We start from the raw sequence: 72,089 nt of genomic DNA, 5'->3' as shown, positions 1-72,089 counted from the left end.
GTAATAACGGGGGCACTGCTGATGTCATTATGGGGGCGTTGTGGCTGTCATTATAAGGACACTGGCACTGTCATTAGGAGAGCACTGTGGCTGGCATTATGGGGACACAATGACTGTCAGTTGACACTTGTGATGTCATTATGGAGGCAATGTGGCAGTCATTTTACTGACATTGGTAATCTCATTTTAGGGACATTGTCATTATGGGGAAACTGGTGATATCATTATGGGGAAACTGGTGATATCATTATGGGGACACTGTCATTATGAAAAACCCTGGTGATGTCATTATCAGGACACTGGTGATGTCATAATGGGGAAACTGTAGCTGTCATTATAGAAACACCCTTTATGGAGCTTCTGGTAATGTCATTAGGGGAAAGCTTTGGTTGTTACTTTAGGGAGACTAAGGCAGTATCCAATTAATTATTTTAACATCACCTGTCCAAATTCTTAGATTTATCGAATTGATGTGGCCAGGAATCATGGTGGGGGGTCAAATTAGAAGAAAAAAATTGCTCTGACAATCTAGTACATCACATCTACTGTCTATCTGAGTTAATTTCTTACAAGTATGCAGTTATGCCAAGTGGGCACTGTAATTGCTGCCATTAGTAGTTGTCACCCGCATCGGTTACCCAGATATAGAATACTGAGATTTCATATGAGACTTAAATGTCCCAATAACATTATTTTCCTGCATGAATGTTCAATGAGCTGTCAGTGTAGAATAGACTATAAACCAAAGGAGAGGTGTGGAGAAAGGCTCAGGATCTTACACACGTATGAACATATGCACGTGCCAGTCAAAATATAAAAAAAAGCTACTGAGCCAATGTTGTAATTCAGAGGTGTAACTTGAAGCTCCTGGAACCCCACGCAAGACCTGTAACAGGGCTCACCTCCTATCATGTACGATTTCTAGCACTGTGGTCTTATTATGTGGCGGAGGGACATTTGGGCTCCCTTAGGCACCAGGGTCTGGATGTAACTGCTACCTCCGCACCTTCTATAGTATGTCCCTGTTGTAATGACAATGGTCATGGTCTTCTCACTATAGCTTGGGAATGCACAGCCTGGGATTCAGCGGACAGAACAAGGGTGCCTATTGCTGTCAAGTGGAGGGTTAATTGATTTGTAAGTAAAGGTACATATTTGTAGATAATAGACTAAATAACAGCACAATGTCAATCAGCTGCTTCTAAGGCCAACAAGATATTGTCGTGTATTAAAAGAGGCATGGACTCGCGGGACAGGGATATAATATTACCACTTTACCACTTTGCAGTTTCCGTTACGGCTGAAATTACGGTGCTGTTTTCAGGAGAAAACAGCGCCGTAATTTCAGCCGTAATGGCATGTGCAGGCGTCTTTTGCTGCGTCCATTACGGACGTAATTGGAGCTGTTTTTCCATGGTCTCAATGTAAAACAGCTTTCATTTACGTCTGAAGAAGTGACAGGTACTTCTATGACGCGGGCGTCTTTTTTACTCGCCGCCTTTTGATAGCGGCGCGTCAAAAAAATGACCGTCGGAACAGAACATCGTAAGACCCATTCAAATGAATGGGCAGATGTTTGCCGACGCTTTTGAGCCGCATTTTCGGACGTAATTCGGGGCTAAAACACCCGAATTACGTCCGTAAATACGGTGTGTGAACCCAGCCTAAACTAAACCAGTCATCCCTAGATGATGCTGCCACTGATAGCAGCATATTGTAGTGACAGACACATTGAATTCAGTGGTCTGTCACTTATCTGCTAATGTAAACCCTTTTTATGAAAACTTACATGCAGAGCCCGGGCATCACCGCCAGAGATGAGTCTGGCGTATTCAGAGGAGCTTTTGTTAGCTGCCCACTTTCTGTTGATTGACAGATGTCTCCCTATTACTGTGCATAAGGAGACATCTGTCGATCAGCGGCGAGTGAGCAGAGCTAGCGGAAAGTGGGCGGAGCTAGCAGCAGCTCATAAATATGCCGGACTCATCTCTGACGACGCTGCCCGGGGTACTGATTGTGTTCTCAAAAAAGGGTTCACATTAGCAGATAAGTGACAGACTGCTGAAATCGTTTTTCGAAGGCGTACCTAGCCTTTAAAACTGTTCTGTTAAATATGGTGGATATTTGACTTTTTTATACAGCACACTTAATATATATTACTTTTAAATGGCAGCTGTAGTGTTTTGCTCAGGAGATAGATATGAATACCCATGTAGGAGAAGTAGAGCTAAACTTCTAGAAAACCTTGTCTTCAAGTGCCGACAAGTCGCAGTGGGATAAATTAATTCGAAGTGCAAAATAAAAGCCAATATTTTTTACTACCCTCAGCATTACCACAGCGGTATTTGTCACTTAGCACCTTTGGGCAGATGCCTAAGGTGGTAAAATGTAGGGGAGGGGGGGGGTGCTTTACTGATCCTAACTTTCTATAGTAGCTGTGACTGTCCCCAGACAACTGTTTACAATCTGGAGCTGAGGAAAATGCTTGGCAGAGGCAGCTCAAAAACAGCTTTGGACCTTTATACATTTGGTGTTTTTGAAATTTTTGAAACTGATGTTATAGCAATAATACATGACGCTCAATGACTAAACTCGTACATATACACAGGGGTGAACAAACATAAGAAACAAATAATCTCAGATGTCTTTACATTGTGTATATCTATAGTACCAGTAAACCTCCATATACCCAGTATACCTCAATATAAACTCACACAACACTATATAACTTTAGACACCACCATATGCATATGCAGTATACTGCTTAATAATATTATGTACTTTCATATAGACAGTATACCTCTATATACTTGTATACGCTACATATACCACCATACAACCTCACTCAGAGGGATATAGCCAATATCCTCCTACATACAATCCCACACACCACCATATAAACAGTGCACCTCTGTATAGCCAGTATACCGACATATAACCTTATACACCATTTTCTATTAAGTATTCTTCTATATAAGCCTTTACAGCACCATATATCCTGTATACCTCTATATAACCTCCCACACCACCATATATCCTGTATACCTCTATATAACCTCCCACACCACCATATATCCAGTATACATATATATAACCTCCCACACCACTATATATCCTGTATACATCTATATAACCTCACACACCACCATATAGCCTGTATACCTCTATATAACCTCCCACACCACCATATATCCAGTATACATATATATAACCTCACACACCACCATATAGCCTGTATACATCTATATAACCTTACACACCACCATATATCCTGTATATCTCTATATAACCTCCCACACCACCATTATAGCCTGTATACATCTATATAACCTCCCACACCACCATATATACAGTATACATCTATATAACCTCCCACACCACCATATAGCCTGTATATCTCTATATAACCTCCCACACCACCATATATCCAGTATACATCTATATAACCTCCCACACCACCATATATCCTGTATACCTCTATATAACCTCCCACACCACCATATATCCAGTATACATCTATATAACCTCCCACACCACCATATATCCTGTATATCTCTATATAACCTCCCACACTACCATATATCCTGTATACATCTATACAACCTCACACACCACCATATATCCTGTATATCTCTATATAACCTCCCACACCACCATATATCCTGTATATCTCTATATAACCTCCCACACCACCATATATCCTGTATACCTCTATATAACCTCCCACACCACCATATATCCAGTATACATCTATATAACCTCCCACACCACCATATATCCTGTATATCTCTATATAACCTCCCACATCACCATATATCCTGTATACATCTATATAACCTCACACACCACCATATATCCTGTATATCTCTATATAACCTCCCACACCACCATATATCCAGTATACATCTATATAACCTCCCACACCACCATATATCCTGTATATCTCTATATAACCTCCCACATCACCATATATCCTGTATACATCTATATAACCTCACACACCACCATATATCCTGTATACCTCTATATAACCTCCCACACCACCATATATCCTGTATATCTCTATATAACCTCCCACACCACCATATATCCTGTATACCTCTATATAACCTCCCACACCACCATATATCCTGTATACCTCTATATAACCTCCCACACCACCATATATCCTGTATACCTCTATATAACCTCCCACACCATCATATATCCTGTATACCTCTATATAACCTCCCACACTACCATATAGCCTGTATACATCTATATAACCTCACACACCACCATATAGCCTATATAACCTTTGACATCACCATATATCCTGTATACCGCTATATAACCTCCCACATCACCATATATCCTGTATAACTCTATATAACCTTTCACATCACCATATATCCTGTATACCTCTATATAACCTCCCACAACACCATATATCCTGTATACCTCTATATAACCTCCCACACTACCATATAGCCTGCATACCTCTATATAACCTCCCACACCACCATATATCCAGTACACCACTATATAACCTCCCACACCACCATATATCCTGTATACCTCTATATAACCTCCCACACTACCATATATCCTGTATACATCTATATAACCTCCCACACCACCATATAGCCTGTATACCTCTATATAAACTCCCACACCACAATATATCCTGTATACATCTATATAACCTTACACACCACCATATAGCCTGTATAAATCTATATAACCTTACACACCACCATATTGCCTGTATACATCTATATAACCTTACACACCACCATATAGCCTGTATACATCTATATAACCTCCCACACCACCTTATAGCCTGTATACCTCCCACACCACCATATAGCCTGTATACATCTATATAACCTTACACACCACCATATAGCCTGTATACATCTATATAACCTTACACACCCCCATATAGCCTGTATACATCTATATAACCTTACACACCACCATATAGCCTGTATACATCTATATAACCTTACACACCACCATATTGCCTGTATACATCTATATAACCTCCCACACCACCTTATAGCCTGTATACCTCCCACACCACCATATAGCCTGTATACATCTATATAACCTTACACACCACCATATAGCCTGTATACATCTATATAACCTTACACACCCCCATATAGCCTGTATACATCTATATAACCTTACACACCACCATATAGCATGTATACATCTATATAACCTCCCACACCACCTTATAGCCTGTCTATATAACCTCCCACACCACCATATAGCCTGTATACCCAGGCCGGTTTTACACAAAGTGTGGCCCTGGGCAAAGTTAAAAGTGGGGCCCCAAATGCTGAATTACTATATCAATAATACAGTCAATTCAGAAGGCGGTGTGCAGAGAACTGCATCACCGATTTCTAGCGCGTCCAGGAATGTTGCAAGCCCCAAAGCATATGTCCCCCTCTCACACAAAAGATGATATCGATGATATACAGTGACTGAATAATACCCTCACATGTACAAAGACCAATATTACCACCATGTAGTGACCATATAGTGGTAGATGGCAGTTATACACAGGAGCTCTGAGGACCATATAAGTGATTATAGCACATTTATATCCAGTGACTCACAGGTGATCTTTTCTCTGATTAGAGTCGTTCACGTTCCCTTTTTTTCTTCACCCAGCCCAGACCACTGTGATGACTTATTTCAGTCACAACTCGACTCTGCAGAATTTGACACACAGACATGTTGGTTTCTTGCTTTTCCAGCATCCTCCGAGTCCTCACCTATACCCCATCCTCTAAACAAATTTGTAATCCACAGTGCCCCAGATCGTAATATTGATCCCTCAGTGCTCGACACAATAACAGTGTCCCATCAGTAAACGTGACCCCTTTGTGCCCCTACAGTAATAATTTTCCCTTTGTGCCCCGTCTAGATAGCGCCACACAGCCCTCCCTCTTGTATATAGTGCCACACAGTCCCCCCTTGTATATACTGCCAGTCGCCCTTGTATATAGTGCCACACAGCCCTCCCTTGTATGTAGTGCCACATAGCCCCCCTTGTATATAGTGCCACACAGCCCCCTTGTATATAGTGCCACACAGCCCCCCGTTGTATTTAGTGCAACACAGCCCCCCTTGTATATAGTGCCACACAGCCTCCCATCCCTTGTATATAGTGCCACACAGCCCTCTCCCTTGTATATAGTACTATACAGCCCCACTTGTATATAGGGCCACACAGCTCCCCCTTATCTTGTCTATACTGTAGGGCCACACAGCCCCCTTCAGTTGTATATAGTGCCACGCAACACCCCCTCTCTTGTATATAGTGTCACAAAGCTCCCCCTTCCCTTGTATATAGTGCCACACAGCTTCTCCTTCACTTGTCTACAGTGTCACACAGTCCCCCCTTGTATATTGTGCCACACAGGCCCCCCTTGTATATAGTGCCCCACAGCCCCCCTCCCTTGTATATAGTGCCACACAGCTCCCCCTCCCCTTGTGTATAGTGCCACACAGCACCCGTCTCCCCTTGTATATAGTGCCATACAGCTCCCCCTCCCCTTGTCTATACTGTAGGGCCTCACAGCCCCCTTCTGTTGTATATAGTGCCCCACAGCCCCCTCCCTTGTATATAGTGCCACACAGCCCCCCTCCCCTTGTATCTTGTGCCACACAGCCCCCTTCTGTTGTATATAGTGCCACATAGCCCCTCCCTTGTATATAGTGCCACAAAGCTCCCCCTCCCCTTGTATATAGTGCCACACAGCCCCCCCAAAAAATGGTAATTACCTATCCCCGTTCCCGCGACGGACGGAGCGCTTCACAGCCCCTGGGTGGGACCCTTGCGCAGGCCAACATGATGCAGTGATGTTATCATGCCGGCCTGCTCAGGGTTCGCCGGCCTGCTCAGGGATTCTTCCCAGCGCTTTATAGGCTGCAGGCCTAACGTGGCCTGCAGCCTATAGTGTTCAATTGTATCTGTATCCAGAGGACACAATCTGTGTCCGGAGATACAACTGAATGTGGCTGTCGCTAGCATCACTCCCCCCCCCCCCTGTGCTAGTGATGCCACCTGGCATGAGGGGGCCCATGCTGCCCGGCCCATAAATGTTATGTGCCAGGCGGCGTGGGCCCCCTCGGGCCGCTATGGGTGCTATAGTGGGCAGGGGGGCCTAAGAGGATGGGGGCAATGGGTATTTGTTTAGTTTGCCCCACCTCCTACACAACCATATAGTTTGTATACTATATAACATCCCCCACCATCAGAAAATCTATATACCGCTATATAATCTCCTACATCATCATATAGTCTGTTTACTATATAACCTATTATATGTCAGGTATGGTATGTCAGGGGCGGACATACCATTGGTGCAATTTGTGTAGCTGCACAGGGTTTCAGTAGGTAGAGGGCCCTCTGCCACCTTAAGGCTGGGCTCCCACGGGTCGGATACACTGCATAAACTATTGGCAATGGCTCAAAATTTTTGATTAATTATTGTAGAGACATGACGGCGGGGTATTCTTTGGTCAGCTAATGAAGAGCAGGGGGCCCACATACTCTTCATGCATGGGGGCCCTCTGCTGATATATATATATATATATAGTAGAAAAAGAGCAGCACATATAAACGCAAAGTATGCATAGTTGTGTGTGCTTGAGAAAGGCCCAAAAAAATAAAAACTTTATGGCTTTTGGAAGGCGGGGGAAGAAAAAAAACGAAAATTAAAAATCGATGATTGGATTTAATGATTCTTAAAACTTGGAGCTTTGCTTGAGTCTCTTCTATGAACTGCCACTACTAGGGGCATATGCATTTATATTGTTTCGATTGACTGCAATGGAAGCTGTATACATATGTATGCAGCAAGCTCCCCCTAGTGGTGGCTGCAGACAGCCATTATGTTATCATGAAATTTTATAGCTTTATGAAGGGAAATAGGGAATTTGGAGCTATGCAGTAGAAGAGCTGTATGTATATTTACACTATAAAGCTATATTATAATAATTAATAGTATAGTGAATTGAATATATTTATAGTAAATAAAACAGTCCCTGCACTGTGCAATCACAGTTTATGAAGGGGTCATTAGTGTTTAATAGGGGCACTCTTCTGCCACTGGTTATGAGGTCACTCTGATGGCACTGCTAATAGAAGCACTATGACTGTTGGGGTGTGGCGTGTACTTATAGGTGGGGTTTACATAGGTTAAAAAAAATCTGTGACATCTAAGGCACACCACATCTCAAGTGTCGCAAAAAATAATTCTTAAAATAAGCACAATGCTTTTGTGACCTAAACACCTTGGATTCCAGACTGATACATTGTAGCAAACCACCTGAGAGATTTGTGTAGCTGCTGCTGATGTATTTAGCTCACAGAGCATTGCCTATGCCATCGATACAATTGTATCCACTTCTCAGATGAGGGCAGGACTAGATATGTACAGGTTTGCAGCCTCTGAATGTAAAAACATAAAAACAGTCTGTTTTAATTCACCGACAGCAAACAAATATCTGGAACATGGAAAGTATATTAGAAAATTATTATTAACTTTTAATTTATACAGAGATCAGGCTTTATTGAAATAAAACTTAAGCCCTGCATGGCATTCTGTAATGCCTACAAACAACCACTTGATGGCACCCCAGCTCCACATTACAACACTATAAATCGCCAGTTTATATTTATTGAAAAAGATTTCAGTTCTTTGTATATTAATTATTTATTGACAAAACTCTTTACATTAGAACATAAACATTGACCTAGATTTATCAAAGAATAATAAATATTTAAGGCAGGCGATACTAATGTCTCTTGATACCCTCTAAACATGGATTACTATGTCCTTTTATAACATAATTACTACAAATAGCATAGTTTATACTCTGTAATGTTACAGTGTTGCGTGCTTAGATAGGAAGATTATTCTGCATCATTTATATTCATTATATGGCTTTAGTATGTCTTCATAGTAATATAAATACTGCAGTAATATTCAACAGTATAGAGCACTCCACGGTGAAACAGCGGGCTGCGCAACCTCAACAACGCAAATATCTTACTTTACTCTGCTTAACCCCTTAATACCGAAGGTATTTTAAACCTTAGTGACCAAGCTATTTTTTACGTTTTTCCATCGTCGCATTCAAAGAGCTATAACTTTTTTCGTTTTCTGTCGACACAGCAGTATAAGAACTTGTTTTTTGCGGAACAAGTTGTATTTTTTAATAGCACCATTTGGGGATACTTATAATTTATTGACTAACATTTATTAACCTTTTTGGTGGGGTAATAGGAAAAAACCCTGAAATTTCTTAACTTTTTTGTGTCTTAAATTTACGCCATTGACCGTGTGGTATAAATGACATAATAACTTTATTCAGCGGGTCGTTACAATTGCAGCGATACCAAATTTATAGTTTTTTTATTTTTCTGCTGACATAGCTGTATGAGGGCTTTATTTTTTGCGGGACGACTCGTAGGTTTTTACTGGTACCATTTTACTATGCAACTTTTTGATCACTTTTTATCAAATTTTTTTGAAGGCAGGATGAACAGAAAACAGCAATTCTAGCAATGGTTTTTATTTTATGGCTTTCCTCGTGCGGGTTAAATAATGTAATAGCTTTGTAGTTGGGGTCGTTACGGACGCGGCGATACCAAATATGAGTAACTTTTCAATTTTTTTTATAATAAAACATTTTGAAAGTGGAAAAAGTGGGTTTTTAATTTATTTTTTTTACTTGGGTCTTTTATTTATTTATTACATACTTTATTAAACTTTTTTTTACATTTTTTAGTCCCACTTGGGGACTTCACTGTGCGATATTTTGATCGCTTTTATAATACACCGCAATACTTCTGTATTGCAGTGTATTATGCCTGTCACTGTAAAACTGACAGGCATTTACTAAAGGCAGAGCTGGGTGCCTTTGTTAGGCCCCCAGGCTCCCATAGAAACTATCAGCACCCTGCAAATGCATGGCAGGATGTCGGTGGGGTGAGAGAGGGAGACCCCTCCCTCTAAAACCACTCAGATGCGGCGGTCGCTATTGAGCGCCAGATCTGAGGGGTAAACATGATCGGAGACCACTGCTAATGGTCTCTGTTCGATGCCCTGAACAGCCCAGGCTTCAGGAGCACCCCGCCCGATGCGGGAAAACTTCTGAAGAATCGGCGCTTCAGAAGAACTTCCCCTAACAGCCGACGTAATGATGGTGGCTTTACTGGAGGTGGCTGATGGTCATTTTACTGGGGGGGGGACGGAGGCTGATTGTGACTTTAGTGGGGGGGGGCTGGGGCTGATGGTCACTTTACTGGAGGGGGCTTATGGTCTCTTTACTGAGGGGTCATTATACTGTGAGTGGGGGGCTGATGGTAATTTTACTATGAGTGGGGGGCTGATGGTCATTACTGTGAGTGGGCGGCTGATGGTCATTTTACTGTGAGTGGGGGGCTGATGGTTATTTTACTGTGAGTGGGGGGCTGATGGTCATTACTGTGAGTGGGGGTCTGATGGTCATTACTGTGAGTGGGGGGCTGATGGTCATTACTGTGAGTGGGGGGCTGATGGTCATTACTGTGAGTGGGGGGCTGATGGTCTTCGAGTGGTTTCCGCCTCTGACCTCCCATTGAAATTAATAGGAAGCAGAAAAAACCTGCGGCGCTCGTTTGGTGCTTTTTTGTCTGCGGTTTTTGCATTCGCTTCAACGGCTTAAAAAAAATGTGGGCAAAAAACACAGTAAAAAAAAAAAAAAGTCAAACAACGCTGTCAATTCCAAATCTGCCTCAAAATTCCTAAATGATTTTGGAGGCAGATTTTTAGTTTCTGCCTTACAAAAAAAACGTTGCGTGAACATACCCTAAGAGTGTAGTGCTTGTTTTTAGCGATTTTTGTCGTTTTGTAAACAATTTTTGGTAGGGGTGCCCTGAGAATTTTTTTTTTTCCTGGGGTGTCTCGAGCCTGAAAAGGTTGGGAAACTCTGCTCTGGCAGATCGCTATGTGCCTAGGCCGCAATGCTCGAACTGTTCAACGTTGCGTGTCCTGGAGGTTGGAAGAACAAAAACGAGCGGGAATGACAGCAAAAGGTGCGCGGAGGCCAACCTCTGCACGGATGGATCGTCTGATTGGAAGATTGGCACGTAGTGATCCATTCTGTACTGCAAGTGAATTTGGACGTCACATCCCAAGCCAAGGGCGGCAACCAGTGTCAACACAAACCATCAGAAGGCGTTTGCACGACATTGGGCTACGAGCCAGATGTCCAGCTACAGGTGTTTCATTGACCACACGCCACCGCCCTCAAAGGCAATCATGTGCACAGCAAGATGGCAATGGAAGCTGGAATGAGGGTCTATCCTCTTCAGCAATAAGTCCCACTTTTGCCTTGGATGCAATGATAGCCGGAGATTGGTCTGGAGACCAGGTGGGCAATGCCATGAAGAGGCCTTCACAAGGTAACGTCACACCGGTAATACTCCCAGAATTATGGTGCAGGGTGGCATAATTTATGGTAACCGGACCCCTCTAATCTTCATTTCAGGTACACTAACAGCTCGGCATTATATTAATTTGGTCATGGAACCAGTGGTGCGGCCATTTCTCCAAAGTGTCCCAGAAGCCGCTTTTCGACAGAACAACGACAGACCGCATGTTGCTTGTGCTACTGTGAGCAGCCTGCGTGGCCTAAGCGTGCTACCATGGCCTGCAGCGTCTCCGGACTTGTCTCCCATCGAGCACATCTGGGACTTCAATGGTCGGTAATTACAAAGTGAGAGCCAGTAGCCAATCTTGATGATTTGCGTGTCCAAGTGCATTCAGCGCGGTATAGCACTCCTCAGACAATCATTAATAACCTCATTGATAGCATCCCAAGGCGTTAATAAATCAAGTTGTTTGGAATATTTTGTTTCCATTTTTTTATCATTTGAATATCATTAACACGTCTATTGATCCTGTGATTTCCACAATTCCAAAACTTTTCCTTCTTGGTGTTGCAATTTTAATGTTGAGGAGTGTATAATATACCTATATCATGCCTTATGTATAAAGAGATTTGTTTTATATGGTGTGTACTAGATTCACATATTCATTTGTGGTGACCTTAAAAGGTATTTTTATCAGCCTAGTGAACCTCTGTTTAATCAATGTTTTGTGGTGATATATTCATATAATGTATTGTACATATTATGCACTGAACCGTACAGTATATGTCTTATATTGATCAATTTAAGTTTTTCTTCCAGATCAATGCATAACAACTATCCTTATACACAAAAATGACAAGTAGGGAAGAGGGGGGGAGGTAATCCTCCAGCTCACCATATGTTGGGTCCGAGAATAGACAGCGCCCGGATTCCCGCACGGCCAGCGGTCAAACAAGAGGGAAAAAAGTAGAGCCAAAATCCAGCGCTGGGTGTAAGTAAAAAGGAACTCCTGTTCCAATTTTATTGATATAACAAAAATAAAATGAACTATATAGAAATAGTAGTATAGTTGAGCAGAGTACAGAAATGAGAGATGGGTAAAGGATCAGAATGAACCCCGTTAAATGGTGCCTACGCGTTGCATGCATGCCATGAATAAGGACACAAGACGTGTCAGAAACGCGTAGGCACCTTTTAACGGGGTTCATTCTGATCCTTTACCCATCTCTCATTTCTGTACTCTGCTCAACTATACTACTATTTCTATATAGTTCATTTTATTTTTGTTATATCAATAAAATTGGAACAGGAGTTCCTTTTTACTTACACCCAGCGCTGGATTTTGGCTCTACTTTTTTCCCAACTACCCTTATAATTATTTATGGTAGGCTTCTCTCCTTTGCATAGCATGCAAGCGCTGGGTGAGCTACCCTTACATTCTGGTAGCTGTGGTGCGCTGGTGTTTGCTGCTGCGCATGTGCCAGTGCCATTTGCAGGCAACTAACTGCACCTGTATGTTACCACATTAAACCTCTCCCCTCTTTTGGTTGCCTGGGAATCCCGGGGGGTGGGGGGGGGGATTCCGAGATTGGGACTGCCATCTTCAGTATATTCAGTATATTCAGTATATGCAGTAATTTACTGTTTGCCATATTTTGCATTAGACTCTATACAGCATACTACTTAACAGGCACTTTTTCATTTGGACCTTACACCTGCTGAAGCCGGTAACATGGTGGTACACGTGGAGTCCTCTCAACCTCATGGAGTAAGAGTTTTGAACCAACTATCCTGCGTCCGGATAAAAATCTTTTTGGGAGATCACATATATTGTTCTATCCACCTCTGTTTGCTCTCCTGGTATTATAGGATATGTTTATTGTTTTGAGCTTTCGGATTGTTTAAGGGTGTTTGACCCCCGATATATAATTGCTTCAGGATACACGGGCTTACATTTGCTCTTACTGATGGTTCGTTACACATAACCATTGGTATTTTCTTTCTCCATGAGGGATTTGTTCTCGTGCCTTCTCTGGGGCCAGGGTTTGGGTCCAGCACATGGTTGTACATTTGTGTTTATATTTTGTCTGTTTTTGTACTTCGTAATATTGTAATAATTCCATTTATAAATTCCATTTATATTTGAGGTGCAGTCTGATATATACGTGAAATTTCTTGCTTGATCAGTCACCATGTTTTTTAGTCACCATATTTCTAGATAGGTATTTGCGGTGCCCACTGTATATTTCTCTGCCATGAATAAGAACACTGCCGGTGTTCGAAACGCGTAGGCTCGGGCATTTGCCCGTATCATCAACCACCTTGAGACTGCGTCTCCTTCTATTTTAATATTATTTTTCTATCAATAAAAGTGGGAACGGAGTATCCCTTTTATCCTGATACAGCGCTGGATAATTTCTCTCTTTTTTCCTACATTCCCTACCGTGGGCCATCGCGGGGATCCGAGCGAAGTGCTTATTCGAGACGCAGAAACGGTGAGCTGGAGGTTTCCTCCTTCTATTCTCTCTGTATATTTCTCTATCACAATGTTAGGACCAGCTGACAGGTTATGCTGCCCGCATGTCCCACAAAGAATGGAGAAAAGTAAACACTCACTTAGACCTCATGTGCCCTGTGAAGTGGGGAGGGCAGTTGGTGGCATGAACCTGTACTGGAGAGAGGTCTCATTTAAATTTGAGGAAATTTTTGGGGTCATCTATATAAGGTCATAATCAATAAAACATGTCACAAAATAAACAAATGCGTTCTTACATGATCCTGTATAGTAAGCTATTAAGTCTATGGACTCTCTATAGCCGCAGAGCGCTCTTCATACAGTATTAAAGATATACCTATATACAAGTCAAGACTAGGTTAATGCAACCTTGTTGATAAATGTTTTAATCAGGGTCTGAGTTACTAGGACAACAATACTATATCACATCACATAGTGAGCGGCGTCATCCTGATGAATGTAGTTTAATATATACTCACTGCAATGTTAATGAAAGCATTTCTCAATGATACTGGACTGTGCCAATTCTAAAAAGCTTCAATAAAGATATACTGAGAACAGGGTCTGAAGCGCGTGGGTGTTCTAAGAATATAGATAAGTCACTTTGGTATGCATGTGTTATATATGACTTTTCATGTTTTTTATATCTTTACATCTGCTTATTGAACTTGACCAAAGTTATATTCTACGGTTTTTGTATTTTTTTAAAAAAAGATCTTTCTTAAACCCTAGTGCGTGTTTTTTCCATCCCAGTGCTACAAAAAGATGCACAAAGATGCGGTCTTTCGCAAGCCCTAACCAAAAGGAAAAGGGCCCTCTCATAAGCCTTTCCCCAACCCTCTAAGCTAGAAGGCGCTGCAAAAGTCAGGGATCGATGGCCTCTCTTCAGCAGAATATCCACCAAGAGTGCTAGTCAAAGGTTTAGATACCCTTGTAGGGGAAGCCGAGGTTGCAGGGGGTGCAAATCCTGATGGCCACCCACTCCCTATACCTCAAGAAGGAACGTTCCATAAGGGTATCACACCCGAAGAAGATCCAATGACAAACATCGTGCAAAGTAAACAAAAATGTAATTATTATGTGCACGTTTCACGACAGCCCAGACATCCGACCGGAATTCTAAAAATGATTCCATATTTTTCCTAGCAGGGAAGGCCTGGGCATACAGAGAGGTGTGTGTCATCAGAGAGTTCAGGCACCTTAAGGCTTCAATAGAGAGGACCAGATCACTGTTAAGCCAACCTGTGTACGCACAAAACTAAAGTCTCCTTGCAAAGTGTACCTGACCCTTCCCAAAACTGAACACTAATAAGAATAGATACTACACTTTATCCTAGCCAAAAGGCCGACATACTCTCACAGGGTATGGGTTCTTCTTGTGGAGATCCAGCTGGTGTAGGGAGTCTTACAGGCCAGGGGCGGATTATAATAGGGGCAATCTGGGCAAGTGCACCCCGCTTTTCCCGAACGATGTGTTAAAATTACAGCCGGTTTGGAGAACCGGGGTAAAGCGAGACCCTGCACCCAATTGTATCCGCGTCCTTAGGACGCGGATACAATTGAGTACTCTTGCGCTGGCGAGACAGGAAACTTTCCATTCCCTAACTCACCCACTCTGCTCTTTCGCAATGATGCAGTCAGCGCGATGATGTCATCATGCCGACTTTGCAGTTACGCTGGATGACTCCTGGTCTCGGACCACACCTGCGTCGCTGGAGGATGGTGCAGAAATGGGGACAGGTGAGCATGTAAGGTTTTTTGTTTTTTTTCAAGTGGGCAGCATTGGGGGCAATTTATACAAGTGGTACAATCTACAGGAGGCACTATATACAGGGGACCCTGGGAGGGCACTATATCCAGGGGGCTCTGTGAGTGGCGCTATATACAGGGGGCATTGTGAATGGCACTATTTATAGGGGGAATTGTGAGGGTGTGGTCTTTTACTTTACAGTGTTCAACACAATTTTATTCATGGGCACAGTGTATGATACTATTATATTCAGGAGCACAGTGTATAGTACTATTGTATTCAGGTGTGCAGTGTATGGTAGTACTATTATATTCAGGGGCATAGAAAGTGGCACAATGAGAATTTTATCATCGTTTATAGGTGCGGATATGTTGAAAAAGTGAGGACCCACAGACATCTGAGAGCCAAATCTGCAAAAATGGTCCGTCACCGGGAGAAGTCATCATAGTGGTCTGGACCGGATTGAGAAGAGAAAAAGAAGAATAAAGAATCTGAAAAGACATCACCTGTGAGTCACTAAATGTAAATGTTTATTCTCCCAGTGAATGATCAGTACTGTAGTCACTGTATGATCTGCAGCGAGATGACGGATGGTGGCATTCTTTTTTGTGAAACAGCAACTCCCAGAATATCCTTACCATTGTTCAGGCTGTACTCGGAGCTGTAGTTTTATGTCATACAAACTTATATGGCAGGTGTTAAACTGAATTTGCAAATGATCTCTGTACTGAGATGTATTTGTGCTTGTGCTGTATATATGTTCTGAGCTTGTTTCTGGTGCTGTATATATGTACTGAGCTTTGTTCTGGTGCTGTATATATGTACTGAGCTTGGTTCTGTTGCTGTATATATGTACTGAGCTTGGTTTTAGTGTTGTATTTCTGTACTGAGCTTGGTTCTAGTGCTGTATATATGTACTAAGCTTTGTTCTGGTGCTGTGGGTCTGTGTGTATATATATATATATATATATATATATACTGAGCTTGGTTCTGGTGCTGTACATATGTACTGAGCTTGGTTCTGGTATTGAATTTATGTATTGAGCTTGGTTCAGGTGCTGTATATATTTACCTTATCTTAAGGTAAACGTAGACAATCTGACAATCGCTGGTTCAACTCCCCTAGGGGGACTAATAAAAAGTGAAAAAAAAGTTTAATTACGTTTTCAGTAGTAAAAAACAAACAAACCATATATTAAAAGTTTTTTAAAAATCAGTTTTTCCCATTTTCCTGTAATGTAATGTAAAAAAGAAAAAAAAAACAGACAAAATTGGTATCACCACGTCCATAAAAGTCCAAACTATTACAATACAACATTATTTAACCCGCATGGTAAATGCCGTAAAAAAGAAATAAGAAAAATGTTAAATCCTTGAAACCCTGTTTTTTGGTCACATTAGCGGTATTTTTTAAAAAAATATAATGGTACCAGTGGACATTATTACTGCACTGTGAAAGCCGTAAAAACTAAACCCAATCAACCATGGAGGAATAATAGTTTAAAACTAAAACTCCTTCAGCAAAAAAATAATCATTCACACAACACTCCATTGATGTAAAAGTAACAAAGTTATGGCTCTAGAAAGACGGGGAGTGAAAAACGAAAATAAAAAAACAAAAAATGTCTTATACTTTAAGGCTGGATTCACACGACCACATTACGTCCGTAATGGACGGAACGTATTTCAGCCGGAAGACCCGGACCGAACACACTGCAGGGAGCCGGGCTCCTAGCATCATACTTATGTACGATGCTAGGAGTCCCTGCCTCGCTGCAGGACAACTGTCCCGTACCGTAAACATGATTACAGTACGGGACAGTTGTCCGGCAGCGAGGCAGGTTCTCCTAGCAACGTACATAACTATGATGCTAAGAGCCCGGCTCCCTGCAGTGTGTTCGGTCCGGGTCTTCCGGCCGAAATACGTTCCGTCCATTACGGACGTTATGTGCTCGTGTGACTCCAGCCTAAGGGGTTAAATGACAGAGACTGGTTATAGGTTCTAACCAGGTTTAAACCTGTTTAGGGTTATATTCATGCACAGCAGACTTTTTTTTACAATTTAAGTGTCAGTTCATATAGAGTTTTTTGGTGCTGATTTTTACACGGAAACCGTGTCAGAAGCAGCGCCAAAAAATGTCCGAAATTGCCTCCCGTTGACTTCAATGGGAGACAGAAGCGTTTTTTTCCCCAAAGAAGCGTGTAATGGGGGTACCAGCCTCCTGCACCCTCATGACATGATAGGGGTCGCAGCCCCCTCGCCTCCCACCATCTCCACGAGCCTTAGGTGTCCATTTGTGCCCTCAGCCCCTTCTGGGCCTCGTGTTTTCCCCCGTTTGTGTGACGTCAGGCCGCTTGCAGCAAAGGTTAGACATATGTCTTAGAAACAATGTGTAGAAACCGTAACGTTAACAATGACCACTGGGGGGCAGTGGAACACAGCAGGAGTGAGAAAACAGACAGGCCATTAGGACAGAAAAAGGGAGGAACAAAAGCACAGATGAAGAGAGAGGGAAGGGGAAATTGGCAGGACCCCAGGAAGAGGAAGGAGGAGGAAAAAAGGGAGGAGACTTGGGGAGGAGAGAGGATGCAGAGCGGAGTGGGGACAAGAAAAGAGGACTTGCAGTGTGACAGAGAGAGAGCACAGTGACCAGGCTGCCGCCATTTGTAGGAGAAGTATCCTTGGCTCAACGTTCCTAAAAGAGGACTAGCTGGACATTCACTACAGCTCAGCGGTGTCAGGAGACACAAGGGAAAAGACGTCATCTTCATCAACAGAGGAGCAGAAATCGGAGGTAAGGGTGGTATGCCGCATGGTAGTGAGTAGCTCTCACTCTGACCCGCGGAGGCGCACGCGGTAATATATCCGCCGGACTCACGCCGTAGCCAAAGGGCGAGGGGCATAGCTTCCACCTTTGGGGATTCCGCAGTGTGAGTGGTAGCACCACAGTGATCCGCGGAGACGGCCCATTCCTTCTTGAGACCCGCCGGGCCGGGTCAGTGAGCGCCAGGCGCAGCCACCCAAGGGCGAGTGGGACTCCCACGAGGGCGAGGGCCCCAGCTACTGAGAGACTTGATTTGAATACTGCATTGTTTCTATTTGGCCTGTTTGAAATTGTGATTTTTCAGTAAACCGTTGATTAGAAAAGAACTGAGTAGTGTTGTGGTGTCCACGTTTAGTCTTACCTAACACGTGGCGTCACGAACAGGATGAGCCAACCAGGAACTTCAGCGGAGCCTGCCATCAGTGCCCCAGCCCCACCCCCAATTCTGTTCCCTATGGGGGCAGCCATGTTAAATGTGCCCAAATATGACGGAAAGAGCGTGACGCTTATGGATTGGGCTGAGAGGCTAAGAGCAGCGGCCCGACTCTACCAAGTACCTCCCCCACACCAAGCGGATCTCGCATTGAGCCTGCTAGAAGGAGATGCTCGGGCAGCAGTAGTAGTCCTCCCAGTCAGTCAAAGAGCGACCCTGGAAGACATCATCGCCAGGCTCGAAACCCTATACGGAGACACTACCTCAGTTACCGATTTACGAAAAAAATTCTATACCCGTAGTCAGCGGGAAGATGAATCTGTCCAACAGTACTCGGTCGCACTCCAACGATTGTGGAACCGACTTAGCAAGAAAGATCAAGAGGGGTGTGCGGCTGTTCCTGACCCGGACAGGGTGCTGCGGGACCAATACGTGTCTGGGTTGAAGAATAGAGCGCTAAGAAGGAGCCTCAGAGACTATATACGGACGGAGCCGCATACCGCCTTAGTGGACGTAGTTCGAGAGGCCATAGAGTGGCAGCGCGAGGGAGAGGATGGTGCTCACGTTAGTGTACACAACTCTACCAAAAGCGGACCACCTCCGAAAATGGACCCCACACCAGAGAGTGCTTTCCTCCGAGACTTTGCCAGGGATGTGAGGGAGTCCATGAGGGAGATGAGAGAAGAGATCAACCAGCTGAAGGCGGCAAGTTCTACCCGGGAGGACCGTCCTCGGCAGAGAAGATTCGCCGGTGTTGGGAATGTGGCCGACCAGGACACCTGGCAAGACACTGTCAGGCCCCTAGGATGGAACGGCCACCTTTAAACTAGAATCACCCGCGGCTGAGGGCCAAGCGGCGGGGACCTCCAATTCCATCGGCCCGAATGATCAACATCACCGTATCGCAGGCAGATCGCCCATCTTACAGGCCCGGATAAAGGGGATAGACGTGAGTTGCTTGTTAGACACGGGCTCTGAAGTTACGACGATGGCAAAGGAAGTGTATGAGAGACACTTTGCGGGGTCTGATGAGTTGGAGAACCCTTGGCTCACCTTGACAGCTGCCAACAACCTCCCCATCCCAGTGGTTGGAATGACCTGGTTAGATATGGAGCTGTTCGGAAAATCAATCCCTAGACAGGCCGTGTTGGTCGTGCCTAACTATGCCCGGCCGGGTGTTCCCGTAATCAACGGCATGAACATACTACGAGAGTTAGACGGACTCCTGTTGCGGGAGATGGGAACCGTCTACTGGGAAAGAGTCGGCGGGAACACCCGAGTGCAACAGTCTCTTCAACAGTTACAGAGAATCTGCCGACAAAAAGAAAGAGTAGCCCAAGAGGAAGGACAAGTGGGTACTATTAGGTCACCCCGAGGAAAACCCCTTCAACTGCCCCCTAGACAAGAGTTAACGCTACCATTGGAGGTGAAGACACATCTACGGTTGAGGAATGCTACTGTGATAGTAGAACCACTTAGCGACGCCTCTCCAGCCTCCAACTGGATGGTGGGAAGGACCGTGTGCCGAATAGCGCGGGGCTGCGCCACCGTTCGGCTGATGAATCTGGATGATGTGGTGACTGTCATCCCTCCCGCCACAGCTCTAGCGGCAGTACATGTTATACGACCTCAAGATGTAACTGAGTCGGAACCCCACGGGCAGTCCAATGAGCCAGAGCCCGAGGAGACAGAGGAGGCTGGAGGGACACTGACCTGGCTGTGGCAACAACTAAAATTGCAGGGGGTGGCCCCCGACCCGGAGTCTGAACAAGCACTACGGGCGCTCCTACAACGCTACTTGACTGCTTTTGCTTCTCACGAGGAAGACTATGGCTGTACCGACGCTATAGAACACGCCATTCACACTAGGGGTGCAGTCCCAGTGCGGGAAAGATACAGAAGCATACCACCTGCATTGTACCAGGAGGTCAAAGACCTAATCCAGAAGATGTTGGAGGGCCAAGTGATCCGGGAAAGTACAAGCCCGTGGGCTGCGCCAATTGTGCTAGTGCGGAAGAAGGATGGCACCCTACGATTCTGTATCGATTATCGCCGACTGAACGCATGCACACATAGGGACGCTTATCCCCTCCCGAGAGTGGAAGAGTCACTCACAGCACTCCGTCAGGCTCAGTATTTCACTACCCTCGATCTAGCCAGTGGGTACTGGCAAGTTCCCGTTCGAGAGGAAGACAAAGAGAAGACGGCATTCATCACACCAATGGGGCTATTTGAGTGTAACCGGATGCCATTCGGGTTGAATAACGCCCCAAGTACATTTCAACGGTTGATGGAACACTGCCTAGGAGACATGAACTTCGAGTCCATCATGATTTACCTAGATGACATCGTAGTGTACTCCAGCACCTTTCCAGAGCACCTGGGTCACCTGGAGGCCGTACTGAGCCGTTTGACGAGGTTCGGGCTGAAACTAAAACCGACTAAATGTCGGATTGCGAGACAGAAGATCAACTACTTGGGACATGTAGTCAGCCCAGAGGGAGTGGCACCTGATCCTAGCAAGATTCAAGCCGTCATGGACTGGCCACCACCCAGCACATCTACCGAAGTGAGAGCCTTCCTGGGGCTGGTAGGATACTACCGGCGATACATCCAAGATTTTGCCAAGATTGCCGGTCCACTCCACGAACTGTTACGGGGGCAGCCGGCAGAACGGCGGGGGAAACAGAGTACATCGGTGGCCAACCGATGGGGCCCGACTCAGGAACAGGCCTTCCAACAGTTAAAGGAGCGATTAACGACTGCGCCCATCTTGGCATTCGCGGACTATTCACAGCCGTTCCAACTCTATACTGATGCTAGCCTGCACGGTTTGGGAGCGGTGCTGTCACAGAAGAGAGATGGAGTGGAAAGGGTGATTGCGTACGGTAGCCGGAGTCTGAGGCCCGCCGAGCGGAACCCCCTGAATTACAGTTCCTTTCGCCTTGAACTCCTAGCTGTAGTCTGGGCCGTTACGGAAAGATTTGCAGAGTACTTGACGGGAAGCCGGATAGAGATCTATACTGACAATAACCCGCTTGCTTATCTACACACCGCCAAACTGGGTGCACTAGAGCAGCGCTGGGTGGCACGCCTCGCCCGGTTTGATTATATAATTCGCTATAAGCCTGGGCGCAACAACGGCAATGCGGATGCCTTGTCCCGGAACCCGACAACGAACCCTGTCGGGGATCAGGATGAAGAAGTGGAAGAGGTGGAGATCCCGCCACTGCGGGTGGCAAGCAGGGTGACGCAACTGGAGGTCAGGAATGGAGGGCCCGAAGTGGGTGAACTGTACAGTCGTCTAGAGTGGCAGGAGAAACAGAGGTCTGATAAGGACCTAAAACATTTACATGGGTGGCTTCTGGCCAGACGGCGGCCGACAGGGTCCGAACGTGCTCAGCTGACACGAAGGGGATGCCAAATTGCAAGACAACAGGAGCGGCTGCTCCTTCGAGGTGGAGTCATTTACCGCTGGCTCTGGATGGCGAAAGAGCAACGAGTCGTGTGGCAATTGGTGTTGCCGATCAAAGAAGTAGAGTCAGTCTGCCGGACCCTACATGAGGTCGGAGGACACTTCTGCGCTGTGAAAACGGAGGCCCTGGTCCGAGGTTATTTCTACAGCCCACAACTGAGTGAGACGGTGGAGCGGATATGCAGGACATGCGCCAACTGTGCTATCCACAAAGGACCAGTGCAGACTACCGTGCCGCAGGCCATACACACGGGGGAACCCTTTGAACTGTTAACAATGGATTTCCTTACCGTCCATGAAGTGACCTCCGGACACAAATACGCATTGGTGTGTGTAGATCATTTCTCCAAATATGCGATCGTCATCCCCACCAGGGACCAGACAGCACCCACCACAGCCAAACTAATATGGACTCACGTTATACGGCCCTATGGGTGTCCACAGAGACTGTTAACTGACCAGGGTCCAAACTTCGAATCACAGCTGATTCAAGAGCTGTGTGTGCTACACGGCATACGGAAGTCGCGAACGACACCCTATCACCCTCAGGGCAACGGGGCGTGTGAACGCTTTAACCGGACTCTGTTGGGGATGCTGAGAACTTTGGGCGACGATCACCAAGAGCGGTGGCCTAATTATGTGGAAGACGTAGTATGGGCATATAATAATACCATACACAGTACTACTGGATACACTCCTTATCAGCTCATGTTTGGCCGAATGGGACGCCTACCAATAGCCTTACTCATGGAGCAACCTGAAGAAAATAGTGGGCGAACCCCGTCTCAGTGGATAGTGGAGCACCAGCGCAGGATTCAGCGAGCTCGAGATCGAGTACAAGCAGCAAGGAGACATGAACAACCCTCGATAACGGCCGGACCCAGCCAGGCCATAGAACCATTCCACCCTGGGGACAGGGTATTGGTCCGCAACAAACAAGCACAACGAGCCAGTAAGTTGGCACCACGTTGGGAGCGAGTGCCCTATGTCGTTATCCGAAGAGCGAGTCCACAACTCTCAGTGTACGAAGTACAGCGAGAAGACGGAAACGGCAGGGTACGGAAACTACACCGAAACTTGCTGAGACCCTGTTCGTTTCCAGCTGAGCAGATGAGGGAGCTGACACCGGCTACGGCACCTGACACTACCCCCGCTGAACCTAGTGGCGAATGGTGGGTAGTGGTCCCGGTCGCAGATGTCCCATCCTCAACAACAGGTGAAAGGGACCAAGAAGAAGGGACGGTACGTTACTCCCGTCGGGAGAACAGAGGGACCTTACCGTCCCGTTACAGGGATTTTGACTGTAGTGCCGGGGACTGCACTATTTCCTCAAGGGAGATGTGTAATGGGGGTACCAGCCTCCTGCACCCTCATGACATGATAGGGGTCGCAGCCCCCTCGCCTCCCACCATCTCCACGAGCCTTAGGTGTCCATTTGTGCTCTCAGCCCCTTCTGGGCCTCGTGTTTTCCCCCGTTTGTGTGACGTCAGGCCGCTTGCAGCAAAGGTTAGACATATGTCTTAGAAACAATGTGTAGAAACCGTAACGTTAACAATGACCACTGGGGGGCAGTGGAACACAGCAGGAGTGAGAAAACAGACAGGCCATTAGGACAGAAAAAGGGAGGAACAAAAGCACAGATGAAGAGAGAGGGAAGGGGAAATTGGCAGGACCCCAGGAAGAGGAAGGAGGAGGAAAAAAGGGAGGAGACTTGGGGAGGAGAGAGGATGCAGAGCGGAGTGGGGACAAGAAAAGAGGACTTGCAGTGTGACATAGAGAGAGCACAGTGACCAGGCTGCCGCCATTTGTAGGAGAAGTATCCTTGGCTCAACGTTCCTAAAAGAGGACTAGCTGGACATTCACTACAGCTCAGCGGTGTCAGGAGACACAAGGGAAAAGACGTCATCTTCATCAACAGAGGAGCAGAAATCGGAGGTAAGGGTGGTATGCCGCGTGGTAGTGAGTAGCTCTCACTCTGACCCGCGGAGGCGCACGCGGTAATATATCCGCCGGACTCACGCCGTAGCCAAAGGGCGAGGGGCATAGCTTCCACCTTTGGGGATTCCGCAGTGTGAGTGGTAGCACCACAGTGATCCGCGGAGACGGCCCATTCCTTCTTGAGACCCGCCGGGCCGGGTCAGTGAGCGCCAGGCGCAGCCACCCAAGGGCGAGTGGGACTCCCACGAGGGCGAGGGCCCCAGCTACTGAGAGACTTGATTTGAATACTGCATTGTTTCTATTTGGCCTGTTTGAAATTGTGATTTTTCAGTAAACCGTTGATTAGAAAAGAACTGAGTAGTGTTGTGGTGTCCACGTTTAGTCTTACCTAACACGCGTTTTTTTCCCAAATCGGCATGCTCTTTTTTGCTTGTCTCTGACCTCCCATTGAAATCAAATGCTGCATTTTTTGCCTGCGGCACCCAATCTGCCTGCAAATGTATTTTTTTTTGTATTTTTTTTTTTTTTTGGTGTGAACAGGGCCTAAAGCTCCTGACCTCTTTAGGGTCTCAATGTATTCTGCTTTCACAGTGAATTCTAAACCGTGCCAGATCTGTGGTTGCCTAAACAGAAATCTGCAAATATATATGGTGCAGTGTCTTCAGAGTTCGGGGGGCCCACACTTTGTGAACTGCCCGATGCCCATGGTACCCTTAGTCTGCCCCTGTTACAGGCAACGCTCCCTGGGAAATGTATGCAAATTAGCTCTCCTCCAGAAGTCAGAAAACTGTCTTTCTAGTGCAACCTATAAGTAGGTACCATGTAGTCAATGTCTGACCCATTAAAGAGCCTCGTCATCACTAGTCAAGTTTCACGGCTCTTTAATGGGTCGGACATCGACTTACAAGGTACACTATCTGCCTATAGGTGCTTGTACACTTAAAAATAATTGTACAATAAAAAAAAAATTGGAATTTTTTATCATTATTCTGTTTGCAGCCAATACTAGAGGGAGCTCACTGCATAGAGATTTATATAGCTCCCATAAAACTCTATAATCTCTATACAATGACTCCATCTAATGGCAACAGAAAGAATTTTATCACTCGGGTTCTCATGAACAGATCAAAGGTGGAGGTGGTCCCAGGGGAGTGGGGTGCAAGTGCCACCCTGGTATATATGTGGAGTCAACACCCAGCTGCACTACATTGGTATGGCCGTAGTAGTGCAATTGAGTTATCTGGTTTAGAGAATCAATTACATTTTAGCGCATTCAGAGATGGGAGTTACCCATTCAGGCCCCTCATCTGATAGCAGGGAAAGGCTACAAACAGTGTCTTCGTATATTGATGACCTGGCACTTTCATTCATTACACAAGCGTGTGTCATAGTTCATGTCCTCTGCGGAGGCGCTGCAGTCAAATTTGCGGCCTGGTTACCCCACATCTTACAACTGATTGCTAGTAGTCGCCGCAGCAGGACAACTTTCAAAAAGCAATTGTCCAATTTAGAAATTCCTTTTATTTGTGGAGACTAAAGAAAAGTTTTAAAGAATGTTTCAGAACATTTTTACAAATATAAAAGAAACATTTTCCCCTTTTTCACATAACAATGTAAACAATAAAAAAAATGTAAACATACTATAAAATTCAGAACTATTATATCACGTTATGTAACCTGCAGGGTGAACGCTGTAGGAAAAAAAAATTCACAATGCCAGAATTGGTGTTTTTTGGTCACCTCGCTTCACAAAAAAATGAAAGCGAAGTGATCAAAAAGTTGTATGTACCCCAAAATGGTAACAATAAATACTACATCTCGCACCTCAAATAGCAAGCCGTCACAACGCTCCAGCGATGGAAAAATAAAAAAGTTATAGGTCTCAGAATATGTCAACATAATTAGTTTTTTTTTAACACATTTTATTTTATTTTGCAGAAATAGTAAAACAAAAAAAACAATGTAAATTTAGTATAATAAAACAACTCGTCCAGCAAGAAACAAGCCCACATATAGCTAAATCGGCAAAAACATTAAAGTTACGGCTCTTGGAATGCGACAGTGGGAAAAAGGAAAATTGTCTGTGTCCTTAAAGGGTAAATAGCCAAATTGGCGCAAATTGAAGCCCTGCGCTCCAATTCAAAATATGTAACACCTACCATGTGACATTTATAATACTGGTCTATACTTATCTAGCAAGGAGGCCTTCGGGGCCCTCCCAGGCACCAGGGCCCGGGTGCAATTTATATCTCAACACCCCCCACAGTTACACCTCCGGAGGGATGGATCATTTCAAGTATGAATGTGCTGCTGAAAAATCTCCTATTCCTTCATAAGTTCACACGTTGCGTAAATACGGCGGATTTTCCACAACAGAATTTGTTGAGGAAAATCCGCAGCATGATGCAGTAGCAGCAACGTAAATAATATTGGAAGAAATCTCATCCTCGCGCTGCGTAAATGATGAACGGACAAAACGCTCAGAAATTGACCTGCAGTGTGTTTTTTTTAAATCCGCAAACTTGTCAATTGTATTTGCGTAATCGCTGCGTTTGTGTAGCGGGTCTTTCCCATTGAATTCAAAAATTGCAGATAAAAACAAGGATCTATACGGCGCTGCTGGTTGTAGTGGACAAATGAGATTCCTGAGATCGGGTAAATAGTTTTGTAAAAAACTGTTTTAATTGCAACGCGTTTCAGCACCGATGATATTTATTTACACATTTTAGTTTTAAACTTGCTACGCTCCTAAAAACATTCTTTTGTTGAGTACACAGCCTTTTTATTATCTATACTTTTTATCTGTCCTCCATGTATTTATGATTTGTTTTATTTGTTGGATTGTACATATACATTTTTTGAATCTAATTTCTATCCAACCCACCACCAAGGCCCCATGATCGAAACCTTTTCGTCCCTAGTCAGCAATGAGTTCAGAACTCTTGATTTACCATCCATTTACTCTGACAATTTAACTATACATGAAAGGAAGGCCATGAAAAGTCTCCAAAAAAACAATGATATCGTAATCCGCCCAGCTGACAAGGGAGGGGGAATAGTCATCCTAGACAGAGAAAATTACCTAAAAGAAACTATTAGGATTCTGAGTGACACCACGTTTTACAATAAATTGACCACTAACCCGCTACCTGTGTACATACTTAAATATCAAAACCTAATTGAAACAGCAGCCTCATCAGGTTTGATTAATAAAAAAGAAAAAAGGTTCCTCTCTGTCACTTTTCCGAACATGCCGTTCATTTACCATCTACCAAAAATTCACAAGTCACTAACAGATCCCCCAGGACGCCCCATCATTTCGGGAATAGACTCTCTCACTAGCAATCTCTCTCATTTCATAGATCTTCATCTCCAACCACTCGTTCTCACTTTACCCTCCCACCTTAAGGACTCCACACAATTAATCAGAGACTTAAACGATCTTAAAATTGACCCTTCAACGGCCCCAGTCTGTTTTCTGACAGCAGACGTAACCACGCTTTATAGCAACATCCCTCATGATAAAGGCATTAAAGTAGCCCATACATTTCTATCCCAAGTTAACAACATTTCCAAACCGCAGGTTGATTTTTTAGCCAATTGCATCGATTTTATTCTTAAACATAACATCTTTAGCTTTGACAGCAACTTCTACCACCAAATAAAGGGATGTGCGATGGGCAGCCGTTTTGCACCTTCCTACGCAAATCTGTATATGGGGTCTTTCGAGAAAACATATATCTATGGCGAACACCCCTATAAAAACAATATACTACTTTATAAAAGATACATCGATGATCTGTTTCTAGTGTGGAAGGGCACTGAGGAGGAAGCTGTGCGTTTCATCAATACTCTCAACAAAAACGATTATGACCTAGCATTTACATATACCTTTTCTCCCACTTCCATAGACTACCTAGACCTGACTATTAATTATGATATTGTCAGCAAAGAATTCATAACAAAGACGCATTTTAAACTAGTCGATGTCAATAGCTATATTGACTTTAGAAGCGCCCATCATCGTCCCTGGTTGAAAAACGTACCTTTTGGGCAATTCCGTAGGATAAGAAAAAACTGCAGTACTAACAAAGACTTTGTCAAAGAATGCGCGGTCCTTGAAAAAAGGTTCAAAGATAAAGGTTTCCCTAGAAACCTCATAAAAGGTGCACGATTAAAAGCTTCCAAGCTTACTCATATATCTTGCCTCAATCCCTCAATTAAGATTCCAAAATTGGGTGCAAGTAATCCCAATCTCAATTTCATCACCACCTTCAACAGGGGCAACAAAACAATCAGGAAGATACTTTCGAAACACTGGCACATTCTCAGAACTGATCCGTATTTAAAAAACGCATTACTATGTAAACCTAATATTACTTTCCGACGGTCCCTATCCCTTAAAAACATTTTGGCCCCCAGCAGAATTAATAAACATCCTATAACCAGCACAGACTTTCTTTCTAGTATTAAAGGGTCATATAAATGCGGACACTCACGTTGTCTTTGCTGTAAGTCCATTAGCCACAGAAAATTTGATTACACATCCACAGTCACCAATGAAACTTTCAGTATACAGTCTCTGCTGAATTGTGGCAGTTCTTATGTCATCTATTTATTAGAGTGTCCGTGTCATTTGCAATACATTGGTAGAACCACTCAGTGTCTGAGAACCAGAATTAATAACCATCGTTTCAATATAAATAACGGATACCTCAAGCATAGTGTCTCTAGACATTTTTTCCATATGCATAACTGCGAATTCAATAAAATTAATATTACTCCAATAGAACACATTAGCAGTGACGTCCCAAACAGATTCAGCAAATTGAAACAGAGAGAAAACTACTGGATTTTTAAAATGAACACCCTTCACCCTTTGGGTCTAAATGATATTACTGAATCATCCTTAGATTAATCAAACTGTCTATCCTTCAGATCTTCCCAATTTTGCAGTATCCAGACAATTCCAAATGATCAACTACCACACTTCACTTGCGTCTACTACATTAACTAATGTTCCATTTCTCCTGCTATACACATTTTCAACTATCATTGAGTACGGCCCGTTTCAAATACACACAAGTGATAGACCTGCCTATTAATCTTAGTTCCTGTCACACACCGATATTTGGTAATCATCATTTACTCACCCACCGTCCGATGCTCATATTTCGTCTCGGCCCGGCAGCCTCCGCCGGTCCTGCCTGAGCATCTCTTCCTTTTCTCGCGCATTGCGTTCCATCTTGCGTTCCACTTCGTTTTGGAGCGCTTCGGCCTCCGTTACCCTTCTGGTTTCCGTGGCGACATGTAAACTAAACACAACACACAGTATCACTTCCTAACAATACATACAAACCCTTAGTCATATAACGTTCACTCACCCCATTTTCCCGATGTCACCTTGTACATTTTTCCTGTCAATAAAACTAATAGAACGATGATATTTATTTACACATTTTAGTTTTAAACTTGCTACGCTCCTAAAAACATTCTTTTGTTGAGTACACAGCCTTTTTATTATCTATACTTTTTATCTGTCCTCCATGTATTTATGATTTGTTTTATTTGTTGGATTGTACATATACATTTTTTGAACTTTGACCTGCTGCTGTGTTTTCGCGGTTTTTTTGTGCAATTATCCAGTCTGAACTGGCGCTATATAAACCTGTCCTTTTTCTTCTGTAATCCTATGCCTGATGAAAGCGCCGGTTCGGTGCTGAAACGCGTTGCAATTAAAACAGTTTTTTACAAAACTATTTACCCGATCTCAGGAATCTCATTTGTCCACTACAACCAGCAGCGCCGTATAGATCCTTGTTTTTATCTGCAATTTTCGTAACCCAAGCGGTCTCCTTTGGCGACCGGCCCGGATCTGGCAGCAGCTACCTCGTGGACCCCAGTGCTCAACTCTTCTAACCCACACGGTGAGCATTTAATTTCTTCACCTTCTTACACCACCTTCTTGATCCATACCAAGTGGCGCCGTGGCTTTTTTTCTCTCCCCGTTCCCATTGAATTCAATGGGGGGGTAAAACCTGCAACAAATAGCAGATGTTGCCTTTTTGACGGCGATTCCGCCACAAAATAAACTCTGTTTTCTCACTCACAAAGAATTCTGTTTCTTTGTCCAGGCCGGCCTTCTGGGATGACATTTCATCCCACGTGACCGATGCAGCCAATCACAGACCTCAGACGTCACATGGAATGAAACATCATCCGATGAGGCCGGCCTGCAGGACGGCAGAGCGACGCGTCGCCATGGCTATGTAAGTATCAAACTTTTTCTTTACAAGCTGTTTTCCGCTGTGGATATTTCGGCCGAAAAAACCGCATCACAATTTGGTGCGGTTTTTTATCTGGAGTTCCCTGCGGCGCCCAGGGCGGATAGGCTGTGTGTTTTTCCACAGCGTATCCGCCCTGTGTGAACACATCCAAAAGGTGTATTCACTGAGTGTATACACATATGGGGGAAAAAAGAACATTACCTTGATTGTCCTCAAGGTGGCGCAAAAGGCTTAATTTCCATATACAACTTAAGACCAGGAAAAATGACTTTCTCTTGCAGTTTTTTAGCAGCTCGGGGGCTGTTGTGGCTTTAGACTCGCCGAGGTAATTATTCATCTCAAATTGTTTGCCGCCTCGTCTCCAGGGTAGATGTGTTTTGCCTACCAGGTGAAGCAGAGGACGCTGTGTTAAGGGAATCAGATAAGAGATCGTCCCTACTTGGGCATTTTCTCTTCAGGAAAGGAGATAAATGTAAGACACAGGCTGTCTGAACGTTGCTATAGAAACCCCAAATTGAGCTGTACAGTAAACTAATGCAATGACTCAAGAAGTTTATAGAAGAAGCGCCGGATAAGTTAACTGTCGTGTTATTTTACCTGTCGATGTATTGGCCGGGGTGAGAGGTGACTTCATTCAACTACAAGACAAAGTTGAGAAAACCGCTATGACGATGATTCAGACGAAACACATCTTGTGTCTAAACAGAGAGCAGGAAGGGTTGTCGTGGATTCTCCTAGGGCTCATTGAGACGAGAGTCTGAAACGACGCGCAGCACACGGCCCCATTGATTTCAATGGGGCTATTCAGACGTGTGTACGTTTTCACAAAGCGAGTGTCCGTTGCGTGAAGCTCACTGCATGTCCTATATTGGTGCGTTTTTGCGCACCTAGTCGCCCGTCTATGGGTGCGTGAAAACCACGGACAGCACACGGACGCACAAGTACTTGCAAATGCGCGCAAAACGCATGCCACTCGCAAAGCACACTGATGCAAAACGCAACGCACATGCACAGATTTACACGCTTTTTACACTCGTGTGAATGAAGCCTTACTTAGAGTGTGTAGTGGATCCCAGGGACACCATTGTTTGCACCCATACTGTTAGTGCATTACACATACAAAAACAAACACATTTTTTGCAGAATTTCCTGTATTGAAAAGCATTGTCAACTATGTATTACAGCGTACCTGTCGTTACAAAAAAAATATCCAATCCCGGCAGTAGTAAGTATATAATATTACATGTAGTGCAGCCAGAAATGTTATGTCTAAACGGCATATTTTTCTGTCCCTTTTCATGGCGACTGTAAATATTTAACTTTTTCTTGCGCCATTTCTTAGTGGACAGCCCCTTCCTTCTGCTGACACGCACCTCAGCTAATCAGACGTCTCCCCTCCTCCTCTCATAACATGCAGTCTTAAAACGTTTATTGTATTCAGATGTACCACTAATATAAAATAACCATAAATTATAGCAAAAGTACTTTTTTAAAGGGGTTGTCTCACTATGACTACCTCTGCTACCCCTGGCCATATGCCCTAGGAGGTCAGAGAGGAGAGCTACTAAGTAAGAGCAGCTCCCCCTCTGGACCTAGCTCATTCGTGGATTACAAAAGGTAAATGGTTTGTCATCGGGGCTCACTAAGTAAGGGCCCGCTGTTATCTTTAAAAAAAAATTAAAAGATTCCTTCGGTCTATTAACCCTTTCCCTGCTAATGACGTATCTCATACATCCGGGCAGGAAGGCACTTTAATAGCCAAGGATGTATCTGATACGTCCCTGCTGCTATCAGCTGTAATTCAGATTGGATGAAAGTTCCAGCTATGATTTAGCCAGAACTAGAGCAGTTTGAAGTGAGAGCTGAATATATTTACAGCTCTCACTTCAACCCGTGCTTCTAACGTCTCTAAGGCCCCATGCACACGACCGTAGATTTCACCCGTAATTGCTGACCGTAATTACGGTCAGCAATTAAGGACCCATTTATTTATTTTGACCACGGACACCTTCCCGTATATTTACGGGAAGGTGTCCGGGCCGTAGAAAGCCTCCGCAAAAGATAGGACATGTCCTATCTTTTGCTTTTTATGGACCGTGCTCCCATACTTTGTATTTGAGAATGGGCCGAAAATACGTGTGGCTGTCCACGGCTGCCATCCATGCCCGTAATCGCGGACAGTGATTAAGAGCATAACTACGCTATTGCTTCTGGCAAAACGACGGGTAAGGTGCACAACAGACACAAATGGAAACCATGGGCACTGGATCCGTCACCATTGAAATGGTGATGGAAACAGAAACCTCTGGTTTCCGTCTGTGTCTGTTCAGGGTCCCGTTCTGACGTAAAGCTCCGACGGAACGTCAGAACGGGACCCCAACGCAGATGTGAATGAAGCCTTACAGCAACTGCAGCTCCATCTCCCTCCTCCCCTTATTCCTGTCATTTATTTACTATATTACTCTTCATGATTTTTTTTAGGAATTGAGGAGGTTTATGAACATCAAGGGAAAACAGCACCTGATTTTCAGACGTTTTTTAAGCCACTCGCGATTTTCGCTGCATTTTCGCGCCGTTTTTCGCTGCATTTTTTTTTTACGCCTTTTTTTCAATAGAGTCTATGAAAAACAGTTCCAAAAATGTCCCAAAAAGTCCTATTTTTCGCGGCCATTTTTTTACGCGGCCGTTTTTCAAAACGGCCGCATAAAAAAATGGCCCATCGGAACAGAGTCCGTTTTTCCCATTGATTTGAATGGGCAGATGCTTGGAGGCGTTCTGCTTCCGATTTTTCGGCCGTTTTTCGGGTGTTTACAGCCTGAAAACAGTCTGTGTGAACATACCCTAACTGAGAGCCTGCAGGCAGGGAAAAGGGAACTACAAGCTGCTGTCAGATGTCAGATAAGATGACACTTTAGGCATAAAAAAATTAAAAAAATATCTATCTATCTATCTATCTATCATATCTCTCATATATCTATCATCTATCTATCTATCTATCTATCTATCTATCTATCTATCTATCTATCTATCTATCTATCTATCTATCTATCTATCTATCTATCTCTCATATATCTATCATCTATCTATCTATCTATCTATCTATCTATCTATCTATCTATCTATCTGTCTGTCTGTCTGTCTGTCTGTCTGTCTGTCTGTCTGTCTGTCTGTCTGTCTGTCTGTCTGTCTATATATATATTTCTCATATCTAACTATCTATATATATTAGTATTCTGAGACCTTAGGCTGGGTTCACACGACCTATTTTCAGACGTAAACGAGGCGTATTATGCCTCGTTTTACGTCTGAAAATAGGGCTACAATACGTCGGCAAACATCTGCCCATTCATTTGAATGGGTTTGCCGACGTACTGTGCAGACGACCTGTTATTTACGCGTCGTCGTTTGACAGCTGTCAAACGACGACGCGTAAAAATACAGCCTTGTCAAAAGAAGTGCAGGACACTTCTTTGGACGTTTTTGGAGCTGTTTTCTCATAGACTCCAATGAAAACAGCTCCAAAAACGGACGTAAAAAACGCCGCGAAAACGGCGCGATAAACGCCACGAAAAATGCGAGTTGGTCAAAAAACGTCTGAAAAGCAGGGTCTGTTTTCCCTTGAAAACAGCTCTGGATTTTCAGAAGTTTTTGGTCACTACGTGTGCACATACCCTAAGGGTATGTTCACACGGCCTATTTACGGACGTAATTCGGGCGTTTTTGCCCCGAATTACGTCTGAAAATAGCGCCTCAATAGCGCTGACAAACATCTGCCCATTGAAAGCAATGGGCAGACGTTTGTCTGTTCATACGAGGCGTATATTTACGCGCCGCTGTCAAATGACGGCACGTAAATAGACGCCCGCGTCAAAGAAGTGACCTGTCACTTCTTTGGCCGTAATTGGAGCCGTTATTCATTGACTCCAATGAATAGCAGCGCTAATTACGGCCGTAATGGACGCGGCGTTCAAGCGCCTGCACATGCCGTTACGGCTGAAATTACGGGGATGTTTTCAGGCTGAAACATCCCCGTAATTTCAGCCGTAACGGACGCCCTCGTGTGAACATACCCTTATGTTTGTTACTGCCTTTAATAAAATAGTACTTGTATTAGCGCTATTGCTTTCTTGTAATTCACCATTAATATACCAGGCATAAAACTGACAATTAAGTAACATTGTTTATGAGACTGAAGTCTCCGTATACAGCAAACTGATGATTGGCAGCATAAAATGCAATAATTCACAGAAGTTATATTCTTTACTCTCTATAATTTTATATCCTATCATTATGATTTGTTTCATGTGACACTAATGGACTGTTTCCATTTCTCTAGCTTGCAGACATTATATATAATAGAATGTGGTATTCGTATTGTGTTGATGCTTCACAATAAATATTGTACACGATCAGAATTATTAGGTATACTAATACCGAACACATTTTCAATTAAGAATATAACTTATAAGCCATGGGCAAATTAAAAAAAAAAATATCTAAAGTTTCTGGTGATTAATTTCTTTATATATCTTTATAGTGATTGGAACTTTGTTTGTTCTGATAAAGAGCACCAATTCCCTTCCATTGACATATTTTAAAGACGTGAAGCATGCTGCCAGCAGCAACCACTAGAGGGAGCTTAGGAGCCTACTGTTTATATAAAGAGCTCCCCCTAGTGGCAGCTGCAGACATCTAGAATGTTATATTTTGAATCTATGTCCGTGATTTGGAGCTGCAACTAGTATAAAGATATATTAAGATATTAGTCAGCACCGAATTTTGGACCAAAAAAAGGAAAAAAAATGAAGGTGGACACTCACCCAAAACATAAAAACACCCAGAAATATAATTTCTTGAGTAATCATCTATTTTTTAGTGACGACCAATATGGCTAATACAAGGAATGGTACCAAACTTTTCCATTCCCTTTTATGGCAAACCTATCTTATGGCACAATTTGGGAAAGAAAAGGAGGTGCATTCACAATTCTTCAGACTTCAGAGCTGAAATTTCCCAGAATTCATTGTTTGTTCATTGTCTGCACATAGCTTGCTTTGATGGTTTATATTACATAAGTGGTAACTTCCTTTGAGAACTTCTTGCCTCCTAATCTTACAAAAAATATAGTTGAAAGGGTAACTAAACTTTAAAAAAAACATTTGACATGTCATAGTGACAAGTCAGAAGTTTTGATCGGTGGGGGTCCGAGCATTGACACCTCCACCGATCATAAAACAAAGAGGCAGAATCCCCCGAGCGAGCGCTGTGCCGCCTTGTGTCTGATCAGCTTTTCTCTAAGTCGAAGCGGTGTACGAGCTCAATAGAAAATCTGTGAGCCCGTACACCACTCGCTTGACTTTCTGAGGAAAGGTGATCAGAAACTAAGCTTCTGCCGCTTTGTTTAAGCGTTTGGTGGGGGTCTCAGTGCTCGGACCCCCACCGATCAAAACTTCTGACATGTCACTATGATATGTCAAAAGTTTTTTTTTTTAAAGTTTAGTTAAATTCATCCTTTCTCAATTAAATCTTGTAAGGCAGTGTTCGGAGCCTCCATCTCATCTTCTGTCAGATTTGACGGGACGAACAGCCCTGCATGTACTGTAGCGCAATTCTTCCTATCAAAGTGACAAACACCTAATGCACCCCAATTATGCAGATGTGAACAAAGCCTTACCACCCCCCCTACATATTAATGCTTTTTAATACTTCACTAGGTATTTATTAAACGTATTGTAAAGGCAATCTGGAGTAGTCTCAATGGAGACCCAGGCTGTTGCTTTCCCCCTTGCTTTACACTGCAGGTCTGCTTGTTCAGATTGGCCATTATGCAAAAGCACATGTGAACCACACGCTTAATAGGAAATCAGTGCATGCAGAGCTCATTTTCACTGCATCAAGGAGAGAATAATTGTATTCACCAGTGAGAAGACATAGGTAACCGCTATGTATAGAATAAGGCAAATAAGCCTCAATAAGGGAGGTTCCTGGAGATTGGCTTAACATTTTTTTCTCTTGTTGATTAGATATAAAGAAGTAAATTTCACCTGCATTTTGTTTTTTCTGCAGATCTATATTTTTTAAGGGTTAAGGTTATACGTATGATGGTACTAAAGATCTATAACTTTAAAAAGGCAACAGTTCTCGGGAGAGGCGTCTACTGACAAAAAGGTCAAGGTACGTAGGTGACAAAAATAATCCTGAGGTCTCCACTTAGGCTGGGTTCACACAACCTATTTTCAGGTGTAAACGAGGCGTATTATGCCTCGATTTAACCCTGAAAATAGGGCTCCAATACGTCGGCAAACATCTGCCCATTCATTTCAATGGGTTTGCCAACGTACTGTGCCGACGACCTGTAATTTACGCGTCGTCGTTTGACAGCTGTCAAACGACGACACGTAAAATGACTGCCTCGTCAAAGAAGTGCAGGACGCTTCTTTGGACATTTTTGGAGCCGTTTTCTCATAGACTCCAATGAAAACAGCTGCAAAAACGGACGTAAAAAACGCCGAGAAAAACGCGAGTTGCTCAAAAAACGTCTGAAAATCAGGGGCTGTTTTCCCTTGAAAACAGCTCCATATTTTCAGACGTAATTGCAGTTATCGTGTGAACATACCCTAAGGGTATGTTCACACGTACACGTCCGTTACGGCTGAAATTACGGTGCTGTTTTCAGGAGAAAACAGCTCCGGCATTTCGGACGTAATGGCAAGTGCAGGCTTTTTTCGCTGCGTCCATTACGGACGTAAATGGAGCTGTTTTTCCATTGTGTCAATGGAAAACGGCTCCAATTACGTCTCAAGATGTGACAGGCACTTCTTTGACGCGGGCGTCTTTTTTACGCGCCGTCTTTTGACAGCGGCGCGTAAAAAAAATGACCGTCGGCACAGAACATCGTAAAGCCCATTCAAATGAATGGGCAGATGTTTGCCGACACTTTGGTGCCGTATTTTCGGACGTAATTCGAGGTTAAAACGCCCGAATTACGTCCATAAATAGTGTGTGTGAACCCAGCCTTACACTGACACCATCTGGTATAGGTGACATTTTCAAAGATGAAGACGTTTTTTTACACAAACTATTGGCGAAGGTCTCTTAAAGGAACGTTACAAGCTGTCCATTTCTGATGCTGGTGCTTTACACATATAATATGTTCTACATGCTGTATATCACAGTATTTGACATAGATATTTGATTGTGATATAAAATAAACTATTTAAAGAGAACCCCCCCCAATTAGATAAAAAATGTAGTTCTGCGGAGCATTTAGGTTTATGGTAGTTCAGTTATTGAAGTTCAGCTTTTCCTTGCAGGAAAGACTTTGGGTAAGAAGTCTTCAGGTATGTTCACATGGGCTATTTTCGGCCGTTTTTCAGGCTGTAAACGGCCCGAAAAATGGCTAAAAATACGGGGGCTGAACGCCTCCAAACATCTACCCATCGATTTCAATGGGAAAAACGTCGTTCTGTTCCCACGGGGCGGTTTTTACGCGGCCGTTTTAAAAAACGGCTGCATAAAAAAACGCCTCGTAAAAAGAAGTGCATGTCACTTCTTGTGCCGTTTTTGGAGCCGTTTTTAATTGACTCAATAAAAAACAGCCACAAAAATGGCTGTAAAAAAACGCCGCAAAAAACTCAAGTTGCTTAAAAAACGGCTAAAAATCAGGAGCTGTTTTCCCTTGACAGTAGCAACATAGTGGCTGAGATTTGAACACATTTTATTCACATGCTGCGTAAAAAATCAGTCGAAAAACCATTCATAAATTGACCTGCAGTCGGGTTATTCCATCTACAGCTTGTCAATTTATGCTTCGGAATCTCTGCTGTTCAGTCGTGGGTTTTCCCCATTGAATTCAATGTGGAAATAAAACCCGTAACAACTAACAAATGTTTGCGATTTTTGTGGCGGAAAAGCTGCGATACCGCCGCAAAAATTAAAAAACCTCAGAAAAAAATAAATATATATATGCTGTCGTTTTAAAATTAATGAAAATGTTTATACTTACCCTTGGGCATTGTCATAGTGACGAATACTTCTGTTGTCTGTCCAGGCAAGCCTCCTGGGGTGACGTTTCATCCCACGTGACTGCTGCAGCCAATCACAGACTGCAGTGGTCACATGGGCTGCAGCGTCATCCCAGGAGGCCGGACTGCACGGACAACAGAAGGACGTGTCGCCATGACTTTGGAGAACGGGGTGAGTATAAGTTGTTTTCCGCATTGGACATTTTGCACGAAAAACTGCACCAGAATTTGTTGCTCCTCATCAGTACAGAGTAGGTTCTGGTTGGCTGAATGAGATTCCTTTGTCAGAAAAACATGGCTGCTCTCTTACACACATTCCTTTACACATGTCCATGGCCTGTCTTATATTGCAGTTCAGCTTCTTTCACTTGGATGGGGCCGAGCTGCAGGACCAGACAACCCATGGACACGCGTAAAACACCTTGTGAAAGAAAGTTTTTTTCTAATCTTTTACAACCCTTTTAACATGTATACTTCAATTTTCCCAGGCAAATGTATGATCATTCTGTAGTATAGTGGAATATATTTGTAAGCCTGCTCAGAAATTGTTATGCTTATGACTAACTTTAGAGCAGCCCTTGGCACTCCGTGTTTAACAAGTGACCAGTTCTGTAGGGTCCAGTCATCTTACATGTCATTACTCCAGTTCTGCTTCTTTGGGTCAGTATCAGACAGTTGTAATACCACCGTATTTATCTTCTTTTTTACGGCCGGAAGATTTGAACCCTTTTCGTTTTACTGAGTCGAACATAACACAAGAACTTAGTCACCATAGAACAGTAATAATGTAAGTCTGACCCAGTAGAACCACGAGTGGTCCAGGTCTGGCAGCCGTGTTAAAATGCAGCAATAATTCAGCCACCCGAAATTAGCCTTAACTTGTAACTAAACTTTTATAAAACCTTTGACAGGTCATAGTGACATGTCAGAAGTTTTGTTCGGTGGGGGTCCGGTTAAGCGGATTGGTTAATTGAAGCGGCAGAAGCGCTCGGGTGAGCACTGTTCCACTTAGTTTCTGATTGTTTTTTCTCGGAAAGCCGAGCAAATGGTGTACAGACTTTCTATTTAGCCCGTACACTGCTCGCTTGGCTTTCCAAGGAAAGCTGATCATAAACGAAGTGACACAACTGATCACTGATCAAAACTGCTGACGTCACTATGAAATGTAAAAAGTTTTTTCAAAGTTTATTTGCAGTTTAAACCTCTTTCAGATGGCCGTATCTTAGCACCCGTATTATGGCCACAAATCCTTGGCTTTCTGTGGTTCATCCGAACTAAACTTAGATCACCACAGGGTCTCTGGTGAATTGCAGGAGGTTCGGGTGTTGCGGCTGTCTGAAAGTGGCCTTAGGCTCTACTCACACTAGCTTCATAGCACAAGTTTGTAACAGGGCCATAACAGCTATGCTGGAGCAGTCTTCGATCTGATACCAAAAAATCCTGATAGACTTCATTGGGGCCATCAGGGTCCCGATATTATTGACATCAAGAATAGTGCAACAGACTGTCCATTATTGATGATGAAAATAATAGCGCAGTCAACTGGAGAATCCAATGGACCCCATTAAGGCTAATCTGAACAGTCTAAAGTGTAAAGGGGGTTTTACACTCAACAATTGGTCGTATCGTTTTAAAAAAGTAAAATATTATCGTTGTCGGCAGCACATGTGTAAAAAGGGAGATGCGCTGCTGACATGATAATAATCTATGGGGACAAGCGATCGGAGTAACGACCACTCGTCCCCAACCATAGCTCAGTGTGACAGGAGAAAATGAGTGCCGATCAACGATGTCTCGTTGATCGGCACTCGCTGCATCGGCCGCTTATCGGCCGGTTTAATAGGCCCTTTACTTCCATTGCTTAACAGGTATTAGATTATCTGAGGATATTCAGTTGTAGCAATTCCTGATACACTGACAATAATTTTTTTCACCAGTAAAATACTAAATAAATCATGATAACATGACGTGGGGGTACTTGGGGACTGGAGTTGAGAAACACTGGCTAAGGCTTCGTTCACATGTGCGATAGGGTCCCATTCCGGAGCTTTCCGTCGGAACGGGACCCTGACTGACACAAACGGAGCCGACTACGCCATTGATTCCATCAAAACTTCGGAACCCTTGCACAACGGAGACGAACGGAAACCATTGGCACTGAATCCGTCACCATTGAAATGAATGCTGATGGAAACGGAAACCTTTTGTTTCCTTTTGTGTCAGTCAGGGTGCCGTTCCGACGGAAAGCTCCGACGGAACGGGACCCTAGTGCAGATGTGAACGAAGCCTTAGAGGGTCTAAACAGAATTGAAAACATTGAACTTTATCTGTTAAAGGGTTTGTCCAAGACCCATTAAAGTACATGGATGTCATGGAGGGAGATCCCCAATTAGGGACACCCTTCTATGAGCTAACAAGTAGCAGCTCTAACTCTGGCGGAATTGGGCTGACCTTACATTACATGATAGCCATGTAATACTACATTTCCAAGGAATTCAGTCTACAGCAACTACTCCCACGAACCGGATCTATGAGGATCAACTGATCGCTGCGACTTTCCTATTGTAGGGGTTGACTGTGATAGGACAAACTCTTTTAGCGCAAGTTAGACTATAAAAGCCAATGTCTGACTGCCATGGTGCATACTTTCCACTCCGTCCATTCTCAGAAATTGATATTTTATAAACGTTAATATCTTAAAGGGGTTGTCCGAGATAACAGAATATTTTTAATAACGCCATTAAATCATTTAAGTTAAAAAAATAAATACATTTGTAATATACTTACGTTTTCCAAAGTGGCCCTGTTTCCAGATCCTGCAGTCGGGAACTTGATTGTTGACGTCTCTCTCTGCTCCGGCTCTGCTGCTTTGTTGATCTTGAATTCTTGCCGGGTACACGACACGTCACTTGTGACGTGGTGTGTATCGGCTTGTTCTGTTGTAACGCGCATGCGCGGCCCCTGCTGTTATCTCGAGAACAGCAGGGACTGCGAGAACAGCAGTGACAGCGCATGCGCGTTACTGCATGTGAAGCAGAAGAAGCCGATCTACACCACGTGACAAGTGAAGTGTCGTGTACCATCCGAGGTCTCGCTGGTGCGAGACCATGTGATCGGGATACGACGCGACAGTGGAGGCGGCTGAAAAGGTGACGTCAGAGCTCAAGTGACCAGAAGGAAGAAGCAGCCAGAGCGGAGAACAGAAGCAGGATTGCACAGGTAAGTATATTATGCAATTTTTAATATGTGTAATGTATTTCTAACTGTACTTAAAAAAAAAATCTCGGACAACCCCTTTAACAACACTTGTAGATAATTCTATTAATATAAGGAACCGCGGCAAGTATATAACTGTCTCTTACTCAGCAGAAGTCTGAATTTTTACATAATGCTGTCGTTGTCATTTACTGTGACTGATATTAGACGCTCTCATGAGTGACATTAGGGCACCTTGTCATGGAAGGATTATTGATGCATTTCAGGATGTCATTGTTACTTGATATTATAAAGGAAAAGTTACACAGTAAGTCATCTGATGACCTGCTGCGATTCCATTGTCATGCCTACATTTTTTTATAAGATTTTATAATTTCTTCCATTTAATAGTAATTTAGGATTTCTGAAATTACTCGTTGCATGGTCAATTAGGATGAAAATAATAATAACCTTTATACAGCACCAACATATTCTGCAGTGCTTTAACAATCAATGGAATCAGTAAACAAATATAATGAGAAATAACGAAAGCAAATCATAAGGAGAGAGGACCCTGTCCATAAGAGCTTGCAATCTAAGTCAAAAGTACAATGTCTAAATTAAACCAGAGAATATACATAGGTAGCGAGCATGCTCATAGAGTTTATGGAGGAGCAGTAGCGTGCATGTTCAGCCACCGTTCTTTACAACAATCAGATCCCCCCATATTCCATGGACTGTGACTTTTATTGCGGCTTATCCCCATGCAAGTGATTGGAACTGAGCTGCAATACCAAACACAGTCTATAGGCAAGAGTGGCGCTGTTTACTGAAAAAGGTCAGATCCTTTGAGACAACTGTCTGTCTGTGACAGATCCTGCTTATCACAGACCTATACAAATGAATGTTCTATCTATCTATCTATCTATCTATCTATCTATCTATCTATCTATCTATCTATCTCTCTCATATCTATCTCTCTCTCTCTCTCTCTCATATCTATCTGTCTGTCTGTCTGTCTGTCTGTCTGTCTGTCTGTCTGTCTCTGTCTCTGTCTCTGTCTGTCTGTCTGTCTGTCTGTGTCTGTCTGTCTGTGTCTGTCTGTCTGTCTAAAAACACCAAACAAACAACAAACCCCCCTAAAAAAACAAAAAAAAACACTCCAAAAAAAAAAAACACAAAAAAAAAATCTATACTGCCCAAGATATGGCCCAAAACAAATTTTGGGAAATTCGCTCATCTCCACTGGAGAATTCAAAGTTAGGGTATGTTCACACGGCAGCCTCCGTTACAGCTGAAATTACGGTGCTGTTTTCAGGATAAAACAGCTCTGTAATTTCAGACGTAATGGCATGTGCGGTCGTTTTTCGCTGCGTCCATTACGGACATAATTGGAGCTGTTTTTCCATGGAATCAATGGAAAACGGCTCCATTTACGTCTGAAGAAGTGACATGCACTTCTTTGACGCGGGCGTCTTTTTTACGCACCGCCTTTTGACAGCTTTGGAGCCGCATTTTCGGCCGTAATTCGAGTCTAAAACGCCCGTATTACGTCCGTAAATAGGGTGTGTGAACCCAGCCTTAGGTTTGAAGATTGTTATAGATCCAACATGAACAAAATAGATAAAATATAGTGTCCTACGAAGATCTAACGTGCTCTTGGCCCGTGACTTACCGTATTTTTCGCAGGACGAGCTGTAATTTTTATTGGCACCATTTTTTGGTACAGACGATTTTTTTATCACTTTTTACTTAATTTTTTTTAGCACTAAGGTGACCAAATAACAATGATTCTGGGGTTTTAATTATTTCTTTTTTTTACGCCGTTCACCATGCGAGTCAAATACTGTTATATTGTAATAGTTTGGACTTTTACGGTCGCAGCGATATAATTTTTTTTTAATTTTTAGATTTTTTACATTGTGTGTGGGGAAAAATAAGAAAAGGTTGTTTTTTTTTAACTTTTAATATTTTATTTACACTTCTTTTACACTCCTGAAAATGTATCTGTTTTTTTTACACATTTTATTCGTTCCCCTAGGGGACTTGAACCAGCAATCATTCGATTGCTGGTAGAATACACTGCAATACATGGATGAGTTACGGAAACAGCATAATTCGCTGAGCTACACTGTTTCCGTAACTCCTAGTAGTGAATGGCAGTTACAGAAGCAGCATAGCTTAGCGAGTTATGCTATTTCCGTAACCCGACCATGTACACTGTTTTCGTGGCTACCGAGTTACGGAAATAGCCTAGTGCTCGCAGTGCTGACTCCCATTCACTTCTACGGGAGACACGGAAACAGCATAGCTCAGTGAGCACTCGGCTGTTTCTGTAACTCCCGACCAGCTAACCAGAAATTGCCGGTAGACAGCGGAACCAAGTAAAACACAGCTGACATCTGCAGTGTATGGAGCGGGCTTAGCGTGTGAGCCCGAACCATGTAGTGCCAGCACATCATGGGTCGGGAACGCTGGGACTGGGACTTTTTAGCAAGATTTATTCTTGCTAAAAACTGCATCTTATAGTCCGAAAAATACAGTACATTTATACTATAGTTTGGAGGTCTTATAAAAATATAACAGGTCTTTTGTGATGAGTGTTTCATACATACTGGATCTTTTGGCATTCATTTTTATCAACTCATCAGGTTGACAAATAAAAGAATGTAATCATTTTCCAGTTAGTTCTGAAGGGTCCTTGAGTTAGTGAGCGTGACAAAACATCTGGATTAGTGTGAAATACTTCCCAAACTGGAGCGTTAAGTTGCTGTCAATCCCCTGATAAGATTCTGCAGAGTATCTACTGCGTGACAAGTAACTCACAGCTCGAAGACTAATCCTCTATGACACTTTGACTTTTTGAATAATTCTTACGCATCCCAATTAACCATGATAAATTCTTAATCTATTAGTCAAACATCATTCAGTGGGAGGAATAAACTCAAGACAAAAACAAATAAAAACTGAGCAAAAGTCCAAAAACAAACAACAACAACTGGAAAAACAGAACAATACACAAACAATGACTTCATTACAAATTGATAACAGTGTTGATGATATACAGATGGGAATAGAAACAGTGGGAATGGTGCAACAATGGCATATGATAGTGTCATACAAATGCAGGGTTATGCAATTTTCATGAGCAGTTGCTATGACATCATAAGTTTACAATCTTCGGTAAAAGCAGGAACAATGCATTATAAATATTCGCAGCTAAATGGAAAGTTTGTTTATCAAGTCATTTTTGAATCGTCTGTAAAAGGTTATAAACCGCTGACGATCGAGGGCTGGATATGTGCTAGCTGGTTGTAGGAAATTGCCTTTCTCTAGGACGCACACACATATTATACATAAACTGTATACTGTTATTATTTATATGTTATTATATTATATCTTATTTATACTAGGAACTTGATGGCAGTATTATGTGGGTACTATATGGTACAGTTATTTGGCACTATATGGCACTGTTATTAGGGAAGTATTCTGGCAGTATTACTATTAATTTCCCCAACTTCCAAACGAGACGACGTGGTCCGTTTGAACGAGCGCCGATCAACGAGACAGCTCTTTGTTCGGCGCTCGTTTGCGTCTTTCACAAGGAGCTAGTATGGGTATAAGCACTCGTTCCTCCGATCGCTCGTCCCCATACATTTCTATCATGTCGGCAGCGCGTCTCCCTGTTTACAAACCAAGATGTTCTGCCGGCAACGATAATAGTTTCGGCAATTAAAACAATACAATCAGTAGATGAACGAGCATTTTCTCATTCATCGGCTGATCGTTGCCCTGTTTACACAGGGCAATTATCTGTGAACGCTCGTTTGCCCGATAATTGGCTGATGTAAAAGGGCCTTTACCCAGGGGCCTCCACAGAGCTTGAGAATAGTTTAAAGGTTAATACCTAATATCTGTGTATGGTGTCAACAGTAATATCTGTGGTGCTCTAGGGCGGTCAATCACAGCCGTTCTCCTGCAGGTGATGGCATGGGCACAGAAGCGTTGCCCGTGTCATCACTATACTGCACATATAAGGTGCTGGTCCTTAACAGCAGACTCCCAGTACCGTAAATGTTCGGCGTGTGGCACCCTGAAGGTCTGGGGTGGTATAGAGATTAGGTTCTGCTCCTGTAGTAAGTGTATCCCAGGGGGTACACTCCATGTTTCTAGGGGGTACTCCTACTATCCTCATGCCATGGAGTGATAGAGATGGACTTAGGTGTTTCTAACTAATTGAATATGTCAATAAGGCAAAAAATAGGGAATGCCCAGCATCAACCGGTAGCAAGATGATGTCATGTCCGCGTAGATTTATTTAACCTTTCTACGCTTTTAGAGCATCTGCTTCTGGATATAAATATGTTTCTACTGTGCATGATGATAAGTAGCTAAGTAGGTGTATCTGCAGTCCTGCTGTGAACCCCAGTAACACAATGCGGTATTATTACACCGCACTATAAAATCTGTATAATATGGGGAAGGTAAATAAAACAATGAACTTGAAGAGGACTTACTTTCGCCCAAGGTCAAACAATGGCTAAAAATAATCATGGACTATTGAATTGCAGCACGATTAAGTGGAACTTTAGTGGAGACATAATTATTGTGGCCAGCAGGGGGCATCATCACACATTGCATTTTTTGTTCTGCAAACGTCAAGACTCAGCAATAGGGGGCAGGACTCGGGTGGTGAGCACTTTTTCTTGGGGCATGGAGCTACGACATTTAATGTAATCTGTGTAATGTGCAGTCCTCAAATGTAGTCAAGGACCGTCCCTATGATGTAGTGGGTTGCCCATTTCTGATGTAAATAACGTAGGGTCGTGGCTCATTCAATGTGGTTGGCGCAATGCATTTTTGTATAGATATCCATTGGATTTTACCAGAATGAAAGCTCTTGTGGTTACTGAATTCTGGGCTCTCTGGGATGATACTCATGAGGCATGGTCTTTCTGGAATAGTTGATGGAATCCCCTAGTCCATCTCCTGCCCCGGCCTTACCTTGTATTGATGAATGCTTAGTGCTGAAGAACGCAAGATTGTAAAATTTCCATTGAGATTCACCTTTTGATCACTTAATTATTTGTTTTGCCTCTAAAACAAAATGCATCAAATCATGATAATCAGCGGCAATTAGTAAACTAATAAAAGGCAAGGTGAAATACGAAGCTACGCTGTAAACAAATACACATTCCAGATGCAAACCAAAATATCTCGGGTGTTATTACAATTAACAGGTATTCACCACTCATTTCATATCTCACGGTACATGAATTCCTCCGCCACTGCACTCTACTTCATACAACGATGCACGTCCATCAAGGCATCTGTTCTGCACCCACATACTTTACTTATTCAATTTGCAACAGTTATTTTGGATGTTTTTTACCATTCCTTCGCAGAGCACAGGTAACTAGAGATGAGCGAATCGATTCAAAGCGACAGAATCTCAGGAGGCCGCCAGGGATGCGTCGCAGCAGCGCTCACATGGGACAAAACGACATCATCTCAGGATGTCGGCAGGAACAAGTCGCTACAGGAGATCAGGGGAGGTGAGTATTGTATTTTATTTTAATATTAGGGATGGTATCGCAAGTGCCTTGATTGCCCTGGTTAATGCTCTTATGTCTTCTAGGACTGTATCCAACTAGGATATAGTCCTAGAATAGATCAGAGAGTCAGGCAAGGAAATTGGGGCACTTGTGATTGGCGGCAAATTTATTTAGACCGAATCAAATTAGGCAGACGATTCGATAGAATTGGCACCGAAACAAATTTTGGGTAATTCGCTCATCGCTACTGGTAACCAAATAAACAGAGAGATAGAAAACGTTTGTAGAGCTTGTGTAGAACTATGTATCTATGTCATTATCTATCTATCTATCTATCTATCTATCTATCTGTCTGTCTGTCTGTCTGTCTGTCTGTCTGTCTGTCTGTCTGTCTGTCTGTCTGTCTGTCTGTCTGTCTGTCTGTCTGTCTATCTATCTATCTATCTATCTATCTATCTATCTATCTATCTATCCCCGGCAAAACTCATTTTGAATTTCGATAAGACCCAGGTTCCCCCACAGTGTATGCAGCGCTATTTTTCTCATCAAATTTTACGGCAACAGAGAAATTGAACGCAGTTGTGAACATAGCCTAGGACTAGTTTTGGAAAGTCATATTCTTCTCTACTCTGCCTAGCTGTGCCTTTAATAAGATTTTTTTTTAGCAGAGTACACTGGTCCTGTACCTACAGCACAACACAATACTTCTGCAGAAGATGAAAGGAAAGGAAATTCTGTAAGATCTTTGTATTCCAGTGAAATATGAATGTGGTTGTTGTAGTTAGGAATTCATCACCCGTACATAGCGATAACATTTACATAAGGCAATGGACCATTTGTGGCTGTGAAAGTTCCTACTAAAGGAGTTGATTTGTGTAACTTGAATCATATATTATAAATTTCTGTCTGAGACCATTTTTGAAAAACAAATAATAATGGATAAAATTACAAATGCTAATGCACATAGGTCTGCATGCTTCGATTTTTTTTTATATATTTATGTGTGACCCCATATTTGACCTGGGTGGGCATAGTACTCCCTATAGCCTAATCTAGATGACAGCAGAGGAGCTAAGTGTGTTGATTTTGTGGCAGTGACATTTCCACACAGTAAATTAGTAAGGACAGGGCATCCAATTATGAAGTAGGTGGAGATCAGTGGCATACCCACCATATAGGTAGACCATGCCACTGCTATAGGGCTCAAAGTAAAATCTGATTCATCTTTAAGTGATATGATAAAATTTTGTTTACCGGCAGCCAACACTAGGGGGAGCTCACTGCATACAAATTTATACTACTCTCAATAGCTCAAAACAAGCTGTATGAATCCACATGCAGCGAACTCCACCAAGTGGAGCCAGGTCTCTCGGCCTCTATACACTACACAATTCATGGAAGAGACTGTGTGCACTGGTCTCAGTGATTCTCCCCCTGTCTCAGGACACTGTAATCTGAGCTGCTAATTAGCATCAGATAAGACTAGGACTGCTCCGTCCGTCCCCCCTTCCCTCCAAGGACCCTGCCGTCCTGTCTTATCTTCCCTGCACTTGCCAGGGAAAGTGTAAAGAAAACCTCTGATTGCTTTCTTGTGGAGTGTGCAGAGATTTAAATCTCTGTATATAATGTGTTGTGCTGTGCATAGCTCAGTGCACGCTCACAGTATTGTAATGATCACCTCAGAGTTCACTACAGACAGATCGTAACATCACACACAGTAAGACACGCCCCCCTAGACACGCCCCTAGCAACCAGCCAGAATCAGGAAGTGTGAGAAAATAGATGTGGACGGTTTCACAAGAAAAAGAGCTGCAAAAAAGGTACTTCGAAGTGAAAAAAAATTGCTAGGAGTAATGTATTCACATAGAGCAGGGGTGGGCAAACTTTTTGACTCGCGGGCCACAATGGGTTCTAAAATTTGACAGAGGGGCCGGGCCAGGAGCATTTGGAGGGAGTGTTTGGGCCGGATATACTAAAGCATTAAATGTAGTGTGTGCAAACCTCATAGCACAGTAAGAACACTACAACCCAATTTATTAACTGTCTTTCAAATGTGAAAAATAGCCCTTATCAGTTAATAAATTTGTCTCAAGGAATATGCAAGATATGGCATTTACATACTATTTCGCAGATACTGGGAGGAGGAAATGTAAATAGATTAAAATAACATACGCACTGTGATTTATCAAGAAAAAAGTTCTGTTGACTCTGTAAATTAGCTGCCAACCTCTGAGCAGTAGCCGCCCGTTCTTGTGTTGACTGCTTGCTAGCATAGTTTGCATGCTTCGTGGCAAAGTGACGGCTGATATTGTACTCTTTGAAAACCGAAGGGCTTAATGGTGACGTGAAACGAAGTGAAAATTAAAGTGAAATAAAGAGAAATACGTGCCACATTAACCCCTTAATGACCCGGCCATTTTGCACGTTAATGACCAAGGATTATTTTTTGTTTTTTCACGGTCGCATTCCAAGAGTCGTAACTTTTTTTTTATTACGTCGACATAGCCGTATAAGGGCTTGTTTTTTGCGGGACGAGTTGTATTTTGTAATTGCACCATTTTTAGATGCTTACAATATATTGATTAACTTTTATTAACTTTATTTTAGGAGAGAATTGAAAATAAGCAGCTATTCCAGCATTAATTTTCACGTTATAAATTTACGCCATTTACTATGCAGCGTGAATAACATGTTACCTTTATTCTACGGGTCGGCACGATTACGGGGATACCAAATATGTAAAGGTTTTATATGTTTTCCTATGTTTGCACAATAAAAACCCTTTTAGAAAAAAATTACTTGTTTTTGCATCGCCGCGTTCCAAGAGCCGTCATTTTTTTATTTTTCCGTCGATGTGACCGTATGTGGGCTTGATTTTTGCGGGCCAATGCGTAGTTTTCATTAGTACTATTTTGGGGTACATAGGACTTATAGATTAACTTTTATTTTATTTTTTATGGGGGGAATGGGAGAAAAGAGAAAATTTTGCCGTTGTTTTTTGCGGGTTTTTTGGACGCCGTTCATCCGGCGGTTTAATTAATGTGTTCATTTTATTGGTCAAGTTGTTATGATCGCGGGGATACCATATATGTGTATGTGTTATTTGTTTTGACACTTTTACTGAATAAAACCACTTTTTGGGCAAAAAAAGTAGTTTTATTTGATTTTGACTGTAATTATTTTATTTTTTTTCAACAAACTTTATTTAACTGATTGACATTTTTTTTTTAAGTCCCACCAGGGGACTTCACTATGCGATGTGCCGATCGCATATATAATGCTTTGGTATACTTAGTATACCAAAGCATTATTGCCTGTCAGTGTAAAACTGACAGGCAACCTGTTAGGTCATGCCTCCGGCATCGCCAAACAGGCAGTTGCGGAAGACAGACCTGGGGGTCTTTGTTAGACCCCCGGCTGTCATGGAAACCCGACGGCGACCCGCGATTTGTTTGCGGGGGCGCCGATCGGGTGACAGAGGGAGCTCCCTCCCTCTGTCAAACACATTAGATGCCGCTGTCACTATTGACAGCGGCATTTAATGGGTTAAACTGCCGGAATCGGAGCGCGCTTCGATTCCGGCAGTTGCAGCAGGAGCCAGGCTGTGTATAACAGCCGTGCTCCTGCCGCTGATCGCGTGGGTACACTGGCAGTACCCGCGCCATCACAGGACGGATATATCCGTCCTCCTGCGCGAACTAGCAGCTGCTGAGGACGGATATATCCGTCCTTCGGCGTTAACAACGGTCAATGTGTTTTGAGTGCGCCATCTATTGGGAAAACGTGGGCATTGCAGGGAAAGGGGAAAAAAAAGGAGGTTTTTACTATGATTTGGACAAGTTCGGCGGGCCGGATTAAAAAGCCTAACGGGCCGTATGTGGCAGATAGATAGATAGATAGATAGATAGATAGACATGCGGGCCGTAGTTTGCCCATGTCTGACATAGAGGGACATAATAGCAGTTTAAACTATTTTTTTTGCGAAAGTTTAGCTACGCTTTAATCATTCCTGGGACACCCACTCGTCCTTTGGAACCATTCTGTAGGCTACATGTACAAGTTGTGGAATTTGGTGCAGAAAATCTGGATTAAAACCTCAGTAATTCTGCAGGTAAAATCTGGGGGTTTTTTGTTGCGTTTTTTTTGTGTGAATTTTGGTTTGTGTTTTTTTTTTTTTAAACTTGTCAGATACAATGTATAATGGAAATGCAAGATAATTTCACATGCTGCAGACATTAAAATATGCACTGCAGGACAATTTACATTCGGAAACATGTAGATGAGATCACTTGAAATCTCATGGACTTTGCTGGTTCTGTATTACGCTGCTAATCCACACGTAATATGCATTGTGTGCATTTGGCCTTAAACATCAAAAAACAGATAAGGCTTAGGGCGGGTTCACACGTGGCGGAATTTCACTGAAATTCCGCTGCGGACACTCCGCAGCGTTAATCCGCAGCGGTGCCGTTTGTCCATTGACTTACACTTTAATTTAGCAGTGTTCGTTTAGACTAGGCGTAAAATTCCGCTGCGGAGCATAGGCTGCGGAGCGGAATTTGGTGTCCGCAGCATGCTCTGTCTGTTGCGGAGCAGTGGCGGACTCATGGCGGAATTTCTCCATTGACTTCAATGGAGAGTCAAAATTCCGCAATGAAGTCCGCAGATCTTATGTGTGCTGCGGAGCGTATTCGTTTTACTACCATGACATTTCTTCATTCTGGCTGGACCTATGTATTTCTAGGTCTACAGCCAGACTGAGGAAGTCAATGGGGCTCCCGTAATGACGGGAGCGTTGCTAGGAGACGTCTGTAAATAGTCACTGTCCAGGGTGCTGAAAGAGTTAAGCGATCGGCAGTAACTGTTTCTGCACCCGGGACAGTGACTACCGATCTCAATATACATGTATCTGTAAAAAAATAGATAAGTTCATACTTACCGAGAACTCCCTGCGTCTGTCTCCAGTCCGGCCTCCCAGGATGACGTTTCAGTGTAAGTGACGGCTGCAGCCAATCACAGGCCAAGCACAGGCTGCAGCGGTCACATGGACTGGCGCGTCATCCAGGGAGGTCGGGCTGGATGCCGAAAGAGGGACGCGTCACCAAGACAACGGGCGGTAAGTATGAATTTCTTTGACTTTCACTAGGGAAAGTGCTGTCCCTTCTCTCTATCCTGCACTGAATAGGGAGAAGGGAAGCACTTTTCCTGCAGTCCGCAGCGGCCAGTCCGCATCAATTTTCTGCACATTTTGTGCAGATCCGCAGCAGAATCTGCAGCGCAGATTCTGTGCGGCATTGATGCGGACAGTTGCGGAGGAAATCCGCCACGTGTGGTCATGCCCTTAGTCGGGACTCCGTTCATGGGTTCCGTCTGACCTTTCCGTTAGGGGAACCCATGAACGGAATCCAAACTGCAACAAATGGAAACCATAGATTTACGATTGAATCACGATTGATTTCAATGGTGACGGATCCGGTCCAAATTGTTTACGTTTGTCACCGTTGTTCAAGGGTTCCGTCGACTGCTCTCTTTTCATTCTGTCAAAACGATGGAACCCTTACCCAACGGTGACAAACGGAAACCATTTGCACTGTGTCCGTCACCATTGACATCAACGGTGATGCAATTGGAAACCTATGGTTTCCGTTTATTTCAGTTTGGATTCCGTTTATGGGTTCCATCCAACGGAAAGGTCAGGCGGAACCCATGAACGGAGTCCTGACATAGATGTGATCGAAGCCTAACTGTTTTTTCTTATTAGATTATAAATAAAGCAAAATACCTCTCAATGTTTATGGCCTTTTTGTTGTTGTTGTTGTTGTCGTCGTTATTATATATGTTCACATTATATTATTCACGGAAATGATGACACACTGTATTGTATCTGCCTTTGTTTAACATGTCAGGTTTCCCTGTGATAATAACTATATTGTTGTAAAAAACTTGAAAACATTTCTTTTAAAAAAAATAAAAAAAATGGACCAGCAAATATGTATTGACAAATAGTATATTCAATTTACTATAGCATGTTATTTCTAATACACTTTATTTGTTCCCTTTGGGGGGTGGGTCCCCTATTTTGAGTTTTGCTGTGTGCCCTATGATTTCTGTGTATCCTGCTGTACAAAAAACACTGAGATAGTAATGATGACAGCAGCAGCAGAGGAGTGTGTTGATTTTGCAAGAGGCAGTGACCTGTCCATTCATATAATTACTAAGTACAATACAGCATATTAATTCAATATTAAGACAAGTTTTTATATGAGAAAAAGGTGAAGGCAAGCAGAAAGCAGAAGACTGAAAGCTATTGAATATAGTCGGGTATACCTACAAGACAGAGCTGCACTTAGTCCTCACCAAGAAAAATAGTGATAAATGTCACATTCATCTCTGTAGAAAAAATGTAAGTTGATTAAACAGTAAGAGCATATTTACATAAGTAAATTTTTTGCCGTGATGTTTTTACAAAAATGTCAACATTTGCCATAGTTAAGAAAATTGTGGCTAAAAAAGTGACCAAAAATGTTAAAAACGGACTCATGTAAATGGACTCTCATGGGTTAATTTTCTTTGAGCCTAGTGTTCACAGCCAGGTCCTCTTTGCTTCTGATATTGACTCTTACAGATGTATTCCCTGCACTTTGTGGCTGATGACATGAAAATGATTGGAACTGCCATCAAGCTCTTCATCAGTGTCAGGTTCTTCAGGGACAACGAGCGCTGGTAACAATGCAAAACACTTTTTTGCACATTTTATTCTACAACTTTGAGCAGACATGTTTCTTCACGTCAACAGCTCCAGATAACGGGTCATATTTATATACCACAGGGATACTGACTGATAGTGCTCCACATTTATTTATCTAACTGAAGACTTTTTTAAGAAGGTGTAACTGGCAGCAAGTATTTTATGATACCCTACCTAACCTTAGAGACATAACTGTGGCGTTCAACTTGTTTCCGAATCTAGAAATAAAATCTTTTGTTTTTTTATGGACAATTTTGATTTTCAGTATTCGGATTACTGACTTCATGGCAGGATCATGAGGAAGAAGGAGTCGATAAAGTCATTTTCATTTAAATCGGCATATTTATGGCCTAGGCCAACAACCACACACACATGGTTATAATGAGATATACAAATGTAGCAGAGCTGAGTTTATTATTTTTTTAAATGCCCTAAGGCCTCATGAACACAACCGTGATTTTCCGGTCGACCGGCAGCAGACTGTCAACTGCGAGCTGCCCGCAAATCACGGGCCATGCACATGTCCGCGGCCATTATTTTCAATGAGACCTGACCGCAGAACACGGCCGTAATAAGGCTTGCCCATTCTTTCTGCGGTGCGGGCTACTGGTCCATGCACGGACCGTGAAAACCACGGTCGTGTGCATGGCCCCATAGGAAAGAATGGGGCCGCAATTCTCCCTTCGATTTTCGGGGGAATTGCGGCCGCAAAAGCACGTTCGTGTGCATGAGGCCTAAGATATCACAATGTGAACTAAACTAAGGGTAAACCTAACATACAATTTAAGTAAGGATTGAGACACATGGCTATATTTGGCTCTGTATTGTACGGAGCTGTTATTGGAATGCCATAGAGGTACATGGGGCAGAAAAAATATCCTTATGCCTTATGCTTTTCTATGGCATCGATAGAAGTGCATTTTGATTGAAAATTCTTTATTAACCCCTTCCCGATATTATCCATACGCCAAAGTCGGGTAGGGGAAGTATGGAACGGGCTCACGGAGTGAACCCGCTTCATAAGATGCCGGTGTCGGCTGTTTTTTACAGCCGACACTACAGAGTAACTAGCGGCATAACGCTCGAGCGCGATCCCGCTTGTTTAACTCGTTAAATTCCGCGGTCAACAGAGATCGCAGCATTTAAATCGTTAGAAAGAGGGGGGCGACCCCCTCTAACAGCTCACCGAAATTCCCCCTAGAGAATAGTAAAAAAAATAAATAAATAAACATAATTGGTATCGCCGCGTCCGTAAAAGTCTGAACTATTACAATATGTCATTATTTCACCCGGATGGTGAACGCCATAAAAAAAAAATTGTAAACGCCAGAATCTGTGTTTTTTGGTCACCTCATCTCCCACAAGAAAGGAAATAAAAAGTGATCAAACCGTCGCATTTAAAAACTACAGCTTATCCTGCAAAAAATAAGCCCTCACACCACTTAATCAACGGAAAAATAAAAAAGTTGTGGCTCTCGGAATTTGGCGACACAAAATAAATTTTCTTTTTTACACTTAGGTTTTTACATGTAAAAGTAGTAAAATATAGAAAAAACTATATATATATTTGGTATCGCCGTAATCGTATTGACCAACAAAATAAAGTTATCATGTTGTTTTAATTGCACAGTGAATTATGTAAAAATGGCGCGCAAAAAAACATGGAGGAATCGCTGTTTTCTTCATTTTCTACCCCACAAATAATTTTTTTCCCGTTTCCTAGCACATTATATGGCAAAAAAACTATATCGACAGAAAAATAAAGACGGTATGGCTTTTGGAAAGTGGGGAGGAAAAAACTAAAATGAAAATCTGAAAAAGGGCTGCGGCGGGAAGGGGTTAACAATCAAATGTTATACATACCGTAGTCTGTGACTCAACGCAATAAATAATTACATATATCACACATAAAATGACAGTATAACATACAGCACAGGTCTCCCTACACTATACATCACACCCCATGCTACACTAACATTACTGCAAACTGACAGTAAATACTAGTCAAACAATAAAGCATTACAGAGAGAGAGAGAAGCGAATCTACAGTATTCTACACTAATCGAATTCGGCCCAAATTTCCACAAAGTTTAGGATTACGCAAAATCGTGACATTTGTAGTTCTTGGCACATAAATTGCAGCTAAATGGTGTAGCCCTTTTACAGATTAGAAAAAGGATCGGGCTTCCCCTTAATGCCTTGCAGGGAGCCTTCCCTTTAAGCGCTGTGGTTATTTACCCATATATGTTGATGTCACTTTGACATTATTATTGCTGGCTTTGCGTTAAAGAACTTGGAAGAGGTTGGAAACAGTCTTAAAAGAGGTCAGAGAGGCAGACATTTCAGGGCAATCGGGGCATTTGTAATTTGTGGAAAATATATTCAGATCACATTTCAGGAAATTTTCTTATCTCTAATTCCAGACAATGATGAGGGTTGGAAAGTTGAAAGAGGGGTATAGGGAGGGGAAATTAGGGGCCCCAAACCTTATTGAGAGAGAGGGAAGCTAATTCAATCAATGTCCGGATTGCCCAAAAAAGAAGTCTCTTGGCAGGATGAGGATCCGCCTTCGTGAACATGCTCTCCCTTCTCAAGATGAGGTCATTACTGGCTAGCCATAGCGTCCTTAGAACAGTTCTGAAAAAGCCAGGACTCATGTAATGCCCCAACAATATGGTCCCCAGGAAATGGTCCATAAATTACAAAATGATATGATAGACTATTATTGGGTGCAGAGTCTTTGAGTTCATCTTCCAGGGCATCAAACAAACCCACTGCACAGGGGCACAACCAAAAGAGTTTTTTTTTTTTAATTTATTGAAACTCCAAGGACATGTTTCTTCACCCAAGTGCAAGCCCTCTCCAAAAAAAGAATAGTCCCATCAAACCTTCCCCAACTCTACGAGCCAGAATATGTAGTAGAGAAAAAGCGGGAGGAGGCTGTAATACTGTGAATCGCCGCTACATGTGTGTCAACGATTTACAGTGAGCAAGAAGAAATTAAGGAGAAGCAGCGCTTGTACTAGCGCTGCACCCCCTTCAAAACAGCTGATCGGCGGGGGTCCTGGGAGTCGTACCCCGACCGATCAGCTATTGATGACCTATCCTGAGGATAGGCCATCAGATTTTAGGGACTGGAAAACCCCTTTAAGGCAATGCTACCTGGGAAACTTATACAAAATAGCTGTCTTCCAGACCACTGTCTGTTGGTGCCAACCCTGTACATCAATGTCTGACTATTTAACCCCTTCCCGATGTATGACGTATACTTACATTATAGCCGGTTAGGGGAAGTATGGAGTGGGCTCACGAGCTGACGCTGCTCCATACACAATGGGTGTCAGCTGCATGATGCAGCCAACACTTCACGGTAACAAGCGGGATCGCGATCGAACGTCATCCCGCCTGTTTAAACCCTTAGATGCCGTGGTCAATACCTCGGCATCTAAAGCGTTAGAAAGAGGGGGTGACCCTTTCTGACAGCCCATTGGCCCCCCTCGACGTGATCGTGCAGTGCCGATGGTTATTATGGCAGCCTGGGGGCCTAATGAAGGCTCCCAGGTCTGCCATCTTTGTATTCCTATTAAGCCCTGCCTCAGGCAGGGCTTGATAGATGCCTGTCAGAAATATGAGCTTGTCGAAAAACAATAAGCCCTCATACAGCTCAATCGACGGAAAAATAAAAAAAGTTTCTCAGAATTTGACGACACAAAATAAATTTTTACACATAGTTTTATCCTTGTAAAAGTAGTAAAATATAAAAAAAACTATATAATTTGTTATTGCCATAATTGTATTGACCCGCATAATAAAGTTAACATGATAATAACATTGCACGGTGAACGCCGTTAAAACGAAGATCAAAAAACATTAGCTAACAAATATTTTTTTCCCCTTTCCTAGTACATTATATGGTAAAATAAATGGTGCCAGGAAAAACAACTCGTCCCGCTAAAATCAAGCCCTCATACGGCTATATTGATGGAAAAATAAAAAAAGTTATGGCTTTTGGAAGATGGGGAGGAAAAAATTAAAATGAAAATCCCAAAAATGTCTGCGGCAGGGAGGGGGATATAGAGCCCTGGAACATGATACGGGTAGCCACCTATAGGTGGCACATGGAGACAGTTTTCTTCCTTCTGTGCCTAATTTTATTTTGCAGAGTTTTTCGAGTTATCATGGTGCACAAAAGTTGCGGTTTAATGACCAAGTCAGCTCTGCTAAATCTAGATGGAAATATTCAGATATTTTTAAATGTTGTTTTCCATTTTGATTGAGTTTCAGTTTTGATCTTCTCCTTTTTAAATAGATAATGTAATATCCTCCTTGCTTTAAAATAATTTCAAGGTATTAGATCCTGGAGTAATTTGATTTGATAGGATGGTACTTACCACTTTACTGTTAAAAAAAAAACATTCCTAAAATGACTCGAATTGAATTTAACTTCAGTATTTAGGCCTGGACTACATGAGATCTCCCGCAATTCACGGCAAAAAAAGAATTAGAAAAAGGTGTCTGACGGGATGAGTTGCAATACCAGACACAGTCCATGGACAAGAGAGGCGCTGTTTCTGAAAACAAAAAAGCCGTCCCTTTTTCCTAGTATTAATCTGAGTTATATATAAATATTTCGCGAACATTCTTCCCAGTAACAGGATGCCGGTTGTTAATGTTTCGTTCTCATTGTCTTACAATTGTGAAATTAATAATTCAGAGTTCTCTCCTGTATTTTTTTTACTATAAGAACTGTTTTTAAACTAAAGCTTAGAAAATAACTCGCACTGGCAATCTTCCATATGAAGTCACTCGCTGCAGGGGCCAGGAATGACAAGCTGACACGCTACCTTTTACTCCCCCTTTTATATCTGTTTCGCAGTGTGTGAGTTCACTGAAATGAGCAGTTTAATTACACATTGTTGTAAGTGTCAGACACAATTAAGAAACAATTGTACTGGGAACCTGAATACTTTACCATGGCTGCAAGAACAGGACAGTAGGGCCGGGTTCACACGTAGCAAAAATACAGAGGATTTTCCACAACAGATTCTGCGACATAATACAGTAGCAGCATTTGAATAATTCCCCTCCACACGCTGCATAAATGATAAGCAGAAAAACCTCTCAGAAATTGACCTGTGGTGCTTGTCTATTGTATTTGCGTAATCGCTGCTTTTTTGTTGCGTTTTTTCCCCATTAAATGCACTCTAATCTTAAAAAAATCTTATACTTACCCAGAATTCTGTGCTACTTCGTCCAGGCCGGCCTCCTGGGATGATGTCTCATCCCATCAGACCACTGCAGCCAATCACAGGCTGTAACGGTCACATGGGATGAAATGTTATCCCAGGAGAACGGGCTGCAGGATGGCAGAGGGATATGTCGCCATAGCTACGGGTAAGTATGAAACTTTTTATTTTTCACGTGCATTCCGTCCGAAAAATTGCACCATGATTTGGTGCGGTTTTTCGGCCGGAATTACCTGCGGCGACCAGGGTGGATACGCTGTGTGCTTTTACGCAGCGTATCCGCCTTGTGTGAACATACCCTTACCATGACTGTCTCTTTAAAATGTCAAGACGGTGATACCATTTTTAAAGAGGACCTGTCCCCTCCCCTGACCTGTCTGTTTTAGTAACTAATTCTATTCTTCATGAAATAACAATTCTGGAGCATATTTTCTTAGAATTTTTTGAATAAATTGACAATTGGGTGTGACCAATTTTGGGTGTGTCCTTACACAGATTGACACTGTCCAATCAGTGCTGACAGAGTGAGTCTGTGTAGTGATACACCCCTTTGAAAGGGAATAATAACGCCCAGTTGTCAATTTATTAATACATTTCTAGGAACAACAGAGGAACGGCACAAGAAAATATGTTCCAGATTTGTTATTGCATGGGGAAAACAAGTAGTTACAGTATATCAGGGGAGGTGACATGGGTTATCCCATTTTAAAAGTTAAGGCATATCGCTAGGATATGTTGATCGATAAGTATCCGACTTGAGGGAGCCCCAGTGATGCTCAGAAGGGAAGGGTCGCAGCGCCAGTTTACAAGGAACTGCAACATAGTCACATTCACTTCATTCTCGAGATCGGCGGGAGTCCCAGAGGCCCATTCCATAACATGTGATTGAAATACCCTTTAACATATGAATTTATAAGAGGTGAACAGGGTCCCCTGACCCGATTTGCCGATGCAAAGGGGCTACCAGCAACCACTTGTTGTATTAGCTTTGATGGGGAAGTGGCCTCGCTTGCCTGCTGCTCTCTTTATTGAAATCTTTTTACTAAAAGAAGCAAGCAGCACTCATCACTTTCTTTAATTTCCATAACATTAATGGAGAGAGCTGAAGCCGATGCAGCTGGTGGACTCTTTGCATTGGCAAATGAGGGTCACAGGACCCCCATTCTGCTGATAGGTGGAGGTCCACCAGGAAATCCAGTAAATATACAATAAATGCTTCAGATGACAAAACTTCTTTAACAACTGTATAATATAATCTTGTAGGTTGAGATAAGCAAATTTACCGAAATTCGTCTCCAGTGCGATTTAGATTTGGTCCAAATACATTCGTCTCGCATTAAAATGTGGTGGAAATCTTTACATAGCCACAAGCAGTTAAAGGGCTTATAAGGCGATATAATATTATACAGATGTAGCCAAGTTTATCTTGACTGGTAACTTGCTGCCGCGTGATATCACACAACAAAAGCCGGGGAAAAAGTTAAGGTTTCTTTCCACTGTGTATTTAATGTGTTTAAAGTCAAGATAAAGATGGCTACATCTGTACACAAAGAAGGTGACAGATTACTCCCTGGTAAGAGAAGCTTTGTGCATTGAAATGTGTCTATTTTTGAGATTTTGTAGACAGTGATTTTGCTTTGCTAAACTCTATTAATTTTTGCGCTGGTGTCTGTTTCCGTTCAGGTGAAGCTCACGTTGCCACTTGTCAATCAATATCTGATGGTCTGGAACTTCTTAAAAACCGTATTCCTGGTAGTGAAAAATCAGCAACGACAGCGGGTAGACTTGATGTTTAGTTAGGTGAAAGAATATTAAAAAAAAAATTCCGACCATGTAAATTATAAGTTTAAGCTTTTCCTAAATTGACATTTTAGGTGCCGTAACTTGGAGGTTGCACTAAACCATAATCCATGTGCATGAAGCCTTATACAGTGTATTTACAAAGTTACTCCACTTTTTCTGTTGATTAAAGGTGTTGTCTGGGATTAGAAAAGTCTGCCCTATTAATCAAGTAAGCTGCAATACCAAACACAGCCTACGGTCAAGAGTGGCGCTGTTTCTGGAAAAGCAGACTTTTCTATCTCATTTCAAACCACCCCATTGTTTCTATATGTAACGTGCAAAATGGTATTCAAAGGTGAATATAGCTTTTATGTTTCAGTCTTACCTCATGTACTTGCCAGTTTTGGGTGATGTTTGCAAAGTCAAGTTAGAAAATATGATTCTAAATCTGGAAAAAAAAACTGAGAAAATGTGGACCTTGCGCTTCATGCATTTAGTCTTCCTGAGTGGTTACATATTCTGTACATTATAAATCTCTACCCAGCATGGGGCTTTCACTGAGCTGAGCTCTCATCCTGATACACTGTAACACGAGATATTAAGAAAAATTGTTACAGTATCAACAGTTTCTATAGCAACCTGCCATGTTCTTCTGTGTACAGTTTCTTCTTTGCTCGTCTATACCGTGTAAGATGAATAATTAACTTGCAGTGATTGCAATTTGCAATATATAATTGTCATGTTGGAGATATGGAAGCACGGCTTGTTCTTTTTTTGATCTTTGCAGCGATTGCCGTGTATGATGAAAACTTTTCTATGTAATACATTGTAACAGACACGTGTATGTATATTTTTGTTCACTTCCACATTGAAATAAATTGCATGAGCTGCGGAGCGCTCCGTGGTAATGTCATTGAGACTCACGCAATACAACAAGGATAATTAGCTAGAGCAGGGATAGGACAAACTCTGTTGTTGCCAAGGCGGGGGTTTTTTAGAATGCCCCTTCCCCCAGACACTCAGTCCATGAAGTTCAATATGATAGATGTAGATTGGACAATCATTCAAATGCCCCTTGTTACACCTTTCTCCGTTAATCCGTAGATTTTTTTTTTTAAGTCCATAAATTGCCCCCCCCCCCCCATCAATTGCGCCCCAGGCCTGTAAATTACACACTGTATGACTTTGGCCCAATCACATCTAGTTTTTTGCCTACGTATGATGTATATGCCGGGAAAAGCTTCTAACTTATATGTTAAATGTTGGCTGTGATGGTGGCATCCGTCACCATAGACTATAATTGTATATGTTAAACATATATGTTATGAAGTCTCATGACACTTTTCATGATGTATACATTAGGTTATGTTCACACAGCTTAATTTCAGCCGTTTTTGGGGCTGTAAACGCCCCGAAAAATGGCGAAAAAACGGAGGCTGATTGTCTCCAAACGTCTGCCCATTGATTTCAATGGAAAAACCGGTGTTCCGTCCCCACGTGGCGTTTATTACGTAGCTGTTTTTAAAAAAGTAAAAAAGAATCCCGCTCAATATACTTCTTTGGTTTCGAGATCCCGCGAGATGGAATAAAAAAAAACGGTATACAGACATATACCAGCCCGACAAGGTCATAAGGACACTCTTTTGGCCTCTGTCCGGCTGATAGAGATCTATCAACACGACTAGCGTGTACTTCGGGAGCTTTCTGGGCGTACAAATTAGACGTAGGGAAAAAAACAAGATGTGAATGGAGCTGTATTTACAACTTGGTGTAACCCAGTACTCTTTGCCCTATAAAGTACCTCAAAAGGCATGCACCGTCTGTAGCAGCCATTAGGCAAAACTTACTGAATATGGACTATACAGTTATATTTAAACTCAATATGAGCTATAGAAATCTGTATGCAGGGAGCTCCCCCTAGTGGTGGCTGCAGGCAGAAAGAGTTTTAAAATGCGTCAAATTTATTAAAGCTGTGGTATGGTGGTGCAAGATAAATGTGTCTAGGGAGTTGCAGAATATCCAATATGTAATATTTCCACGGACTCGTAAATGCATACATCCTATGGCACTATTGATAAATGTCCCTTATTGCATGGAATATATATGAAAATTATTTAAAGCTATTATTCTAATATAGATATTAGTTTTCTGTGCTCGTTTTCTGCATAGAAAGATGAACTTTGGTGAGATTTCTCCCCTTTACAGTTTCACCTGAAAAAACGGAAGCATTCTGTAAAGTTTTTCACTTTCTTCTATAGTTGCCTACAGTGTAGAATATGATGCTCTTGAGAGTGATTCCAAAACCCTATTCCAATACTGACTGGGATTGCAAAAAGGAAATAAAATTTTCAAGTGTAACTTGTGTGATGCATCATTGATAATAAGAGGATTTTCTAAATATTGTTTTTTCTGTCACCGTCTGGTAGGAATGAGCATATGCCGATAATCTTTCTAACCTGGACATTTATGTGCTCTAGATTTCAGCATGCTTATGTCAAGTGATTTTGAAATAACAGAAAATGAAAGATGTCATCTTCTGTAAAACGTTGTTCTGTAAGGCCCTGTTCACACAGAGTTTTTGGACACGTTTTTTGACGCGGAAACCGCGCCAAAAAAATGGCCGAAAATGCCTCCCATTGATTTCAATGGGAGGCGGACACGTTTTTTTTACCGCGAGCTGTAAAAAACGCTTGCGGTAAAAAAGAAGCGTCGTGCCCTATCTTGGGGCGTTTACGCCTCTGACCTCCCATTGACATCAATGGGAGGCAGAGAAAGCGTATTTCGCTGCGTTTTTGCCCGAGGCACTCAATGGGCGCGAGCGAAAAACGCACCGAAAATCGCGGCAAACAGCGTGCAGGCAGAGGAGAGTCTGCCTCAAAATGCCAAATGGAATTTTGAGGCAGAATTTTCCTCCTGAAAAAAACTCAGTGTGAACTAATCACTACATTTTGTAGTACAAAATAGATTTTGTAAATAGAAAATACAAGAACTAAATAAATAAATAAATGTAGAAAAATATAAAGATTGATAGAACAGACCTAAACTTTGTGTTTTGTAGTGAGTGATGTTATATGACTCAAAGTAATAATGGGTGGAACAGAGTAGTTCACAGAATATTATAATTTGTCATATAATGCTATTTCATTTCACAAAATGCATGCAAGTATACAGTTTTGGGCAAAGATATAAGAATGCTATTTATACCTAATGAATCTCCATTGGGTGAGTCTATAATATGGAATGATTTGGGTGTAATAATACATGATAAACTAAATGATAGCTCTCAATGTCAGTCTGCTGCATCAAAAGCAGACTGGTATTTTTTAGAAAGTTCTGATTTTATCGAAAAAAGTATTATTATGGTAATATCTTTGTAAAGCAGCGGTGAGTCCACATAAAAAAATATAAAGTTCTGTTTTGGGCAACAAAAAAAAGTTGAGAGTTGGATAAATTAATAGGCGGTAAGAAATGATGAAGAAAGCTAAAACAAAATGTATTTACCCTAAACAAGAGAAGGCTGATGAGGTATATGATATTGTTAAATATGTAAATGAACCTTATTAACCAATGGAATAACTCTTTGCGGACCCGTAGAGAACAGGCACTGCTTTTGGTATAGGAAATTACAATTAATCTGCTTTTGGTATAGGGAATTGCAATTTAATATGGAAATTCTAAATCACTACAGTCTGAACTGTAAAGTTATGGAACTTGCTCCTACAGGATTTGATAACAACGGAAAGTGTGGAAAGATATAAGAAACAGTCAGGTATCTTCCTTTAGAAACACAATATACAGAGTTTCTGGTATTAATTAAATGGTTTGTCCAGAATTCGAAAAAAGTGTCTGTATTTTTATGAAAGTGGCATCTCCTCTCCATCCAAGTGAATGGAGCTGATATGCAATACCAGACACAGCCAATGGACAATAGTGGCACTGTTCCATTTTTCTAAACCTGGAAAACGGCTTCAATGTAGAATGTTTGTCAAGCAATCTGTCAGAGTACCAGTAGGGGTAAGGAAGGAATTTTTCCACAATATTGCAAATTGGTCTGTCGTGTTGTTTTTCCTTCCTCTGGATCAACTGAGGTTTGTTATCATAAAAGTTTGAAAAGAATGGACTAACCCACTAAATGTCTCACTATGAAATATGCATGACACATAATGTAATTTTTAGAAATTTGCATTTAATTATATGGATGTTATATTTTTAGAGTCAACACAACAGAATTTGAACCACAAAATACATTGTTGTTCTACTTCTTTACTTTTATTTCTTTTTTTTTTTTTTACAAATGTTGCAGTTTTGTAGTTGCGGTCATAACCAAACTAAAAAAATGTTTGTAAACCATTTTTTTGAGGAGTCTGGTTTAGAAAGTCTGCACATTCCCTCTCAAACCTTTAATGTAGCGCTCGGCTTAGAGCAGGAGAGTATTTTTTTAGACTTTTATGTGCAAAGATAGCATTCAGAAGTACTTCAGGACTCAGCGTGACAACTCCATACTTACCACACTTGACCTCATTTAAATATACACACACTCTGGTTTTACTTTGTTGCCTCTGTGGGGAAAGTGACATTTGAAAAAATAGAGGACGTAACTTTTGAAGGTGAAAACTGATGCATTCAACATGATAGAAGGAAGATGATATTTGTCATTCAGACACATCATTAAACTGTAAAACTCTCTCTGGCTGCGTGTTATACTTAAGTGACAAAATTGCTGCGGTGAGGTATATACACATTTCCTATTTGAAAGGATTTTCTATAAAACCTGAACCTTTGGCACACAGAGAAATTCAGATTCATTATAGGACAACTGATTTTTATTTTTTATTTTTAAAGTTGTGTTGTAAGATTCCAGTCTTGAGGTGGCGGTTGCCGGTCTGGTATGGGTATAGAAAGTGAAGCCTGATGTGGATCTCTCGATGTACTTTACAAGGAAAGGGCACAGTTCTTTAAAGAGTTTGTCCTTTTTGAACAATACCTTTTTCTTAAAAGGGCCCCCAAAAAATCAGCTGATTGCAGGGTATACTGCAGATGAGATCCCCCAGCAATCAGTTGTAATCTGCCGAAGAATCTGGCAGCAAGTGTTACATTCTCCTGCAGTGCCACCACAGGGGAAATTAAACATTGCAAGGTGTGCATTGAAATCAATAGGCTGTCCGTGTGATGCATGGATGTGCTAAGTGCTCCAGAGGGAGGCGCTCTTTGCAGCGGCTCTTCACTGCAGCTATTTGATGGTGTTATGAATGAGCGACCCCTCCCTATTAAAGGGATTGTTTAGGACCCCATTTTTGTATACCTAATTCAGAGATGATTCAGGGGGATCCACATCTCTTGACCAGAGTGAGGGACAATTACAAAGGGAATCTTCCGCTTTGAAAGACTTTTATTTTCCTGCATTTCACAGACAACCTACTGATGGGAATAGGTATTGTGTAATGCTTAATTTCCCCTGTGATGGTGCTAAAGGGATAGTGAACCCTTAGGGTCAGTTCAGATGGTCGATATTGCTTGGTGGGTCCCGCCACAAAATCCGCCGCAGAATTATTCCTGCCGTTGGTAGGAAGATTCCTCCTTCCATTCACTTCAATGTGAGGTTTAGGCAGAATCCATCCTTAGATTGGGCAGGACGCTTCTTTTGTCCGTTAGCTTAGAAAAAAATTATCTAGCAGGAAAGAAGCGTTCGACTCCCTCTGAAATGAATCGGAGGCAGAATTTTGCAGCGGAATCCACTGCAAAAATCCCGCCGTGTGAACAGGGCCTTAGTGTCGGGGCATCCCTAAAGATAACAGCTGATCGCTGGGTGACACTTTTTGATCAGGTTATTGTTAAGGGACCCTTCTAACAAGTAGAATTTGACCACAACCCCATTAACACAAAATGTCCTAATAGAGTATTTAAAAATAGCTTTTATAATCCAGACAACCATTTTTTTTAAATAATAAATCACTGGCCCTGTGATCAGCTGATCATTGCAGGATTGGGTTAAGAAACTTTCAGAGATCAGCTAAATTTTGCCAGGGGTTGTTATGGCTGGCTATAGATTTGCCTGTGGTGGCCACTACTAGTGCAATGTAGTATCGCATGCCATTTAAAGGAATAGCCAACCAAGTTATAGGTGGCCGGACCAGGGAAACCTAAGCCAAAGGTTCTCTTTGTTAGAGGCTCTTCGCTCTGGCTTATAAAAGGAGTTCTAAGCAGGGGTACCCCTCTATGACTTCTATATGCCTTAATAGGGTATATAGAGGTGTTATCTTATCACCTAAAGAAAATGTTTGGATTTATTTTATTCTATTTTCAACAAGATAATTGATGGGAACTTATGAACTTAGATGTGATCAATAACAGTTTAAACCTGCGTTTCAGAGACACGCAGGACCTGTTGTCACCGAAGTCATCAGTCCTGCTGATCTGACGGATTCGGGTTTCAGTGCAAGATACAGTTGCTCTGTATGCAGGATACAAAGAAGCTGTATCTCAAAAAGCAAAACATTTTTATTTTTTTTATAAAAACCAATTCAAAAGTTGCATTAAACACTATATAATACATTGTTTAATTGAAAAAAAAAAATGTTCTAAAGTTTACATAGCCTTTAGATTGTTTGTAATGTATATATTATACATTGGTGTTTTGCCTGACTAAAAAGGCTACCTTAGCCCCAAAATGTGTTGTTTACACCTTATATAATTTTGAGCCCACTTCTGCATTGTGGTTCACTGAAGAACATGAGAAGCTGCATCGATCAGATATCTCTTATTGACAAAACAAAAAGATTATCAAGTGAACGGACTGAGTTGCAGTACCAGACACAGCCACATGCACATGGACCACTCTGTGACAGGTACTGCAGTGAAGGGGCCGCGGCACTAATTATAGAGGTCCCCGGATAGACCCCAATAATCTTTATTAACTTAATTTCCTTTTTTTGCTTTTTTCACAGAAACAAGCCTTTTCTTTTCCTGCATTTCAACACCTGTTGTGGATAAACCTTGTCATGGCTTTAGTTCTATTCTAATTCCAGGTTTTGCAAATGCACAGGACAATTTGACAAATTTACAGACGTGTCCTTCCTTACCTTTTCTCTTATCTTAGCATATCCTGATATGTGTGGCGTGAGATTACAAGCTTTGGAAAAACATATGATTTTATGATACTCTGTCACTAGACGTCTAGGCTATGTGTGCCCCCCCCCCCAGTGGTTGTGATGTGAAATGCAACCTGTCAGTGGTTTTGCTATTATGTTGCTATATTGTATTGCATTTCATGAGAAGGAGTCCTTAGCCACATATAAGCAAAGGTAAGGGTGAACACATATGTACACATACGTGTCAAATCTCTGGTATTTATATCATATGAGCATGACTGCATTAAATATTCAGGTATTAAGGAACCAGAAGTCCTTTAAATTGGCACAGCCTTGTGCACTCAAAGCACTAAATACATAATCAAAATAATATGGTTCATCAGAAAAAACTATCCTACTTGGTGATGGTTTCCATTTAAAACAGAAGATTTTTTTCTCTAGAGGAAATACGAACTGAACAATAGATACCAAAATAATAGGTTTTAAATTAGAAAACTGTATAGCCAAGATTAATAAAGGTTGGAGGTTCACCTTAAAATCTAAAATCATAAAACACAATATAAATACAAATTCATTATATAATTACTTCAAGGAACAAATCATGGAACTTGCATTTCGCAATGTGACTGGCCATTAAAAAAAATAAAATACCAATGCAGTACAAAACATATTTTTGTAATATTTCTTGTAACCGTAACATTTAAATTATTAAAAGTATAAGAAAAGCTATAAAACATAGATGAGAATTGTATTAGTCACACTATCAAACAACCTACTTTTTTTCACCATGGCAACTTTCCACTTGATTGACACCATCATTTAACATTCTATATTTTATACAGATTCTATTATAAGACTAAAATAAAGAAGTCAAATGGTGTTACATTTTGAAAAGAAAAAATAATACTTTACATACTCAGAAAGTACAAAAAAGACCAACAGCCGTGATCATTAAGGAACTCACTAGTACATACCTAAAAAAAGAGAAACACCTATAGGTACTACCTTATTTTTTTGGCATGCACAGTGAGGGATGTTGTGCAGTATTGTCATTGCAGACTTTAACTGCCACAGAAGTGTAAAATAGATAGATAGATAGATAGATAGATAGATAGATAGATAGATAGATAGATAGATAGATAGATAGATAGATAGATAGATAGGTAGATGATAGATAGAGAGAAAGAGATAGATAGATAGATAGATAGATAGATAGATAGATAGATAGATAGATAGATAGATAGATAGATAGATAGATAGATAGATAGATAGATAGATAGATAGATATGAGATAGATAGATATGAGATAGATAGATATGAGATAGATAGATAGATAGATAGATAGATAGATAGATAGATAGATAGATAGATAGATAGATAGATAGATAGATAGATAGATAGATAGATATGAGAGATAAATACATATGATAGAGGAGATAATTATTCTTACATTGGAAAAATAACTGGTACACGATGCAGTCAGTGAGCTACACAAGGCAAATGTTTAAGTTTCACATATAAAATCCTGAGCCTAATTAAGATATAAAAGGTCAGCCCTGCCAAGAAAACATGGAAATAGAAGTCTAAATTTCAAATAATTATCATAAACTTAGAAAAGGTTACTCATGAAGTCTCGTTTAACTGACTCCTTTTACCTTGACCCCAATGCTTCATAAGTTATTTTAATAGATTTATGAGAACCCAAGAATGTTGAAATCACTGAATAAAGACAATTAGGCTTCTCCTGTAAGTGTGACGACAATGAATCATTTCTATTATTAACTATTTCCATACAAGTCTAGTGGGAAAAACATTGGATGACAGGAAAATCTTAGCAAAGCATACCTAGGAGTGCACAAAGATACAGAGGTATCAATCTTTAACTTGACACTTAATGTGTTAAATATTTGGTGGCAAAAAAACTTTAAGGCTATGTTCACACAGAGTATTTTGCAGGAGGAATATCTGCCTCAAAATTCCGTTTGGAAGTTTGAGGCAGATTTTCCTCTCCCTGCACGCTGATTTTCGCGGAGTTATTCGCCCGCGGCCATTGAGCGCCGTGGGCATAAAACACCGCGAAATACGCTTTCTCTGCCTCCCATTGAAGTCAATGGGAGGTCAGAGGCGGAAACGCCCGAAGATAGAGCATGTCGCTTCTTTTTCCGGCGAGGCAGTTTTACTGCTCGCGGGAAAAAGACGCCGACGCCTCCCATTGAAATCAATGGGAGGCATTTTCGGGCCGTTTTTGCCGAGTTTTGCGACGCGGTTTCCGCGTCAAAAAAATCGTCAAAATACTCCGTGTGAACATAGCCTAATTAACTTTTTCAATGACTTTTGTTGTGTTAAGTGATAAGTTATCACGTTGCAGCATGTTATCAGTGTCAAGTTAAAGTTTGCTACATCTGTATCATAGAATCCCATAACAATACATACAATGTACTATTCCTTTATCAGAATTCTTGCTTATTTATTATTTTATTATGTATATGTTTTCCTGACATGATAAATTATATAATTCTGACATCATAGAGCCGCCACTAGGGGAGCTAACTTTATCTATACAGCTATTATTATAGTCAATGCAGTGAGCTTCCCCTATTGGCCGCTGCAGGTAGGCTCTGTGACCGTGTCACAGCAGGCAGGGAAAACAGCTAGGTTTTGGGTCCCCTCACCCCATGGGCTCATAGTAGTCGTGACTTGGTTGAGAGTGGATGATGCATGTGGGGGTCACTTCCTATCAGCTATCGACCTCCTGGATTATGATGTAAAATAATTAGATTACACATGACTTCAGATATCTATACCTGATAGGTCTCTTAAAATATGTTGACATAATTACTAGAATTACTTTGGTCTATATATGCTTGAGATTGTGGACACTACTGTCACTTGCATAAGCCTAAACGTCTTGCTCACAATGTTGTACTACCCGGCCTGAATAAATACTTTTAAAGTTAGCTGATGTCCATCTTCTACTTTTAAATTCCACTATTAGGTCATTCTTTTGGCCACCGTCGGGCTAATAGAGTCCTATGTACAGTACACCTTAAAGGATGTATAAGCTAAACAAAAGGGAAAAACATACTGTAAAGGGGGCCTAGTACCTAAGATAAGGGATAAACATCAAGTCCAGCCTTACCTGTCATTTTCATGCTTTGTTGATACAACAAAAAAGGGAAAGTAGTTGTAGTTTAGAAACTGATCACCTGTAAGGGGAAACAGTCCTAAATCCACTGCAGCAAAAATAATTCCAGATTTATTTGCAATGCTACATTATTTTGTTAGCAAGTCCTCATTCAGATAGGCATATTGTACTCACAATGTAAGTGCTGAAATTGTACCTAACTTTTCAGGTGACTTTTAAGAATAAGCTGTCATGTGTGTAAACATGAGGAATAACACTATTTCTTGCCATTGTCTTGACTTCCCCTCTGCAGGCTCTTACTCGAATTCTCCGTTTACTCTGAGCTAGTGGGCTGAGCCTAACGGCTATCATGTCTTTTAAACAATGCACACATATATAAAAGCAGTGGCAACATGGAGATTATACAGCAGTAATGAGCATTGTAGCTGAGAATCCAGCACTGGGGTGAGAAAAAACACTTACAGGAAGCTGCAGCATGTCTGTCTGTATCTTTCTCACTCTGCTGCTGATCCCCCTCCCCTCTTTATAGACTTGTATGGACAGCGGGTCTGTGTCTCCTTTATGCTCCCACCTCCCCTCTACATAGACTTATATGGGCAGGCTATGATAAGACACTCTAACATCCTGTAGGCCGTCTCCTCTGCTATGTAACTAG

The 72,089-nt window shown here is 42.1% G+C and overlaps 1 long non-coding RNA gene across 1 annotated transcript; it reads left to right on the top strand.

The window, feature by feature from the left end:
• The first annotated feature begins 30,890 nt into the window (after positions 1–30,890).
• On the top strand, positions 30,891–48,331 carry LOC142656204 (uncharacterized). The gene is made up of 4 exons (XR_012849621.1): positions 30,891–30,973; positions 36,715–36,822; positions 47,276–47,425; positions 48,091–48,331. It is a non-coding gene; the product is annotated as an uncharacterized LOC142656204 (long non-coding RNA).
• The last annotated feature ends 23,758 nt before the right edge of the window (positions 48,332–72,089 follow it).

This window comes from Rhinoderma darwinii, chromosome 6 (genome assembly GCF_050947455.1).
Source record: "Rhinoderma darwinii isolate aRhiDar2 chromosome 6, aRhiDar2.hap1, whole genome shotgun sequence".
NCBI classification, from domain to species: domain Eukaryota; kingdom Metazoa; phylum Chordata; class Amphibia; order Anura; family Rhinodermatidae; genus Rhinoderma; species Rhinoderma darwinii.
The sequence above is the reverse complement of the archived record's forward strand: the minus strand, read 5'-3'. Positions and strand labels throughout refer to the sequence as shown.